This window comes from Rhinoderma darwinii, chromosome 12 (assembly GCF_050947455.1).
Source record: "Rhinoderma darwinii isolate aRhiDar2 chromosome 12, aRhiDar2.hap1, whole genome shotgun sequence".
Classification (NCBI taxonomy): domain Eukaryota; kingdom Metazoa; phylum Chordata; class Amphibia; order Anura; family Rhinodermatidae; genus Rhinoderma; species Rhinoderma darwinii.
In genome coordinates, this window is record NC_134698.1 from 10328930 (window position 1) to 10380177 (window position 51248).

General features: G+C 40.9%; 2 protein-coding genes across 5 annotated transcripts; both read right to left on the reverse strand.

Moving 5' to 3' along the window:
- Positions 1 to 21184: 21184 nt before the first annotated feature.
- On the reverse strand, positions 21185 to 36367 carry LOC142665250 (jeltraxin-like). Of its 3 annotated transcripts, XM_075844884.1 has the most exons (4): positions 36324 to 36346; positions 28030 to 28060; positions 24489 to 24547; positions 21185 to 21966 (listed from the first exon to the last, which is right to left on the reverse strand). In XM_075844884.1, exons 2-4 carry the CDS (start codon positions 28047 to 28049, stop codon positions 21350 to 21352), a joined length of 696 nt encoding a protein of 231 aa, XP_075700999.1. In that variant the 5' UTR covers positions 28050 to 28060; positions 36324 to 36346; the 3' UTR covers positions 21185 to 21349. The 3 variants fall into 3 exon arrangements, with proteins under 3 accessions (XP_075700999.1, XP_075700997.1, XP_075701000.1); XM_075844882.1 differs by lacking the exon at positions 28030 to 28060 and having other exon boundaries at positions 36324 to 36367; XM_075844885.1 differs by lacking the exons at positions 28030 to 28060; positions 36324 to 36346 and adding an exon at positions 27701 to 27761.
- Positions 36368 to 39786: 3419 nt separating this feature from the next.
- On the reverse strand, positions 39787 to 50751 carry LOC142665249 (jeltraxin-like). 2 transcript variants are annotated; one of them, XM_075844881.1, is made up of 4 exons: positions 50649 to 50746; positions 44265 to 44339; positions 43210 to 43268; positions 39787 to 40560 (listed from the first exon to the last, which is right to left on the reverse strand). In XM_075844881.1, the coding sequence occupies exons 2-4, from the start codon at positions 44282 to 44284 to the stop codon at positions 39944 to 39946; spliced, it is 696 nt and encodes a 231-aa protein (XP_075700996.1). In that variant the 5' UTR covers positions 44285 to 44339; positions 50649 to 50746; the 3' UTR covers positions 39787 to 39943. The 2 variants fall into 2 exon arrangements, with proteins under 2 accessions (XP_075700996.1, XP_075700995.1); XM_075844880.1 differs by lacking the exon at positions 44265 to 44339 and having other exon boundaries at positions 50649 to 50751.
- Between the last annotated feature and the right edge of the window lie 497 nt (positions 50752 to 51248).

The window sequence follows — 51248 nt, forward strand, 5'->3', positions numbered from 1 at the left end:
TATATTTGGCAGCATACGTATAAATACCCCTTTGTGCATATGCAAATAAATGTCCTTCAATGTCCTTTGCAAATTCTGGCCGGCCGAGTAACTAATCTCATAGCAATTTGCCTGCACTACTCTATGTGGTGGATTCACTAAAGCCAGACTCATCTTTATACCCCCCTACCCTCAAAAAATTTATGATTCTTAAGAGTTAATTTAAAGCATTAACTTTAAGGAGTAGTCCGCTTTGGATAATCCCTACTAGTTAGAAGGGTCTCTTGAAAATAAGCTGATCAGAGACTGTCCCCCAGCTGTGATCTCCTGTGATCAGTTGTAATTTTTAGGTAAACCTGGCAGTAAGTATTTCATTTTCCTGCAGTGCCACCACAGGTTAAATTAGGCATTGCAAAGTGTCCATTCAAATCAATGGGTTCTCTGTGTAATGCTGGACAGGACAGATCCTCCAGAATGAGAGACGCTCTTTGTAACTTCTCTCTGCTCTGGCCAAGAAATGAGGATCCTGAACAAAGGACCCCCCCTCTATTACCTCAGAATTCTCTAATAGTGTGTATGAAAATGGGTTTTCTAAACTGGACAACCCATTTAAGTGTTGTCTTACCAGCAGGATAGGCTTCTAGATATCTTCTATGGCGATCTGGTCTAAAGTTTTTACTGGATCTAGGTGGTTCTTTTAAGGGTAACTAAACTTTAAAAAAACTTTTGACATGTCAGAAAGTTTGATCGGTGGAGGTCCGAGCACTAAGACCCCCAGCAAACACTAAAATGAAGTGGCAGAAGTGCTCGGGTGGGTGCTGTGCCGCTTTGTTTCTGGTCGACATTCCTCGGACAGCTGAGCGAACACTACGGACTTATAGACTTTCTATTGAGCCAGGTACACCGTTAAGAGGAAAGTCAATCAGAAACGAAGACCCACAGTGCTCACTCAAGCGGTTCTGCTGCTTAGTTTTAGGGGTCTCAGTGCTCGGTACCCCACCTATGACATGTCAAAAGTTTAAAAAAAAGTTTAGTTACACTTTAAACTAATATCAAAATGACCTCTAAATAGATTTTCTTTTAGACTGGGCAAAACTTTTTCTATATACTCATTGAGGGATTTGAACATTTTTCTAGCTGAGTACCAAAGAGACTGCCCGTCTGGAAAAAAAGTGAGGAGAAATGGTTCTTTGATGGTGCCCCTCTTGCCCATTACTTGATCCAGAAGTCTCTAATGACAGAATTAGTAACCGCCAGGCTCTCAGAGAAAAAACGGAGCTTGTCAATCAGCACATAACACAAGAAATCCACAACCATCCTTAAAGTCTGGGTGCTATCAATTATCAAATCTTTGAGAACTCTGTCTTTCAAGTCATTCTAAAGTTGGCTGAGACAAATTTTCAAGGCCCTGGCCACTGAAATGGCTGCTAGCAAGGCCTTACGTGTAGCAGAAGCAACAAGGATTTTCTTGAGTCCACTTTCTTTTCCATTGGATCTTTCAAAGCTGAGGACCCTATTGAAGTAAAAACAGACTTAATGGAAAGCTTAGCCACGGTCAGGTTGACTTTTGATGAGAGCTCCTTGGATATATTGTCTTAAGGATCTGTTTGATACAGTGATATAAGATTTTAGCTTTCTTCTTTCGGAAATAAAACAAACTTTGGCCCTCTTCACGTCTATGCCCTACGTTTAGCGTGTACGTCCCGAAAGCTCCAGATGTACAGGCTAAACGTGTCCATTAGGCTCCATTAGCCCGACGAAGATTAAAAGAGTGTCCCTTCGGCCTCTGACGGGCTGGTATACTTCAGTAAACCTCTGTTTTGAAGGACGGAACGTATGGGTGATGATTGCCACTGTGTGGTATCCGCCACAGACCTACGTTAAACGGACAGTTATCAATGGAGCAGAGGCCGCCCTGCCCGCAGACTCTGGCCGTCCTGTCTCCCCATGATGTAAGGCATTGTCAACTCTGTGGGATCTACTTGGATTCGCACAGAGAACCTCCTATTTGCACAGCGACCCTATCGCACCTTCCGAGCAGCTGGAGTCCCCGGTGGAAGCAACGTCAGGGTAGCCCCAAGGACGTAACTGTCCAGGGGCCTGCGGTTGCTATGGAGGTGTTGCGATCGCCGTATAGGATTTGTTTTGAGTCCCCAGCTGCTTTCAAAGCAGCCGAAGTCCCAGCTACTATCTTGGCCCAGGAAAACTATGTCACTGGAGCCCCAGTGACGTAACTGGTGCATCTTAGGATAGGCCATCAATATCAGATCAGTGGATGTCTGTCTGTCGACACCCTCGCCGATTAGCTGATTGATGGGTCCGCGAGTGCTGCATCCCTTTCATTGTTTACTTATTACAAACTGCGAAAGGGCAGTTATGTTCCTTATACTCATAGGCGTAGCTTATGCGTCCTGGTGCAAAAGTTCATCTTTGACCCCTCAACTTCTCTTCATGGCTAACGGCCCACAGCTTTCAGCTGCATTGCTATTTCTCTTAAGTGTCCCATCGGTGCAGCACTAGCAGCCAAGTGCATTGCGAAGGTCTTAAGACATCAGGGCAATAACATATGTTCCCCCCCCCCCCAAATATAGGACTAGACACAGGGCCCAGCATACAGTATTCTTATACTTACTGTCATCGCTTCTGTATCGGGACCTCATCACCTCGAGGTGCAGCACGGGTCCTCTTCATCTCTGGGCGCAGTGCAGGTCCTGTTCGGCTTTGGGCACAGCGCATCTCTTCATGCCATTCAGCGTCACGACTTTGTGTGTGGCACTCATAGCTTTGTTGCATTGAAAAGCGTCAGGACTCAGTGCTGCGCCCAGACCCAATTTAGGTGTGAGGTGGGTAAGTATAGTGCTATTGTAGTAACATAGGCCCCAGTTACTACAGTAACTGTGAATACACGTAGCATGGAAGACCATAGGTCCCCCTGGCTTCAGGGCCCGGTCCGACCCCAATAGCTACACCATTGCTTATAATGAGCAGTGGCTTCTGTCTGGCTACTTTATCATAAATGCTTAAGCGTTAGATTGCTGCAGAGATTGTGGTCCTGGGAGGTTTTGAAGGGGTCTGAATACTAATACAAGTTTCTACAACCTTATTTTGCTTTTTATTATGAGTTACTCTGTGTAGGTCAGGTGTAATCTGAAGCTCTTGGGCACCAATGCAAAGTCTCTAACGGGACCTCCAACTTCTGTACCATGTGCTATTTATAATACTGAAGTCTTCTTTTGCGGCGGGGTAGCCTTTGGGCCTCCTTAAGCACCAGGGCCCTGGCGCCTATAACTACATCTCTGTATATAAACCACTATTTAAGCATGGCCTGCAATTTTTGAGACACCAATCTTCTTTCCCCAAACCGTGGTATATTTTTCCATTTACTGCCATCGCTTTGAGAAGAGTACACTTGCAAAATATATAAAAGAACAAGTGTCTCATGTTACAGTCGTGTTTGATTTGCATCTCATAGAGTTCAGCTATTGATAGTATGAGGAACCTCTGGGTATTTCTAAACCTTCTAAGGTATAAGGAGATAGAGAGATGACTATATTAGAGATTACCTTCATACATATCAATATTGGGACTTTGATCTTCTCATTTCCAGGAAACTTCTTCATTATTGTTGTGAGTATTCTAGATTTCTGCAAGACCAGAAGACTTCCGTTAAGTGATCAGCTGATCTTCGGCTTCAGTGTCTTCAGCCTTCTATATGGACTTCTAGATATATTTCTATTGATCAATGTAGAGTATGATAAGAATTTTACACATGTCTTCATGTACTTGAACATGTGCACCTTATGGTTTTCCGCGCTCCTCAGTATACATTTCTGTCTGAAGATCGTCAATATTAACCACTGGTTCTATATTGGCCTTCAAAGAAGATTTCCTAAGTTGATTCCTTAGACTTTGATTACTTTTGTTCTGGGATACTTCTCCATGAGTCTTTATTCTTCATTGGAAACAAAGCAGGAATGTCTACGAAACGCAACAACCACAATTGTATCCATAATGGAGTCTCCAAGATGTTCTTTGCCAATATTGATCTTTTTGATAATGTGTGTCTTGTGTGCTTCGCTCTGCTCAGTATCGGCATTGGCCATCCTCATCTCTCTGTTTAAACACATAAGAAGAATACAAGAGAATACGGAGGGATCCAGATCTCCCAACATAGACGCTCATATTCGCTCAGTAAAAACGGTCGCCATGTTACTGGCTGCTAATATTCTTATATTGAGTTCTGTGTTCATATTTGCCTTAAATGTGGCAATATGGGTATATGTTTTCAGTATTCTAATTTCTATATGCCATATATTTAGCTCTCACTTTTTAATTAAGGGAACGAAAAAGATGCATACGGCACTGGAAGAGATATTGGACGGTGTTCAGGCTTTAGTGGTAAGAATCAGTAATGGTAATACATAGCCGTATTGTCTATCCATGTTGTATCCACCTGTTTCTTCCAAAAATGGAAGAAGATCCTATCAAGCAGATGTAACACAGTCTGAAAGGATCGACATGTGTTCATGATCAAACTAGAATATGGAAAACCAATTTCCCAAATGGTTAAAAAAATAATAATTCAAACCCATTTGTGTTTTCATTTAATCTAAGCTGTCTGAATCTAAGACAATATTAGCAAATCTGCCCAATGTTTCCTAATCCCATCCTTTATTGCCTCTAAACTGTGCACTCTGGAAATTATAGCGTTAAAAATTCCAAACCCGGCAGACAGGTACAACGTCCTTTGGGCTTGTGAACTTCATTAAAATGTTGTTTTAACTCATTTATTTCCACACTGCTTAGGATCACTGATCCTGTCCTCAAGAAACCCCATCTGGCTCCATCTAGTAGTCTGAGACTAAATGCACAAGTTGCAGAATTTGGTGCAGAAAATCGCAGGTAAACGCAGGTAGTTCCAAAGGTAAAATCCGCACCTAATAGTGTGGGTTTTTTTATGCGGTTTTAGGTGCAGTTTTTACATTTTGATGCTGAAATAGGGGTGTTTTTATGCTGCAGATTTAAAACCTACTCAGATACAATTTGCAGGAAGAAACGCAAAATAAATTAACATTCTGACGATTTTAAAATCGGCATCGCAGGTCAATTTATGTGCAGAAAAAAAATGCAACGTGTAGATGAGATTTCTTGAGATCTCATTTTGCTTTGCTGGTACTTTATTACGATGCGTAATTGCTGCACGAAAATCCGCATGGCAAATCCGCACGTAATATGCATTGTGTGTCACTGAAAGAGACTTTTTGGTCTGTTGGTGGACAGTGTGAAGGATGATTTATTTGCTTATATTCTCTGTATGAAATTACATTGTGAATTATCAAGCAGGATGCCGAATTACTAAGATATGTATTATGTGAAAGTGATGATAATGTTGAAATGATTTAGTTTCGTGCAGCAGCCATTTTGTCTGCAGTTCCCATCTTGGTTTTATTGTAGTGAATAGGAAAGTCATTGTTCCTTTAATACAAGTAATGTTGATTTTGTATGTTTTATCTTTGACCTTGGTTCCCATGTGAAGTTAGTAAGGAATGGACAGGGAGGGAGATGGGAGGATGGCAAGTATGCGTGAGGGAAGGTCTCCCCCATCTCCACGAGAATATTCTGTCCAAAAGAGAGATAAGACACCTGTAAACATAATGTGTGAAGAATTATAATGATGTATCTGGGATGTATTTTATTGTATGCTTTTTACTGAATAACAAATATTGTTACATTATCTCTGATTGGTTTACCTCAAGCCTACACCCCTTCTGAATTTCAGTTTAACAGTTTGAGTCTGGTAATAAATCCTTCAGAGGAGCATTTTGAACATATCAGCGTGTCTGTGTGTTTTCTTCTCCTCTCTCAATATATATATGTGAAATATCCTAATTAGGATACTGACTAATGGAGTCTGGCCTTGAGAGTCTGTTTGGACTCGTATAAATTTCAGTCTAATATATTTTGAGCGATGGATTTCCACGACAGTAATGGTGTCGATAAAACCCGGAAGATTGCACGTCTGATAAGCTGTCACTGGAGAGGTCTGGCTTTGCATCTGTGAATTACAAAAAACCGCATGTGAAGTATTTGAAATGCAAGATTGTAGTCTGGACTGTGAGGAAAAAACAAAACTTGTGCTTGCTGCTTTGTTGTAGTGTAATTTGTTATTTAGTTGTGTAAAATTGTTGAGGATTAATAGTTGTTCTGTTACCCGTTTGTCTGGGATTATAGTTGGGAGGTATTGACTGTTTGTAGGTGAGAGGACAGTTGGATAGTTGTGAGTAATATCCTGTAGTACCACAGGGGCTTCAATGGTTAAGTCTTGATAATGTAGAATCCAATGCAAGGAGAAGCAATTGTGTCTATATTGAATTTGCACTCAATACCATTACCCAGTACAACAGGGAAAACTTTGAATACTGTATTAGAAAATCATTTATATTTTCCTAACTCATTGCCAGACAGTGATATTGTGTGTAAGGGTCCATAAACCAGTTGTATGCATTGCCAGACTGGCATAAGGTGGGAATCAGTACAGACTGATTTCTAGCACATGTGATAATCCGGCATATACACTTTGATGTAAAATAACATCCAAGTAATTAAGTCTGTAGTAGTATAACATCAGACCGCTGGATTGAATACCGTTGTAATATAACATCCTGTATTCAATGAATGACCCTGACACTTACCCCAGGTGCCACCTGTGTCGTAGTAGTAATTACAGTGAAGGACATTGGTATTGGCTTAGACAGATAGCCCGTAAAGAAATAATCACCAACATACATAACAGCCCCCTAAACTACAACCCACAAAGTGAACGACTGAGCGGGGAGGATAATATATATATGTTACCAAATATAATTTGCATGTGAAACCATTGCAAAGTGCTAAAGGAAAGAGTGTGTGATATATGTTACATCACGGGCTGTATGAACCGAAAGACACCCCCCCGGCAGCAAGTATTCTGCATAAGTGAAGTGTTACCAACTCCTGCTTGAATCAATGGAGGTTCATGAATGTCGATTGTGTTGAAGAATTTGCTCTTGTAATTGTTGATTGGCAGCATTTTCTCTGTTCTTGATGTTCAATACAGTGAGGGATCAGAGGATCCTACTGCTAGAATGTCTGGAGGAACGACTTTTGATATCGTATTGGTAAGACAGTCTAGGAGATAGAGTGGTCTGAGATATCTGTCGGCAAACATGGCCTGTTTGCCTGGAGGTGGGGGATTTACCGGAAATCACCCTACTGCTCTCCGACCATGGGGTCAGGAGGAAGTTGGACAAAGATGCTTTGGGGCACTGGTCCCGGCCAACATTAGAATGAGCAAAAGGAGCTGGGGCTTTAATTGTAAAGTATGTGAAGGCAAAATAACACACTGAAAAAAAAATTGTTGAAGAGGCTGGCAGCCGTAAGAAGGATGTTTGCATGTGATAAAGACAATGGTTTGTGGAAAGTTGAGAAAGGGAGTGGAGTGGCCAGGACAAGGCATAAGTTAAAAGGACAAAGCAGGTGATTACAGGTGGTTACAAGTAAGATGATGTGAGAAAGAACAATTTAAATACAGGTGTAAATTTTCATTGGAAGAGTGAAGAAAACGGAGCAGCCAGGTACATTGCAGTGACTAATGTGGGTCAGAATGGGGGGAGTGTAATGTGAACATGTGTGATGTGATGAGACATCTGTGTGATGTGTGTAATGTAACAGGTGTGATGTGATGAGACATCTGTGTGATGTGTGTGATGTGTGATGTGTGATGTGATGAGACATCTGTGTGATGTGTGTAATGTAACATGTCTGAAGTTTGAAACTAATGGCCACAATAAAAGCAGAACTATATTGTATGTTTCCTATTTTTAACAGCAGTAATGTCTAAAAATGTTAGTGTTTTGTCTATGGGGTTAAAATCAGTTCCACTTTTTTCATTTTTTATGTAATGTGTCTTATCTTCGCGCACGCGCAGTCGTCTGTAACTACACCAAGCGAGGAAAATATTACAGCCGGCTGGATCTGTTTGTAAAAAGATAAAAGCTATACTGCATATTAATGTGTTATAATGTGATAAGATTTAATGTTGGAATGTTTTGATGTTAATTCAAATGTATTAACCTACAGATATTGTGAGACACGGGGTTTTGAAAATGTATGTGCCCCCTCTGTTCCCTATTTTTATGTACAGCTTATTGGTTTGCAGTAATTAATATTACCAGATATATTATTTTCTGTGTTATTGAATAACTAATTACATTTGTTTTGTTTTTGTTTTCACACATGAGGCACGTGCTATGGTGCTGCCTAAATGTTATTTTTGAAAATGTGAGATGTTTTACAGGTAAATGGTTGCAGGTCATTTTAAAGATAAAATGTATTTTTGTCAGGAGAAAGTCTTTTTTGTTCCAGGCTGTTGTGTATTACAGGGGGTTAAACTAGTGCCCCCCCCCTGATAGAGTGCCTAATTTTATTATGTTGATATGTAGTTTTGAACCCTGCTACATTACTTTCGCAGAGTCCAAATAGGATGGAATGTTTAATGTTGAAGGGTCTGATCAGGTAGTTTTGTTTTGTGTTTTATTTTGTTTTCAATTAATTAATTTGGTTCTAGGAGATCTACAAAATGTGTATGAGCTTTAACCCCTTAAGGACACAGCCTAGTTTGGGCCTTAAGGCTCAGAGCCCATTTTTCAAATCTGACATATTTCACTTTATGTGGTAATAACGTCGGAATGCTTAAACCTATCCAAGCGATTCCGAGATTGTTTTCTCGTGACACTTTGGGCTTCATGTTCGTGGTAGAATTTCTTATTTTCACAGGGAACAAAATGCCCCATTTTGTTTCCCAATTAGTCCTGAGTGCGGCAATACCCCATTTGTGGTGATAAACTGCTGTTTGGGCCCATGGGAGGCCTCAGAAGGAAAGGAGCGCTATGTGTTCTTAGGAATCCAGATTTTGCTGGATTGGTTTTCGGGTGCCATGTCGCATTTGCAGAGCCTCAGAGGTATCAAAGCAATGGAAACCCACCAAAAGTGACCCCATTTTGGAAACAAAACCCCTCAAGGAATTTATTTATGGGTGTTGTGACCATTTAGACCCCACAGTTTTTTCACAGAACTTATTTGAATTGGGCTGTGAATTTAAAAAAAAAAACTTTTTTCCAATAAGATGTAGTTTTGGCTCAAAATGTCTTATTTTCACAACTAATAAAATACCCCATTTTGTTGCCAAATTTGTCCTGAGTGCGGCAATACCCTATTTGTGGCCATAAACTGCCGTTTGGGCCCATGGGAGGTATTAGAAGGAAAGGAGCGCTATGTGTTCTTTGGAGCCCAGATTTTGCTGGATTGGTTTTTGGGTGCCATGTCGCATTTGCAGAGCCCCAAAGGTATCAAAGCAATGGAAACCCACCAGAAGTGACCCCATTTTGGAAACTACACCCCTCAAGGAATTCATTTATGGGTGTTGTGACCATTTAGACTCCACAGTTTTTTCACAGAATTTATTTGAATTGGGCTGTGAATTCAAAAAAATTTAATTTTTTCCAATAAGAGGTAGTTTTGGCTCAAAATTTCTTATTTTCACAAGGAATAAAATACCCCAATTTGTTGCCCAATTTGTCCTGAGTGCGGCAATACCCCATTTGTGGTGATAAACTGCCGTTTGGGCCCATGGGAGGCCTCAGAAGGAAAGGAGCGCTATGTGTTCTTTGGAGCCCAGATTTTGCTGCATTGGTTTTCGGGTGCCATGTCGCATATGCAGAGCCCCAAAGGTATCAAAGCAATGGAAACCCACCAGAAGTCACCCCATTTTGGAAACTACACCCCTCAAAGAATTTATTTATGGGTGTTGTGACCATTTAGACCCCACAGTTTTTTCACAGAATTTATTTGAATTGGGCTGTGAATTAAAAAAAAAATTATTTTTTCCAATAAGAGGTAGTTTTGGCTCAAAATTTCTTATTTTCACAAGGAATAAAATACCACATTTTGTTGCCCAATTTGTCCTGAGTGTGGCAATACCCTATTTGTGGTGATAAACTGCCGTTTGGGCCCATGGGAGGGCTCAGAAGGAAAGGACCACCATGTGGCCTACTGGGAATTTTCTGGTGCTAAGTCGTGTGTGCAGAAGCCCCTGAGGTATCAGTACAGTTGAAACCCCCGAGAAGTGACCCCGTTTTAAAAACGACACCCCTTAAGGAATTCATCTAGAGGTGTAGTGAGCATTTTGACCCCACAGGTATTGTGTAAAAGATAATGCGCAGCAGATGGTGCAGAGTGAGATTTGCAATTTTCTATATATATGCCATGTCAGTGTCCGATATATTGTGCCCAGCATGTGCCACCGGAGACATACACCCCATAAATTGTAATGTGGGTTCTCCCGGGTACGGCAATACCCTACATGTGGCTGTTATTAGCTGCCTGGGCACACGGCAGGGCTCAGAAGGAAAGGACCACCATTTGTCCTACTGGAGCTTTTCTGGTGCTAAGTCTTGTACGCAGAAGCCCCTAAGGTACCAGTACAGTTGAAACCCCAAAGAAGTGACCCTGTTTTAAAATCTACACCCCTTGAGGCATTCATCTAGAGGTGTAGTGAGCATTTTGACCCCACAGGTATTGTGTAAAAGATAATGTGCAGCAGTTGGTGCAGAGTGAAATTTGCAATTTTCTATACATATATGCCAATTCAGTGTCCGATATATTGTGCCCAGCATGCGCCACCGGAGATATACACCTCATAAACTGTAATGTTGGCTCTCCCGGGTACGGCAATACCCTACATGTGGCTGTTATCAGCTGCCTGGGCACACAGCAGGGCTCAGAGGGGAAAGATGAGGAGGGGTAAGCTGTGCGAAGTGGATCAGAGCGAGTAAAACTGGGGTAAATTAAAAATAAAGGGATGGATGATAAATTTTAAAACACTCTTTCATACAGAGCTCTGGTTTTTCGGGACATGCGTCACATTGATATATTGTGTCCTTCCTTATCCCCCTCTTATAGCAGACTCTGCACCACTTTTGACTTTTTCCCTTCTTGCCAGTTTGGGGAACTTCTCCTAAAAAGTGTTGCCCTGGTACGATGCCTGTGGCCTCGCCTCCAGAAGTACTGTAAGGCTTCAGGACTTGATCTGACAAGTCCACCCATCCCATGTACCTATTGTAGTCCAGGATGCAGTCTAGTTTGGGGGTCCCTGTACTGGTACCTCGTACAGGTACATGGGTACTGGTGTGGCATCTCCCTGGTCTTGTACTTGACACACAATATGTTGCTGCTAGATTGTGCCCTGCTCTCACCCCTTCTGAGTGTTTGACCAAGCAGAGTCTTAGGGAGGCCTCTCAGATTTCTTCTAGCAGTGCCGCATGCCGCAGGACTTCTGGAAGCGAGGCAGTTGAAGAGTGGGACGCTGGTATAAAAATTATCCAGGTAGAGGTGGTAACCCTGGTCCAGCAGTGGGTGCACCAAATACCACACAATTTTTGTATTATCTCCCAGTAAGGGGGGGGGGGGGCATTCTGGGGGCTGAGTACTGGTGTCCTTCCCTTTATATATCCTAAATTTGTAGGTATACCGTGATGCACTCTCGCACAGCTTATACATCTTCACGCCATACCTTGCCCTCTTACCCGGCAGGTACTCGCGGAATTGAAGCCTCCCTTTCAAATGTACCAGGGATTCATCTATAGAAATACACTTCTCGGGGGTGAATGCTGGGAAAACCGGGCACTGAAATGGTCTAATAGGGGTCTCCGTTTATACAAACGGTCAAAACTGGGGTCATCTCGGGGTGGGCACGGCTCATTATGAGTATAATGTAAGAAGCGAAGTATTGCCTCATTTTTATTGTATTTTTTAGTTTCCAGCTCAGTTCTGAAGTTGCTTTGAGGGGCCCATATATTAGACACCCTTATCAAACACCCCATTTCAGAAACTAGACCCCTCAAAGTATTCACAACAGCATTTAAAAAGTTTATTAACCCTTTAGGTGTTTCACAGGAATTTAGAGCAAAGTAGAGGTGACATTTAATTAATTTATTTTAATTTATTAGGCACCATGTCCGGTTTGAAGAGGTCTTGTGGTGCTAAAACAGTGGAAACCCCCCAAAATTGACCCCTTTTTGGAAACTAGAGACCTTGAGGAATCCATTGTAGTTTTCTTGGGGTGCATGCGACTTTTTGATCAGTTTTTATTCTAATTTTAGGTGGCGTGGTGACTAAAAAAACAGCAATTTTACTATTGTTTTTTATTCAATTTTTTTTACAGCGTTCACCGTGCGCTATAAATGACATATTCACTTTATTCTGCGGGGCGATAAGATTACGGCGATACCAGATGTTTATAGTTTTATTTTATGTCTTATGGCGTTTGCACAATAAAATAAATTTTGTAAAATATAATTTATTTTTTGTGTTACCTTATTCTAAGAGCCAGAACTGTTTTATTTTTCCATCAGGAAAGTCGTGCGAGGACTTATTTTTTGCGTAACGAACTGTAGTTTTGATCAGTACCATTTTTAGGTACATGCGACTTTTTGATCTCTTTTTATTCCATTTTTTGGGAGGTGAAGTGACCAAACAATTGTGATTCTGGTACGGTTTATTATTATTTTCTCTTACGGCGTTCACCGCGCGGGATAAATAACGACATCGTTTTGTAGTTCAGGACGTTACGGACGCGGCGATACCAATTATGTATAGTTTATTTGTTTATTTATATATTTTTATTAATAATAAAGAACTGATAAGGGAAAAAGGGGGACTTTTACTTTTATTACTTTTAAATCTTTTATTTTCTTATTTTTACACAACTTTTTTTTACTTTTTCACACTTTTTTTACTTTGTCCCACTAGGGGACTTGAGGGCAGGAGGCTCTGATCGCTATTCTAATACACTGCACTACATACGTAGTGCAGTGTATTAGAGCTGTCAGCTGTTCGCTGACAGCAAGCATAGTGGGTCCTGATTTTGTCGGGACCCACTAGGCTTCCGTCGATGGCGTAGCCAGAGTCCATTGTTAGGATTCTGGTTGCCATAGTAGCCATCGCGGCCCGCTATCGTGTAGCAGGCCGGCTATGGCAGCTTAACCCCTAAGAAGCCGCGATCGCTATTGAACGCGGCTTCTAAGGGGTTAATCGGCGGGGACCACCGCGATCGGTCCCTGCACACTAAGCTGTGATAGCGTGCTGTCAGAAACAGCAGTTATCACAGCTCAAGCACGCGCCGGGATTAAATGGCGCCGTGTTTACTCAGGTCAGTACTATTACTGACCTGAGCGCGAACGATGTACTTAGCGCGACGTAATAGTACTGACCTGAGCGCGAAGGGTTTAAGGAGTAATCCAGATTAAATGTGTATGACAGTAACCTACATTTTGAGGTTTTTTTCTGTGTAGATGGTTCCAGATCCTTCCAGAACGGTGAATATGTCACTGGGTAAGCTGTGCTGTAGTCTCCACCCAATATGAGGTATTGTGTAAGAGACCATCCCCCTCCAGCAAATTTACACAGGAGGCAGAGGTGACGTCAGCCACACATGAATCTTTATAGATTTAGATGGGGAGAAGGCAAAACAAAAAAATTGTTTGAATATTGTTTCTTTTATGCCAGATTTCAGTAACATATTTTGTTTTTGTTTTTGTATTTGTATTAATCAGGTATTTACAGGACCTGGTGGGTGGGATTTACAAGTGTTCTGGATCATCAGATGAATGTGGAACAATAAAACTCCACCCTTTTGAAATGTTCTATCTATATGTGACATGGGTTTCCAATGTAAATTTGTAATGTAGACATACTTCATCATATACAGTTTGTGTAGAACAGGATACAAGGCACAAGGTAAATTACCCAGAAACCACTCTCACCTTCTTTTTTATCTCAAGGAGCAGAGCTGGAGGTGCTCGCTGAGGCTTGTAACCTGGCAGACGGTAAGACGGCCGACATTTACACTGACTCTAGGTACGCTTTTGGCATCGCCCACAATTAAGGGGCCAATTGGTAGTAGGAACTTTATTGGATCATCGGGTAAGCCAATTGAGAGAGCGAGAGAAGACAGAACTGACAACAAGGGTATATGCAGCCAGGTATCAGTAAATTGGCTTGTCCCTGGATACAATAATGCCACCACTAGGTTTGTAGCAGCCGGCATGATGTGGGCACGGCGTGACATATGTAAAACTGCAAAGGTACCTGTGAAAAGTGCAGCCCGGCCAGATTAACAGTCCCAGCGACTGCAGACCATACAACTACCCGAGGTAGAAGTGTATGACAATGTGCTCGTGTGTGTAGACCTGTTCTCAGGGGGGCCTGAAGCCCGGCCTGTATTTTCCCCACTGCAGACGTTGTGTGTAAGTGACAGGGGTACAATGTTATCCCAAGTATTGACCTGATGTTTGTACAATAAGATATCAGCAGTTCTCCAGATGTTATTCCAAAGTTAGTTTGTTTAATAATTGTATTTAAGAAGTGTTGTGGGAATATTAAATACTGAAGTTAAGTTTTATGTAAATGTAATGGCAGGAAGGAGGTGAAGGGAAAGTGAGCCCTAATCTACCCACCGCCCTGTCCCTGCCTACTTGCAACGACCCGCCCTAGGCGACAGGGTACAAATGGGCGGCGGTTCCTACGCTGTCTAAGTGCACGGGAGAACAAACAGGGAACACGCAAGGGAAGGGGCAGTAGCCCACGGAACGCCGCGAGGAAACGGAGCGGTGAATGAGTAGTCCGGACCAGGATGAAGTGGAGTATACCCAAGTGAGCACGGAGGAGGAAGCAAGCCAGAGGCAAAGCAAAGCAGGTTAAGCGGAACTGCAGCAAGGCAGAAGCACGGCAGAAGCAGGCTGGAGCAAGCAGCAGTGGGGCCAGGAATCCAGAAGAATTACAAGCACTGAGGAGGAGAACACGGCAGGTAATAAAGGACAGGGGGCGGAGCTAACTCCGACTGACCAGGCCGCGATAGGCTCTCCCACTCCTGAGCCTGCCACCCTGGTTGGTGGGAGATGGTGTCAGTCGAACAGGTCTGGCCTCAGGTGTGGATTGATTAATCCCAGGAGTATACCTAGACGTAGTACCTGGCAGATCCCTAACAGTAAAGTTCTGGACCAGCCTTAGCATTGGACTATTAAGAGTCATGCGTCAGATAAAAGGTACAAAAGTGGAATATTCCCATTTGAAAACATTTTTAGTTATTTGTTTTTTTGTCGTTGTTATTGTGAAAGGAAAATTCTGTGCAGTGTTTGTGTGTGTATATATATATATATATATATATATATATATATATATATGTAAAGAAGAAAAATTAGTTTGCATGTATCACTTCTAGTTATTGCTCAATGTGAATGTTTGATGTAAAGATGTTATTTGTTAATGTTTTTCTTCAAATTAATATTTGATTAAGATCAATTAATGTTTATACAATGAAAAAGCTTGTTCTCCGCAGGAAGAGTCCAACTGGGAGCGGAAGGCGTGAGAACCAGATTCTAACAGAATGTGGACGGATAAAGGAAGGTGAACCGGTAACACCCAAGGCACTCTTGATGGCACTTGCATTGATGGTGTATGACCTCACATATGCCCCAAGACTGCAAGGATCGATTTGGTATGATCTAATTGGTATTTCCCAGGCTTTACAGCTGTTGCTGATAAATTCTGTTAGAGCTGTTTGATTTGCCTACAGAACAGTCCTGGCAGACCGGTGCCAACCTTATCATACCCGCCTCCCACGAAGAGAACAGACCTTGAGAGGCCTTCCCATGCAATACAAATTAGAGTAAGAAAAATTGGTTTGCGACATTTGTCAGATAAACATGTGGAATCTGTGTAGATTTTGGTGAGCTGGAAATGTTCCAGGCAATCAGCTCAGATCAAGGTACAAATCCTGCTGGAAAGCGTGACACCAAGTGCAAATGAAATGTACCCAATAATTACACATCTTCTAGCTGCCATGTCCATTGGAACAGAGAAGTTTTTCTTATATAAAAGGTGTTTGTTTGATTTAGTTTAACCCCTTCCCCCTGCTAGCATTCTGGGCCCTAATGTCCAAGCCATTTTTTACATTTTTCCATTGTCACATTCGAAGAGCTGTAACTGTTTTATTTTGCGTCGGCATAGCTGTATAAGGTCTTGTTTTTTGCGGGACGACTTGCAGTTTTTATTGGTACCATTTGAGAGTAGATGCGACTTTTTGATCACTTTTTATCACATTTTTTTAAAATCAGGATTAACAGAAAACAGCAATTTTTCCATTGTTTTTTATTTTATTTTTTACGGCGTTCACAGTGCGGGTTAAATAATGTAACAACTTTATAGTCGGGGTCGTTACGGACGTGGCGATACCAAATATGTGTAACTTTTTTGCTTTATTGTAGTTTTTTTTAATAGTAAAGCATTTTGTAAGGGGAAAAAGTGGGTTTTTCATTTTTTTTGTTTCACTTTTTTTTTTTATTAACTTTATTAAACTTTTTTACTTTTTTACTAGTCCCACTAGGGGACTTCACTATCCTTCGATCGCTATTATAATACACTGCAATACTTTTGTATTGCAGTGTATTACTGCCTGTCCGTTTAAAACGGACAGGCATCTGCTAGGTCATGCCTGCGGCATGATCTAGCAGGCATTCGCTCCAGGCAGACCTGGGGGTCTTTATTAGACCCCCGGCTGCCATAGAAGACACAGACACTCGGCGATTTTATCGCCGGGTGTCAGTGAGATGAGAGGGAGCTCCCTCCCTCTCTCCAAAACCACTCAGATGCGGTGCACGCTATTGTGCACCGCATCTGAAGGGTTAAACGGGTGAGATCGATACTAATATCGATCTCACCCGGCAGAGCAGGGACGCCCCCAGCCCTCAGCTGCCTCTGGCAGCTGAGAGCAGGGAGATTTCACGGCTCCCTGCTCTGTTTACTTTATTCTACAGCAGCGACGTAGAATAGCGGCGCTCTAGAATAAAGCCCACTAATGACCGCCGTAAAAAGGCGTATCGGCGGTCATTAAGGGGTTAAGGGCCTGACATTGTTATTGTATGTACTTAGAACAACTTTTATAGTACGTAGATGTTATCACCAGATTAGTATTTATTTTAACAATTGACAAGGGTTGGGGGTCCCCAGCAAGTGCCAGTAAACATGAACTAAAAGATTTTTAATACGATGAACTCCATCACTGAGGTGCGGCAGGCGCAGCCGGAGCCAGTACAACGCGTTTGTCATGAACTGACGGCAGTGTCACAATTCCAAGCAGCCGCCCAGACAAGTAACTTACCGGAGGAAGAAAACAGATGAGCGGAGGGTTTGTGGTGGTCATAATAACACTCCACTAATCCGCCTACGTGGGATCTCACCCCAGGCTCACAGCATGAGGTGTTGTGTACAGCCCGGTGACGTAAACTAAAAGAGACGGGGTCTGAAAGATGAGAAGGACGAAACCAAGTCCTGATGACATCAGCAAAGTTCAAAGTAAGGACCAAAGACCTGAGTGAATCCGTCAGCAGTATCAAGTGTTTTAATCAGAAGACAGGAGAAGAAGAGGACGATGATGTACATGACTTGTCAATACACTGGTGGGACCCCATACCCTAACCGGACATTGGTGATGGCATCATATTAGTTGTGGCCCTATTGATATATTGTTTGAGTTTCATAATCATAATATATAATTTCTGTAATTTAATATGAGAAAAAGGGGGGTTTCTGAAGGATGATTTATTTGCTTATATTCTCTGTATGAAATTACATTGTGAATTATCAAGCAGGATGCCGAATTACTGAGATATGTATTATGTGAAAGTGATGATAATGTTTAAATGATTTAGTTTCGTGCAGCAGCCATTTTGTCTGGAGTTCCCATCTTGGTTTTATTGTAGTGAATAGGAGAGTCATTGTTCCTTTAATACAAGTAATGTTGATTTTGTATGTTTTATCTTTGATCTTGGTTCCCATGTGAAGTTAGTAAGGAATGGACAGGGAGGGAGATGGGAGGATGGCAAGTATGCGTGAGGGAAGGTCTCCCCCATCTCCACGAGAATATTCTGTCCAAAAGAGAGATAAGACACCTGTAAACATAATGTGTGAAGAATTATAATGATGTATCTGGGATGTATTTTATTGTATGCTTTTTACTGAATAACAAATATTGTTACATTGTCTCTGATTGGTTTACCTCAAGCCTACACCCCTTCTGAATTTCAGTTTAACAGTTTGAGTCTGGTAATAAATCCTTCAGAGGAGCATTTTGAACATATCAGCGTGTCTGTGTGTTTTCTTCTCCTCTCTCGATATATATCGGTGAAATATCCTAATTAGGATACTGACTAATGGAGTCTGGCCTTGAGAGTCTGTTTGGACTCGTATAAATTTCAGTCTAATATATTTTGACCGATGGATTTCCACGACAACAGTAAACTTAATTTTAGCAAATAGTGCCAGACAGCTGCTGCCAAGGCAAATAAAGTCATGGGATGCATCAAGAGACATAGATGCAAATGACGAGAACTAGGTTTAGCCTCTATACAAATCACTAGTCAGACCCTGGGCCGCCTGGCGGCAGTGCCATTTTCAACTGTGTTTTTGTCTTCTGGACGCGAATACAGTTGAAAACATGGGGTAGAGGAACATCACTTTGCCCTTACTTGCAAGTTGTGGGTAGTGCTGGGAAAGATGAGAGACAGGGAAGGTAGCAGCACCCAATCCCGATCTCCTCCATGTCAGGGGCCAGCAGAGATTAAGGTGGGGAAGAGGCAGAAAGTGGGGCCTGTTCAGTGGGGAGACACACAGAACAGTGCGGTGAAGAGGCAAGAAACATTACATCCGGTGCTGCTCCCTGCCTGCTGTGATAATTCTGCTGGGGATGCGATCTTTCTGTCTAGACTTGCTGCTCCTCATCTGGATCCTGCTCGGCACAAGGACAGATGGCTCATCACTTAATTCCATGGTTCGCAGCGGCCAGTGGCTCTTGACTGAACAGGATGTGGGTTGTTTTGTGGATTGTATGTGTCTGTTGTGTCTCAGGCTGGACCCTGATTCTAGTTTTCACTCTCTGGTATTGATCCACATTACAGGGTCACAGTGAGAGCAGTTGGGGGTCGGTGGAGCTGTAGGGGAGACTGTCACCTGTTGGAATTTCAACCAAGGCTGCTGGGAGGACTTGGAGGTGACATTCTAAAAAATGTTCGGATAGGGGGTGGGAGGGACTACTCATGAGACCTTTACACTGGGCCCATCAATATGTTAAAATGGCCCTGGTCAGACCACACATGGAATATTGTGTACAGTTTTGGGCACTTGTTTATAAGGCCATAACTGAACTGGAGCGGGTGCAGAAGAGGGAGACCAACGGTGGATTGCAGTACCAAAATCTGCCCCCCAAATCATCTATTCCCACTCTGAGGAACCTATTAGCCCCAAGTCGCCCAAAACCTTGTACTACAATTCCTCCCGTGACTAACCCTAGTCCAATTGGCAAGCTACAAACTGGAGCCAGAGCAGAGAGTCACTCTATAAGAGCTGTAGAGAGAGTTAAAAAACACACGGCGCCAACATGGTGCAGGTCACATTTGGTAAAGGTAGAGCAAGACAATGTGAATTGATAACTGCTCACCTATTGGAGTTGTGCTGCAACAAGCACAACAATGGTACAAATGTAAAGAATGAAGCTGCAGCTGGGTTAGAAGAACCGGCCACCTGAATAGGGGAACCGCTGGGTATATCTATATATATATATATATATATATATATATATATATGCAAAAAAATGGAGCTTCCAAAAAATAGCGCTGCTAACATCCAATAGAGGACAATCCAGTAGTTCAAAACAAGACTACATTTATTAGAACAAACATAAAACGGACTATGTGTTTCTATGCCGAAGCAGCGTCTTCATCAGGTCAAATACTCTATATGGGCAGCTCCCATTCTAGTGGACTCAAGCCATCCATGTACAACATGGACGGTCACTCATTTGAATGACCACCATGTAAAACATTTCCCCAACACAAAATCACAGTGACGAAAAAAAAATATTTTTAAATATTTACTTACATTTTTACATTTGATTCACTTTATAATATTTTGTGATATTTAGGTGTCTCTGTTTTCGTGTTTTCTTTTTATTTCTGTAGTTTTTACCATTTCAATTATTCTCTCTCTCTAAACCATGTTTTGTTTTTTTTTTTACTACTTTTAATTGTAGAATTGCAAATTTTTTTTTTATTCCAGTGGATTTAGCATAGTTATATTGTTTTTTTTAAAATTGATTTTATTGTTTTTTACATGTGTGATGGATAGAAGTAAGAATAAAGCTTGGTGTATTGGGGTACAGACTATGTGTCCATATGTTCATTGTAGCACCCACAAATGTATACTTTCTTTACGTAAAAATAATTTTGAGATAAGTTAATAGTGGTGATAACATATTGATATAAGAACCAGGGGGATTTGGAGCTCTTTATAAAAAAATGGAGCTCCAATCTTTATAATAACCCCTGCATCATCCTAACCATGTAAGACATGGTTACATTCAGTACGCCAAAGCAGGAGCCACTCTTTCCAGTGGCTCTCCACTCTGGCTCATAGAGAAGGATACCGAGAGACCCCCTCTCTATGATGTCCTCAATACTCTACGAGGGCTTAAGTGCAGGGGTTGTTTAGATGGAAATTGAATGTAGGAAATCTAACCTATGAGGTAGTTCTTCAAAGTATTTAACAATTAACATTAATATACTTTAACCCTTAAGGTCCAATTTTAGAATTTTCATTTCGGCATTTCGGAATTTTTTATTTTTCATTTTTCATCAACCAGCAATATAAGGTCTCGGAATTGGCAGGACAAGTTGTAGTTTCTACATGCATAATATTGGAGTACATATATGTTATGACGTCTTCAGATTTGTCCCCTACACAGTGCACCAAAAAATGACTATGGGGCTTGGTTCTTATGGTTGTCTCCATAGGAAATCAATGTGGCTTTTCAAGAAGGTTGCTAACACTTTCTAACACTGGAATACCCCATTAGAGGGTAATAGTAGACCACCACTTGCATACCCTTTTCTGTTTTAAAACCTAATACCAGGTTGGCTTTGTAAATCTCCACCTCAACCATGGTTGAGGTGGAGCTTTACAAAGGTAGAAAAATGGTGATGACTGGATTTTTTGAATGACGCCTCCAGGTTTCTAGATATTTTACATGGATCTAATCGCAGGTCAAAAATGACAGTGGTTCTTCCACAGAACAGATAATTATTTATTAATTTGTGAACTCACATCTAAATTAATCACAGATGGAGTGTCCACTATATACATCTAGTAATAAATGCAAATACTTCAGATATAGGAATTAGCATTTTCCATACAATGACAATAGGTTTTCAGTGCTTCCAATTAATTAGGTAGAATTGAAGTCATCTTCCAAGACGACTGTGCCCCCTTTGATCTCTTTAGTTCCATTTATCCAGCTAAAGATATTTCCAGTTAGAGAAAAATAACCATAAGAGAAGGTTTTCATAGTTTCTGAGGACAGAACATAGTCCCACATATTGACATCAGACATTTCACCTACAAGTGATTGACCTGCATCAAACCCACCACCAAAAGAGTCCTGATCCTGCCCAAGGATGACACTCATCTGAGGTCCTATGGGAGATCTGGTTGCAGTAATTCTTCTAGGGTAACGCTTGCCATTTATCCATAGCTGGAGAAGTCCTGTCTCAGAGTCCCAAGCAACACAAGTGTGTTTCCAGTCTAGAACCTCAGGATCCACCTTGAACCTAATTTCTTCTTGATTTATGTAAACCCTGCATGAGTTTGGAGGTGTTGGAAAGATAAGGAAGGCGTTGTCCTTTTTTGAACCAGGTGTGGCTATGGAACATAGAGAATGTTCTCGGCTGAGGTCAGTATAGGAGCGCAGACATACGGTAAGCTGTTTTAAAGGTTGAGTCACTGTCGGCTTCAGAATCACGTGGTCAGTGGCTGTTTGCTTAGGAAAAACGATGATGTTTTTCCCTAGACCAAAAGATAGAAAAAAAGTTGTCATAATAGAAGTAAATAATCAATAATCATCATCAGGTATAATAATTACATCCAGATATTTCTAGAAAACCTATACTGGCATTGATTTTATACTTCAAGCCACTAGCCCACAAGGGTACTAGTCATTTAACCACTAGACCACCATGGATATTATAAACTTCTGGACCACAAAGTATTTTACATAAAAAAAAACAGTTGACCACAAAGGATAAGGTTATTTATTAAAACACTGGATCCTCATGGGTTTTATTCAATCAGAAGATCAACAGTAGGGCAACAGTACCTATGGGCCACCATTGAATCTGGGAAGGACACAAAACACTGGAAAACTAGAAGTGAAAACCAATTAACAGGACAACTAGAGTTTGAACAGTAAGTCCATGGGTCACCGGAGTACTAAATATTGGGTTACCTGGAATATGAACATGGTCACCAAGTACATGACATAAAACTTGTTGAACTTGTTCATCAGGGCGAGTGAATGGGACACCAGGGAAGGGACGCTGAAATTACTTTGGAACCTTGAGAGGACATTAAATCACCAGTTCTCAAGAGGTAGAGGACCAGGAAATGGGCAGCACGTATTGAACACTGGGTCACCAGGAATTCTGGATTGTACCACTGGGTCACCAGCGACTTGTCCCTTAATAACAATTTTGCTAACTATTGCTGGACACCGAACTACTAGATGACCATTGACTAGACTCCATTCTACTGGGTCTCATGTCAAGACTGAAAAATTAGACACTAATCACTACGTAGCCGATCACCAGAAGTGAGAATGGATCAAAAGATGATCCAGTGGATCATCAGGGACAGAGTGCATTTGTGCAAGGGAATTGGCTTTCATTCTAGTATTTTGTAATGGAAACTTGATAAATTTGTCTATTTTTCACAGAATGGGCATTTTTACATTTTGGGTGGAAATCCTCTTTGGAATCTTCGAAGTCGGGAGTGGAACTGCCCTACTCACCAGCAATGAATGATGCCACCACTGCCATTGCTACATAGCTCCTGTGGAGTGGTTTGGTAGGGGTTGACATGGGAATCATAGAGTTAACTGTAGGAATCTACACCCAGGGTCAGACTGGCTCACCAGAGTATCAAAGGATCCTCCGATGGGTCCAGACTCTAACCCAATAATGTGCCCCAAAAGGTCTAGCAGAAGACAACTCCATTTGGAGCTAACTTCAGAGCCAAGCAATTGCCACTAGGGTCTACTTCTTGATTTACAAATAACCTATGAAACTTTACTGACGATATGTCCTATGTGTTCAATGACAACAACAAGTGTATGTGCACGTATTGTGTAGAGATGGTGGGTGGGTCCTCAGAATCATTCTCTCTGGTGGGCCCATGGGACCCCAGTCTGACACCTCTAGACTTCCTGGACATTTTTGAAAAAATTGTCAAACCAAATGTTGCAGCATGGCTGCATAATGGTACCAGGTAACATATACATCGATCAGACATACCATTAGAACCAACTGCATAATATTGTGTAGATCCCCCTCATGCCGCCAAAACAGAACCAATAAGGCAGGAAATCTCAAGGGGGTCCTATGCAGGGCCAGCTCCAGGTTTATGTGGGCCCTTGGGCGACACAGACTTAGTCTCTGCCTGAGACTCCTTCCCTTCTCCTGACATCACTGTCCATATATGGACAATGATGTCAGGGGCTTCCCCAGAGATGGAGTTCCTGACTCAGGCAGAGCCGCTTCTAGCGCTCTGCCCGGGACTCCTTCTTTCCTCCTGACATCACTGTCCATATATGGACAGTGATGTCATGGGCAACCCCAGAGCCGGAGTCCTGGGCAGAGCGCTATTAGCTACTAGCACTGCCTGGGAGTCTGTAGCCTAGTAAATGGCAAGCGGTGAGATACCTCCCTGCTCTGCCATAGCGTTCAATAATATTTGCATCCTAAGGTCGCAGATACTATTGAATGTGGCGTCGCTGACAGCCGCTATGACTGCTACAGCGGTAGTTATGCCGCCTCCTAGATAGGGGCTCCCTCTAGAAGCAGAATCCCCAGCAAGACTGAGTGGGCCCCCCAAGGCTAGTGTGCTCTGGCACTTGCTCAGGTTCGCAGGGTGCTGACCCTGGTCATATGGTATCTGGCACTAAAACGTTAGCACCAGATACTTTATTTCCTGTAAGTTGTAAGGTGGGGCCACCATGGATTGGACAGAGCATCCCGACTTTTTGTTGGTGTATTGTTTATACTTAAAGTGTTTATATTTTTTTACCTTGACTACCATGGGTGTGCACACTTTTATTTTGAACGTAATTATAGTTTATTTGATGCTGGTGTTGCAACCCAACATTTATGCTTTTTGCTAGCGGTGCCCGCCATTTACTTGTGGCCTAAAATAGGTAGGTGATATGTGACAAAGCAGGGCTGTATAAGTTTGAGCTTGGGTGATAGAGTCACAGTGGGACCCTTATACCTTCATTTCTTTCATACACCCAGTATATTTTATACTACTTTATTCACCTTCCAGTGCAAAACATCCAGAGAAAAGCACAAACAGAATGGAAATGTTTTTCATTTTTCTGTAAAAAAAAAAGTGAAAATGAATGTGTTTTTTTTTTACAAAATATTTAAGTACTTTATATAACTTATCAAAGCACCAATGACTGGACCACATCCTGAGAGGGCATTCATCACCTATATTTGATTTTACTAATTAAAACCAGATACTGACACACATTTTTTTTTTCAATATGCTTTTTAGTTTCTAATTGTAGAAGGCGGCGATCTTGCCTGAGCAGCTGCTCTATTAGTAGCATTCAGAGATATGCTTTACAACAGCCTTATTGACATTTATTAGAGAGTGTTATGTGCATGCTCTGTGATCTGTGCAGAGGTCATTGTGGTGGAGGGGGGAGCTGTGTCCATCACCTCTTGTAGATGGTGTATCCCGTGTTATCTATATATAGGTGTTAACTTTTAGGGCTTATTTAGACGAACGTGTAATACGTCCGTGCAACGCGCGTGATTTTCACGCGCCGCGCACGGACCTATGTTAGTCTATGGGGCCGTGCAGACTGTCCGTGAGTTTCACGCAGCATGTGTCCACTGCGTAAAACTCACGACATGTCCGTTATTTGTGCGTTATTCGCGCATCACGCACCCATTGAAGTCAATGGGTGCGCGAAAATTACGCGCAGCACACAGAAGCACTTCCATGTGACGCGCGTGATTCGCGCAACAGCAGTACAAAGTATGAATGAAAACAGAAAAGCACCACGTGCTTTTCTGTTTACAAACATACAAACAGAGTGTCATAATGATGGCGGCTGTGCGAAAATCGCGCAGCCACGCATCATACGCAGCTGACACACGGAGCTGTTAAGTACCTTTTACGCGCGCAATACGCCGCGTTTTTTGCGCGTGCAAAAGGCACACGCTCGTGTAAATCCGGCTTTATTGTAACCCTGCCTGTGATGATGATTGCTGAGAAGTGATCTCTACAGAACAGGAAGGAGCAGTCTATTGTCAATGATGGATCCTGTATTATGCATATATAGGTGTTACCTGTCAGTGTAATCCTGCCTGTGATGATAATGAGATGACTGCTGAGAAGTGATCTCTACAGAACAGGAAGGATCAGTCTATTATGAATGGTGGATCCTGTGTTATCTATATATAGGTGTTAGACTCTATTCACACGACAGGGTCTGAGTGTCGGGTGATAAAAACTGCCATTTTGGTCCGTTTTTCTCGGCCGTTTTGCATTCATTCCCTTTCCGTTCCGTGCTTCCATTTTTAATGGGCCATTGTGACCCGTTTCGTATCCGTTTTTCAGTGTCCGTTTTAAAAACTAATGAATTTCATTAGTACATTTTTGGGGTCCCAAACCACTAAAAACACCCACAGGAAGGTCACATGATCATCCAATCACCATTTTATCTTGCTGTCAGAGTATAGAGAGCTTTGTCTGATCCCTCAGCTTCTTTGCATTGGTTTCTGGCTTTTTCTCTGCTGTTTTAACTTGCAGCTCGGCTTTGGCTCATTTCTTGGAAATTTGGACAGCAATCGCAGATGTTAATGCCCTCCGTAGATAGTGCCACTGTGCCCCTGTAGATAGTGCCCCAGTGCCCCCTGTAGATAGTGCCCCAGTGCGCCCTGTAGATACTGCCAGACAGTCCCCTGTAGATACTGTCACACAGCCCCCTGTAGATAGATCTGCAGTGCCCCCTGTATTTACTGCCCAGTGCCCCCTGTAGATAGTACCACAGTGCCCCCTGTAGATACTACCACAGCGCCCCCAGTAGATACTGTGACACAGCCCCCTTGTAGGTAGTGCCACACAGCCCCCTTGTGGATAGTGCCACAGTGCCCCATGTAGATACTGCCACATAGCCCCCTTGAAGATGGTGCCACAGTGCCCCCTGTAGATAGCGCCACAGCACCCCCCTGTAGATACTGCCACCGTGCCCCCTGTACTTACTGCCATAGCCCCTTGTAGATAGCAACCCCTGTAGATGGAATCCCCACTGTAGATAGCACCACTGTAGCTCCCTGCAGGAGCAGAATCCATCTGAACGGGGATTCCGCTTCAGGAGTTGCCCCTGATGTCACTGTCCATGTATGGATAGTGACGTCAGGGGCTTCTCCTGGAATGGAATCCCGGCCAGAGTGTCGGCAACGCTGTGGCCGGGGATTCCGCTTCAGGAGTTGCCCCTGATGTCACTGTCCATATATGTTGCTTATGGTTACCTATAAGAATGGCCCTTCTTTTCTAGTTGTTATACGTCATCTAGTTTGTAGAGGTTTGCCACTGACCTCTTACGCCTGCGCAGCAAACTATGCATCGTGTAATTGCTATGCAACATGACACTTCCGGGATGACGACACGAGCATGCGCAGTGCTGTTTAGAAGACTCCATATAGTCAGACTACACATGAGTCTGGCATGAACACGGATTAGCATATCTGATTTGCATACAAGGTCAGCGATTGGTGAGTGGCCTGATAGCTCTGACCCTACACATATGGTCACATTTTTGATTAATATGATAATCAGGTTACAATAAGCTTGTTTTTAAATGTATGTTTATATTTATACTGGATTTTATCACTGTACACAGTTTACACAGTTTACAATTGTAGCATATGTTTTTTATATGATTACCTATATCTTGTACAATATTTTGTCTGTGCACTATGTTAAGGATTCCTCATTATGGTAATGAGGCACATGTCTTATACACCTGCATGTATTGCTGTGTCACTATGCTTGAAAAAGGTCCTATAGCAGGACGGAAACGTTGCAGCTATTGACTGAATAAATCACATACTTTTTGGAACCATCGGAGTGCTGTGGGATTTCTTTCGTTTATGTTTTATAATCCATGGATCTGGATTACCTGCTTGCACCCATTACCGTGTTGGAATCTGTCGCAGAGTGCTGCTTATCTCTACCTATATATATATATATATATATATATATATATATATATATAGGTATTACCTGTCAGTGTAATCCTCCCTGTGATGATAATAATGAGATGCTGCTTATCTCTACCTATATATATATATATATATATATATATATATATATATATATAGGTATTACCTGTCAGTGTAATCCTCCCTGTGATGATAATAATGAGATGGCTGCTGAGAATGATCTCTACAGAACAGGAAGGATCAGTCTATTATGAATGGTGGATCCTGCGTTATCTATATAGAGGTGTTACCTGTCATTGTAATCCTGCCTGTGATGATATGAGATTACTGCTGAGAAGTGATCCCTACAAACAAGAAGTGTCAAACTCAGCGGCCACAGTAAAACATTGCAAGTCTTCAGGATTTTATTTTTAATATAGATAATAATATAGAAAATAAAAAAAATTCTAAAAATGTTTACTTGTGTTTAAGATAAAAACTTGATCTTAACACTAGGTAGTTTTCTGATGATACATTCCCTATAACTGGTTAATCTGCCCCGTGTGAACATACCTTTATATTAAAACAAATAAAAAATGATCATTCTGATATAAAATGTTCCAAAAATATGAGAAATTACCTTGTCTTCAATCCAAACATGACCTTTCTAACTGACGGTAATAAAGAAGTTAAACATTTTAATATATTTCAAAAACTTTCAAAAGGAAATAAAATACAAAAATTAAAAACTGCAGAAATGACATCATAATCCTCCAATATTGTTCTCCACATAATACTCCACATCATACTCCACTGTAATATTCCTAATAACACAATATAACACTCTCCATAATACTTCAGATCATACTCCACTTTAATGCTCCACTTTAATGCTCCACATAATACTCCACATTATACTCCACATCATACTCCACATACTACTCTTCCTACTAATCTACATAATACTCTACATAATAAAAAAGAGAAATATCCAGCAACTCCATGGGATATAAAATCTCCTTCTTTATTTTAAAAATGATCAGGCAGAAAACATTCTCGCAGAAATACGGACACAAGATATAGCTGACGTATTTCAGGTTACACCGACACGGGCCATGTAAACGAGCGCCGATCAATGAGACAGCTCGTTGATCGGCGCTCGTTTGCTCCTTTCACAAGTAGCTATGATCAGTAATGTTTGGTGGAGAGCGATCCTTACTACGATCGTTCATCCCCATACATTTCCATCATGTCGGCAGCACGTCTCCATGTTTACACACATCAATAATATTTTAAGCTGCATCAACTATACAATCAGCCGATGAACGAGAGTTTTCCTGTCCAACGGCTGATCGTTGCCCTGTTTACACAGGGTAATGATCGGGAACGAGTGTCATATAAACACTCATTTTCCCAATAATTGGCCCTTTACCCTTTCTCATAGCATATGGTTTAACTTCAAAGATAGCGCTTATAAATAGTAAAAACAGGCCAATCAGGATAAAATCAACAAAGCATGTGACCAGGACCGGTGATCTGTGATTGACTGACCTATAAACTACATATGCACAACAATGACTATACAAGAAACTGCAACCAAGTGTGAATAGAATCCTATACTGTAAAATCTGGATGTCCAGTATTAAATAAAAAAAGGTAATAAAAACATGCATATGTATATAAATGTAATAATACAGCACAAAACAAGTGTAATAGTAAAGTAAAGTGCAGTGTGCAGGCGTATCTCATAGCTGGGTAGTTTGCCAACCGCGTGATATGCTTAATATAATTTGCCTATATACTCAAAATAAAGTGTAATGTGAAAACATATAGAACAACTAATACCCTAAGGTGCAAAGATGTAACAGAAACAGGATTTCTACAGTATGTCAGCTCTTTATCTAAAGTAGAACTCACGGACTACACATGCAAGGTTGTCCACAAAATCTCCGCAATGGATAAATTACGTAATCAATATGGTATATACAGTATAGAGCCCCGAATAGTGCTATAGAAGATCTTGTCTAAGGCCGGGTTCCCACTGCGGAATTTCCGTAACGGAATTCTGTGTGGAAATTCCGCAGCATTTACAGTATCAGCAAAGTGGATGAGATTACAAAAATGTCATGCCCACGCTGCGGAAAACGTTAATAAACTGACCTGTGGTGCATTTTCGTTGCTTTTCTGTTTCGGGTATTGCCTATTGAATTAGATGGGGATGTAAAACCCGCAACAGAAAGTCATGTGTTACGATTTTTGAGGCAGAATCGCAGAGATTCTGCCGCAAAAATCGCAACTCAGGAAACAAAAAAAAAATCATACTTACCCAGAACGCTCTCCTCCTTCCTGCAGTCCGGCCTCCTGGGATGAAGTTGCATCCCATGTGACCTCTGCAGCCAACCACAGGCTGCAGCGTCACATGGGCTGCAACGTCATTTTAGGAGGCTGGACTACGCGCAGAGAGGAGGGAGGGGCTAAGTATGAACATTTTTCTTTTCCCCCAGTACTGCTTTCCATAACGGAAATTCCATTTAAAAAAACACCACTGCAATGTGGTAGAGTATTTCGGACGGAAGGTGCTGCGAGTTCCAGGTCGGATACGCTGCACAGTTTTTACGCAGCGTATCCGACCCGTGGGAACCGGGCCTTAGGTTGAGGAATCCTGGAATACAGTGTGAAGGTCCAATAGAATTCTCTGTTCAGGATCGTGCATTTCTCTCGCTGGTAATCTGAAAGCTCTAAATCCGGGAAAGAAAAAGCCCGTAAGTCGCATTTATAACCAAAGAGAAAAGTCGGGAGACCGCTGAGGTATTAGCAGTATCGGACATATGTCGTCTAATACGGGTTTTATCGTACAGATTGTGCACCCCACGTACTCCACCTTACATGAAGTACAGTAGATGGTGAACACCACTTTGGGCGTATAACAATTTATTAACCGTTTCATTTTCCAATACCTTCCATTAAATCCGATTTAATGTCCTACCGTGCTTGGCATACTGGCACACCTCACAAATTGTGTGTCCACATCGAAAGAAGCCAATACAATCCAGCCAAGTGCCCGAGGTATGACCTGTGTCATGGAACAGGCTGGGTGACAACAAACTCCCCAAATTCGGGGCTGCTCTGGACTCTACCAAAATTGCCAAAGAATATAAAATTCCTAAATTGGAGACTCAGTTAAGCCGTGAATTTAATCCGATTAAGAATATTGAAATACTCACCTATCGTATATCAGGATGTCACATTATCCCATCTCTAACATCCTGATACATAATAGGTGAGTATTTCTTAATCGGGATAAATTCAATAGAGTCACCAACTCAGGTATTGTTTTGCAATCACCACGGATCACCTTAGTGTAACCTGAACCGCGTCAGCTATATCTTGTGTCCGTCTGTCTCCGAGAACGTTTTCTTCCTGTACATTTTTGGAATAAAGAAGATTTTTTTTATCACATGGAGTTTCTGGATATTTCTCTCTTTTACTTGGATCCCCCCTCCCCTCCTGCACCCATGCCCATGTGTGATCTCACTACCCTTGGAGCCGGTTGGCAAGTGCCTTTTCTTTGTTGACTCTACATAATACTCAACTATAATACTCCACAACATACTCAACATGATATTTAGCTAGAATACTTCACATAATACTCTTCATAAAATGCCACATAACACTTCACATAATATTCTGCATAATACTCCACATCATACTCCACATAATACTCCTCATACTCCACTGCAGAGGCGTAGCTAGGTTCTCCAGCACCCGGGGCAAAGATTCAGTTTGGCGCCCCCCCCCCAACCTCTTTCCCGACATCTCCTTCCCCCTCGCCGTATTTGTTTTCTCTACCAATCGACGTGTCATTTATTTTTATGTAACGCGAGCATAAAAACATTTGTACATTTTAGAAGCAATATGGTTCTATACACAACACCAGAACCAAGCTCACTACATATATACAACACCAGAACAAATACAGCTCAATTTAGTGCAACCCCTGCCGTATAGGTGTGTACGGCGTAAAACTACAGCTCCCAGCATGGCCCAAACAATGGTAAGGATATGCTGGGAGATGCCGTTTCACAAAAAATAAATCCTATCATAATCATATCACCCATCATCTCGCTGCAGATCATACAGTGACTACATTACTGATTAGAGGCAGAGTGAACATTTACATTAAGTGACTCACCGGTGACGTCTCAGATTCTAGTTCTTTTTCTCCATCCGGTCCAGACCTCTATGGTGGCTTCTCCCGGTCACAGACCATTTCTGCAGTTTGCCGCTCACATATCTTCAGCTTCTCACTTTTCCAACATTTCTGCACCTATAAATAAATATAAAGTTATCATTATACCACACACTATGCCCCTAAATATAATAGTGTCATACACTGCACCTCTAATTATAATAGCACCATACACCGTGTCCCACACACACACACTGTGCCCCCTGTAGATAGTGCCTGCCATAGAGTCCCCTGTAGATAGTGCCTGCCATAGAGCCCACCCCTGTATATAGTGCTCCACTAGATAGTCCACCCCTGTATATAGTGCTCCACAGATAGCCCACCCCTGTATATACTATATACAAGGGTGGGCTATCTGTGGAGCACTATATACAGGGGAGGACTATATGTACAAGGGGGCTATATACAGGGGTGGGCTTTCTGTGGAGCACTATAGGGGGAGCTATTTGTGGGATAATATATACAGGGGTGGGCTATATCTACAGGGGGACTATATCTACAGGGGGACTATATCTACAGGGGGACTATATCTACAGGGGTGGGCTATCTACAGGGGTGGGCTATCTACAGGGGGACCATATCTACAGGGGGACCATATCTACAGGGGGACCATATCTACAGGGGTGGGCTATATCTACAGGGGTGGGCTATATCTACAGGGCTGGGCTATATCTACAGGGCTGGGCTATATCTACAGGGCTGGGCTATATCTACAGGGGTGGGCTATATCTACAGGGCTGGGCTATATCTACAGGGCTGGGCTATATCTACAGGGCTGGGCTATATCTACAGGGCTGGGCTATATCTACAGGGCTGGGCTATATCTACAGGGCTGGGCTATATACAGGGGTGGGTTATATCTACAGAGCTGGGCTATGTATACAGGGGTGGGCTATATCTACAGGGGTGGGCTATATCTACAGGAGTGGGCTATATCTACAGGGGTGGGCTATATCTACAGGGGTGGGATATATCTACAGGGGTGGGCTATATCTACAGGGGTGGGCTATATCTACAGGGGGCTATATACTATATAGCCCCCCCTGTAGCTATAGCCCACCCCTGTATATGGTGCTGCATAGATAGCCCACCCCAGTATATAGCCCCCTGTAGATATAGTCCCCCTGTATATAGCCCACCCCTGTAGATATAGTCCCCCTGTATATAGTCCACCCCCTGTAGATATAGCCCCCCTGTAGATATAGTCCCCCTGTATATAGCCCACCCCCTGTAGATATAGTCCACCTGTATATAGCCCACCCCCTGTAGATATGGTCCCCCTGTAGATAGCCCACCCAAGTATATAGCCCCCTGTAGATATAGTCCCCCTGTATATAGCCCACCCCCTGTAGATATAGTCCACCTGTATATAGCCCACCCCCTGTAGATATAGTCCCCCTGTATATAGCCCACCCCCTGTAGATATAGCCCCCCTGTAGATATAGTGCCTCTGTATATAGTCCACGCCCTGTAGATATAGTCCACCTGTATATAGCCCACCCCCTGTAGATATAGTCCACCTGTATATAGCCCACCCCCTGTAGATATAGCCCCCCTGTAGATATAGTCCCCCTGTATATAGCCCACCACCTGTAGATATAGTCCCCCTGTATATAGCCCACCCCCTGTAGATATAGTCCACCTGTATATAGCCCACCCCCTGTAGATATAGTCCCCCTGTATATAGCCCACCCCCTGTAGATATAGTCCACCTGTATATAGCCCACCCCCTGTAGATATAGTCCACCTGTATATAGCCCTCCCCCTGTAGATATAGCCCCCCTGTAGATATAGTCCCCATGTATATAGCCCACCCCCTGTAGATATAGTCCCCCTGTAGATATAGCCCCCCCTGTAGATATAGTCCGTCCCCCCGCAGATACAGCCACACACTTCTATTACAATTTAAAAAAAATAATAATAATTCAAACTCACCTTATTCCCGCTCCCACGCCGTCCGGCAGCCATAGAGACCTGCTCTCTTCTGCGCAGGTCTCCAGGGGGTTGAACACAGCGTCTATGAAAGGCGCTGATTGGCTGGGCAGGATGACTTTCCCTGTCAGTCAGTCAGCGCCTTTCATCGATGGAAGCGTCACTGGTACAAAAGGTACCAGTCGCTTCATTCGCGGAAAGGCGCTACGACACAGGTACAATTATAGTGCAGGAGGAGGGGGCGCTGGCGCCCCCCTCTGAGCTGCGCCCGGGGCACGTGCGCCGCCTGCCCCCCCCTTGCTACGCCCCTGCTCCACTGTAATACTCCTCATCATAGTCCACATAATACACCATTATAATACTCCACATAATACTCTTTATAAAATACCACATAATATTTCACCTAATATTCTACCTAATACTCCACATAAAACGCTACTATAATACTCCACATCATACTCTACATTATACTCCTCATAATACTCCACTGTAATACTCCTCATCATACTCCACTATAATGCTTCACATAATACTACTCAACATAATACTCCTCTGTAATACTCTTCATAAAATGGCACATAACACTTCACATATTATTCTGCATAATACTTCACTGCAATACTCCTTATCATACTCCACGTCATACTGCACTTAATACTCCATATAATACTCCTCTGTAATACTCCTCATCATACGCCACATAATACTCTAATACTATAATACTACACATAATACTCTACTATAATACTCCACATAATACTCATTATAATACTCCACTGTAATTCTCCTCATCGTACTCCACATAATACTCCACTATAATACTCTACATAATACTCCTCATAATACTCCACTGTAATACTCCTTATCATACTCCACACAAAACGCCACTATAATACTCCACATCATACTCTACATAATACTCTAACATTTCTCATAATACTCCAGTATAATACTCCACCTAATACTCTTAATAAAGCACCACATAATAATTCACAGCTAACATTACATAATCCACTGAATTATCAAGGTGTCACAAATAGGCTTCTACCTGGCTAGTCACGTTGCGCCTCATGACTTACACACTATCCCTCCATGTTTCACACACTTGCATCCCATTATTCATTTATTTTTTAGGCACTTTACTCATTACTGCCCCCTATATTTCACTTACATTATTACACTTGCACATACACCATTTATTATTTCTTACTACACATCCCATGCACCACACACCACTCCCCTCAAGACTAGTGGGAGTGGCTATTATTATTTAAAGCACCTGCTCACTCGCCTTCATCAGCGTTTCTGACCTGGCTGTGTCCATTTGTAAGTATGGCCTTTTTCGGTGTTTTTGCATAAATGTCCTTGTTTTTATCTGTTTTCACTGTAAGGGTATGTTTACATGGCAACGCCAATTACGTCTGAAATTACGGCGCTGTGATCAGGCGAAAACAGCTCCTGAATTTCAGACGTTTTTGCAAGTGCAAGCGTTTTTCGCGGCGTCCATTAGGGACGTAATTGGAGCTGTTTTTCAATGGAGTCAATGAAAAACGGCTCCAATTACGTCCCAAGAAGTGACAGGCACTTCTTTGAGGCGGCCGTCTTTTTACGCGCCGTCTTTTGACAGCGGCGCGTAAAAAAAAAGCCCGTCTGCACAGAACATCGTAAGACCCATTGAATTCAATGGGCAGATGTTGGCCGATAGTTTGGAGCCGTTTTTTTGGGCGTAATTCGAGGCCTGAATTACGTCCGTAAATAGACCATGTGAACATACCCTAATACTCCTCATCATATTCCACATAAAACGGTGCTATTATACTCCACATTATACTCCACATTATACTCCACATTATACTCCACATTATACTCCACATTATACTTCACATTATACTTCACATTATACTTCACATTATACTTCACATCATACTCCACAGCATACACTACATAATACTCTACTATATTACTTCACATAATACGCCTAATAATACTTCACTATAATACTTCACATCGTAATCCACTATAATACTTCACATCATACTCCACATAATACTTCACATCGTACTCCACTATAATACTCTACATCATACTCTGCATTATACTTCCATTTAATACTCCACTTCATACTCCACCTTAATACTTCACGTAATACTCTTCCATAAAACTTCACATCATACACAACATCACGCTCCACATAATGCTTCACTATAATACTAGACTATAATACTCCACATTATACTCCACATAATACTCCCCTATTATACTCCACCTTAATACTTCACATAATACTCTTCCATAAAACTTCATGCACATCATACTCCACATAATACTAGACTATAATACTCAACATCATACTCCACATAATATGCAACTATACTACTTTACATAATACTTTACATAATATACTGATATAATACTTCACATAATACACCACTATAATATTCCACATAATAGTCCACATAATACTCCACTATAATATACCGCTATATAACTTCACATAATACACCACTATAATATTCCACGTGATACTCCACTATAATACTAGACTATAATACTAGACTGTAATACTCCACATCATACTGCATATAATACGCCTCTATATTAATCCACATAAAACTCGACATAATACTTTACATAATACGCCAATATAATACACTGTTATACTACCCCACATATTACACCACTATGATACTGCACTGTAGGACCTGGTAATTCTGCCTTCCCCATACGAGATATTTTAGGAATGGATGTCTTACCTTCTCCTCTGTGTCAGAGCCGTATCCATGTGTTGACCAGGCGCCGTATCTTTATATACACATCATGTCAGGTATGCAAATCTTGTAGGACCATTGTTGCATTACACAGGAAAGTCCAGCCGTGGTTTTTTTTGGCAGTAGTTATGAAAAGTTACTGGTTTACTTTACTTCTAAAAGTGTTTGCCCTTGTGTAACAACACTAAAACAAATACTGGATTTGGATGAAGGGGGAGAGGGGGCACTGCTGCTCTCAGCTCCGCATTTACTGTCCTGTGCAGCTTCTCTGAGCGATCATGCACACATCATTGTCCTTATAAAAGTCCTCAAAAAACGGATCCGAGTGTGCGCTTTGATGTTCCTATTTTGCGGCTGTATTGCATCCATATGTCTTCCGGATTTTCCCGTCCAAAAAAGCCACAGGAAACAACCATAGGAAGGTCACGTGATCACTCAGGCGCCATTTTCTATTGCTTTTATAGCAAATAGAGCTTTTTATAATTCCTAGTTTGGCTAGTCTGAGTTAATGGCATTTTTTGGATTGAAAAAATCTTCTACAAAACCTAGTAATTAGCTTCTTAGCCGTCATGATTTGTGGCATGCTGGGAAAATCTGTCCACCCAGTCGTCACCTGGCAAAGGAACCGCAAAAAACGGACCACATACGGATAGCTTCCATGTGCCGTCCTTTTTTTTTTAAATGGACCCATAAAACAGAATGGGCAAAAATGATCCGCAAAAACAGACAGGAATAGAAGCTGCCTTGAGTTTTGCGATTCGGGCACACGGATCCGCAAAAAAACGGATGTGTGCATGAACCCTTTAGAGTATGTTCACATGGAGGAATTTTGCAGGTGGATTCCGTCTGCCATTCATTTCAATGGGAGTCGGACGCTTGTTTTTCCCGCTAGCTGATTATTTCAGCTGACGGGAAAAAGAAGCATCCTGCTCGAAGTTTGGGCGGGTTCTGCCCGATCTTCCCATTGCTGTCAATAGGAGGGAGGTATCTTCCTGCCTACAGTTCAGCTGAGGATTTTGCGGCGGGAACCGCCACGCAAAGTCTGCCGTGTGAGCTAGCCTTTACACAGGACTTTGGGGAGAAGCCCTCTCAGCAGATGCATCTATATATTTAACTCTTTTTCTGCACCCCCCATGGGACAAGCGGTTTCTAGATCGCTACTTATCTATTGCAGTATTTTATGAATTTTGTGATTGAGACCTTTACATCAATCTGCTAAAATGGCCCTGGTCAGACCACACATAGAATATGGTGTACAATTTTGGGCACTTGTATATAAGGTCATAGCTGAACTGGAGCGGGTACAGAAGAGGGAGACCAAGGGTGGATTGCAGTACCAAAATCCGCTCCCTAAACCATCTTTTCCCACTCTGAGGAACCTATTAGCCCCAAGTCGCTCAAAACCTTGAAGTACAATTCCTCCAGTGACTAACCCTAGTCCAATTGGCAAGCTACAAACTGGAGCCAGAGCAGAGAGTAGCTCTATAAGAGCAGCTCCCATTCCAGTGGACTCAAGCCATCTATGTAATACATGGACGGTCACTCATCTGAATGTCCACCATGTAATACATTTCCCCTGAAGCGGGTTCCATTCATCACTAACCTAGCGTACGTAAAAAATTAACCAGGGATTAATATACTAACAGAAAATCAAATAGTGAGAAAAAAAGTAAATAATTTTTTAATATTTACCTAAATTTTTAAAATTGTAATCACTTTATAATATTTTGTGACATCTAGGTGTCTCTGTTTTTGTGTTTGATTTTTATTTCTCTAGTTTTTAGCATTTCAGTTATTCTCTCTCTAATCCATATACTTTTTAATGAGCATAAAAGAGTCATATCTTCGTTTGAAAAGAGTCGTATCTTCATTCCTCAAGCCTTTCCGAGTTAACCCCGCCTCCTTACTTTTGATTCACAGCTCCTCGCCTCTCCCCAGCACACACGAAATCCCGCATTTACACATTGATGTCCTGTTCTGGTGCGTGCGCACAACGGAACACCATAGTGGCGCATGCACACTAGATTTGAGGCCGGGACGAAGCAGGGAAGGGTATCGGACCATCCATGACAGATGAGATTTTGGCATTCAGGACGGGCCAGTTTTCAGTGCTGGGCGGGCATAAGAAAAGGAATGAACGGGACTGCTGGATTATTAGCAAAATGTTTGCAGACCATTATTTACGGTCGGAGGAGGAGTTTAGGAAAGTGGATAACGGCAATTAACTTTTGACAGCAGCGACCAGCGAGGGGTGAGTAGAGTTCAATAGGTGAAATATTGGTGACAGGTTCCCTTTAAGCATAGTTATATTGTTTTTTTATTGATTTTATTGTTTGCATGTGACATGGATAGAAGTAAGAATAAAGCTTGATGTACTGTATACATGTGTCCAAATGTTCATTGTAGCACCCACAAATTTATACTTTCTTTACGTAAAAATACTTTTTAGATAAGTCAATATGGGTGATAACATATAGACACCTAAACGATAACACCCTTTTTGGATGGACCCTGCACAGCATATTACACTATAAAAGTGTGAAAGGAACCAGGGGATTTGGAGGTCTTTATCGAAAAACCGAGCTCCGACCTTTATAATAATTCTGGATCTTTTTATCAAATACAAAAAGATTTTAAAGGTCCACTTTCCTGCCCGAGTCCGACAATAACCCCTGCACCATCCTAACCGTGTAATACATGGTAACATCGGGTCCGCCAGAGCAGGAGCCACTCTTTGCAGTGGCTCTCCACTCTGGCTCATATAGAAGGATCCCAAGGGGGACCCTCATCTATGATGACCTCATGCGCTACGAGGGCTTAAGTGCAGGGGTTGTCCAGATGGTAATTGATCTCAGACTTTCGAAACATAGGAAATCTAATCTATGAGGTATTTCTTCGAAGTATTTAACAATTAACATAAATATACTTTAACCCCTTAGGGTCCAGGCGATTATTGGCCTTTAGGACCACACAAACTTTTTAGATTTTTCGTATCGGCATTTAGGAAATTTTTTTTTTTTTTTTTTGCAATATTGGTTCTTGTCACTGGCAGGACAAGTTGTAGTTTCTAAGTGCACCATATTGGGGTACATATATGTTATAACGCCTTCAGCTTTATCCCCTGCACCGGGGTCTAGAGAGAAGTAGGACAGTTCACAAAAAATGCCGAAAGGGCCTTGTACCCTTTGTTCTTGTGATTCTCTGCCTTGGAAATCAGTGTGGCTTTTCAAGAAGGTTGCTAACATTTCTACCACTGGAATACCCCTTTAGAGGTCTTCTAGTAGACCACCACCTGCATACCCTTTTCTGTTTTAAACCCTAACTTTGTAAAGCCACACTTCAACCTTCTTGAAAAGCCACAGGTAGAGAATTGGTGATGACTGGATTTTGTGTATGACGCCTAGAGGTTTCTAGATACTTTAGGTGAAAAATGACAGTGGTTCTTCCACAGAATAGATAATTATTTATTAATTTGTGAACTCACATGTAAATTAATCACAGATGGAGTGTCCACTATATATATCTAGTAATGAATGCAAATACTTCAGATATAGCAATTAGCATTTTCCATACAATGATGATAGGTTTTCAGTGCCTTCAATTAATTAGGTAGAATTGAAGTCATCTTCCAAGACGACTGTGCCCCCTTTGCTCTCTTTACTTCCATTTATCCAGCTAAAGATATTTCCAGTTAGAGAAAAATAACCATAAGAGAAGGTTTTCATAGTTTCTGAGGACAGGACATAGTCCCACATATTGACATCAGATATTTCACCTACGAGTGATTGACCTGCATCAAACCCACCACCAAAAGAGTCCTGATCCTGCCCAAGGATGACACTCATCTGAGGTCCTATGGGAGATCTGGTTGCAGTAATTCTTCTAGGGTAACGCTTGCCATTTATCCATAGCTGGAGAAGTCCTGTCTCAGAGTCCCAAGCAACACAAGTGTGTTTCCAGTCTAGAACCTCAGGATCCACCTTGAACTTAATTTCTTCTTGATTTATGTAAACCCAGCATGAGTTTGGAGGTGTTGGAAAGATAAGGAAGGCGTTGTCCTTTTTTGAACCGGGTGTGGCTATGGAAAATAGAGAATATTCTCGGCTGAGGTCAGTATAGGAGCGCAGACATACGGTAAGCTGTTTTAAAGGTTGAGTCACTGTCGGCTTCAGAATCACGTGGTCAGTGGCTGTTTGCTTAGGAAAAACGATGATGTTTTTCCCTAGACCAAAAGATAGAAAAAAAAGTTGTCATAATAGAAGTAAATAATCAATAATCATCATCAGGTATAATAATTACATCCAGATAGTTCTAGAAAACCTATACTGGCATTGATTTTATACTTCAAGCCACTAGCCCACAAGGGTACTAGTCATTTAACCACTAGACCACCATGGATATTATAAACTTCTGGACCACAAAGTATTTTACATTAAAAAAAACAGTTGACCACAAATGATAAGGTTATTTATTAAAACACTGGATCCTCATGGGTTTTATTCAATCAGAAGATCAACAGTAGGGCAACAGTACCTCTGGGCCACCATTGAATCTGGGAAGGACACAAAACACTGGAAAACTAGAAGTGAAAACCAATTAACAGGACAACTAGAGTTTGAACAGTAAGTCCATTGGTCACCAGAGTACTAAATATTGGGTTACCTGGAATGTGAACATGGTCACCAAGTACATGACATAGAACTTGTTGAACTTGTTCATCAGGGTGAGTGAATGGGACACCAGGGACAGGACGCTGAAACTACTTTGGAACTTGAGAGGACATTAAATCACCAGTTCTCAAGAGGTAGAGGACCATGAAATGGGCAGCACGTATTGAACACTGGGTCACCAGGAAGTCTGGATTGTACCACTGAGTCACCAGCGACTTGACCCTTAATAACAATTATGATAACTGTTGCTGGACAATGAACTACTAGATGACCAGTGACTAGACTCCATTCTACTGGGTCTCATGTCAAGACTGAAAATCGAGACACTAATCACTAGTATGTAGCAGGACATCAGAAGCCAAAATGGGGATCGGACAGAAGATGATCCAGTGGATCATCAAGGACGAGTACATTTGTGCAAGGGAATTGGCTTTCATTCTAGTATTTTGTAATGGAAACACGTTAAATGTGTCTATTTTTCATAGAATGGGCATTTTGACATTTTGGGTGGAAATCCTCTTTGGAATCTTCGAAGTCGGGAGAAGAACTGCCCTACCCACCAGCAATGAATGATGCCACCACTGCCCCTGTTACATAGCTCTGGTGGAGTGGTTTGCTAGGGGTTGAGGTTGAACTCAAAGTGTTGACTGTAAGAATTTACACCCCAGGGTTGGTCTGGCCCACCAGAGTACCTTTATGGTGGGTTAAATGCAGAAAAAAAAAGCATTTGCGCCTTTTTTATTTAGGCCACTTACTGATCGCTATAATTAGTGCATTCACTATATTGTACAGGTTGTTACGGTTTTGCGGATATCAAATATGTTCTTGTTATTTACTTTTTGTGGTGTTTACTTCATAAAGTGTATTTATTTTTTTATAATTGTTTTTGCGCTGTAACTTTATGGAATTTTTTTTTACTTTTACTTTTAACCTTTTCTTTTTTTCCCACCTGAAATGTACTGATATATAGAGATATATCTGTATATACCAGTACATTGTGACTGTGAAGAACAATATTGAGGCAGAGAAAATCCTCTCATAGACAGCTGTGCAGCCTGTGGTTTACTGTTAGGGTATGTTCACACGGCAGCGTCCGTAACGGCCGAAATTACGGGGCTGTTTCCAGGAGAAAACAGCCCCGTCATTTCAGCCGTAACGGCATGTGCAGGCGCTTGAACGCCGCGTCCCTTATGGACATAATTGGCGCTGCTTTTCATTGGAGTCAATGAATAACGCCTCCAATTACGTCCCAAGAAGTGACAGGACACTTCTTTGGTGCGGGCGTCTATTTACGCGCCGTCTTTTGACAGTGACGCGTAAATATACGCCTCGTGTGAACAGACAAACGTAAGCCCATTGTTTCAATGGGCAGATGTTTGCCAACGCTATTGAGGCGCATTTTCGGACGTAATTCGAGGCGTAAAATGCCCGAATTACGTCCGTAAATAGTGTGTGTGAACATACCCTTAGTGGTTCTGTCTCCCATACAGAAAGTCCTGAGTTTGAGACCTGGTAAGAGGCTGAATAAAAGTTAAATATAGAGAAGCGTCTCCTGAGCAATGTAGCAGTGTTCTGCGTAGTTTCTCCTACTGTACTGTGTTTTCAGCAACTTGTGCTACAGTACTTATGGTATGGGACAAAATGGGCTAGCCTTCACTCCCCATGGGTATTAATGAACCTTGGGGGCTCATGATCAAGTCACCGGCTCACCGGTTGTCCTTCCTTGGACCTCTCTTGGTCGGTACTAACCACTGCATACCGGGAACACCCCACAAGACCTTCTGTCTTGGACATGCTCTGACACAGTCTACTAGCCATCAAAATTGGACCCTTTTCAAAGTCGCTCCGGTCCTTACGCTTGCCAAATTTTCCGGCTTCCAACACATCAACTTCAATAATTGACTATTCACTTGTCGATTAGGTATCCCACCCCTTGTCAGGCTCCATCGTAATGGGATTATCATTATTCACTTCACCTGTCAGCCGTTTTAATGTTATGGTATATCGATATATAGTGTCAAGATCACCATGACTGTACGGACGGGGCTCGGCTGTGGTCGGTGTGTCAATGTTGCTCTATCTTTCCAAGCACTTTATGGGTTACGCAATACAGAACTAGTGACCTATGAATATCTGCAGCATATATAATATTTATGTTACAGTATAACATGATAATTGATTTCTATGACACATTTATTTACCTTCCAGCGCAAAACATCCGGAGAAAAGGACAAGCAGTATGGAAACATTTTTCATTTTTCTGTAGAAAAAAAGTTTAAATTAATGTTTTTGTTTTAAAAATATTTAAGTACTTTATATAACTTATTCAAGTACCAATGACTAGGCCACATCCGTAGAGGGAATGCACCACCTATATTTGATTTTACTAATTAAAACGAGATACTCACACATATTCTTTTTTTTCCCAATATGCTTTTTAGTTTAGTTTGTAGAATTTTTTATTCTATTTTCTGTACATGATTATGTATATTATATATAATTTTGACAATGTGATTTTCTGTTTGTTTTTTTTCTAAATATAATCTATCTCTCACTGCTAAAATTAACCTAGCCTAAAAATTCTAGACTGTTCAAGACTTTGACAGCGGGCAAACTTACAAGATCAGCAAGGGATCAAATACTTATTTCCTTCACTGTAGGTGTTACCTGTCAGTGTAATCCTGCCTCTGATGATAATGAGATGACTGCTGAGAATTGATCTCTACTGAACAGGAAGGGTCAGTCTATTATGAATGGTGGATTCTGTGTTATCTATATAGAGGTGTTGCCTGTCATTGTAATCCTGCCTGTGATGATAATGAGATGATGCTGAGAAGTGATCTCTACAGAACAGGAATGGTCAGTCTATTATTAATTGTGGATCCTGTGTTATCAATATATAGGTGTTACCTGTCAGTGTAATCCTGGCTGTGGTGATAATGATGTTACTGCTGAGAAGTGATCTCTACAGAACAGGAAGGGTCAGTCTATTATAAATGGTGGATCTTGTGTTATCTATATATAGGTGTTACCAGTCAGTGTAATCCTGTCTGTGGTGATAATGAGATGACTTCTGAGAACTGATCCCCAAATAACAGGAAATGTTAAGGTCAGCGGCCACAGTACACAATAGGTAATTTTCTGATGATACATTCCCTTTAAGTGTCTAATCTACCACAAGTGAAAATACCTATCTTTAAAAACAAATAAAAATGATCATTCTGATTTAAAATGTTACAAAAATATGAGAAATTACCTTGTCTTCAATCCAAACATGACCTTTATAAATGATGCTATTAAAGAAGTTCAATATTTTACAATATTTCAAAATCTTTCAAAAGGAAATAAAAAAATAATCGAAATTAAAAACTGTAGGAATGACATCATACTCCACATAATCCCCCAATATTATGCTCCACATAATACTCCACATAATATTCCAAATAACACTGCACATAATACTCCACTATAATACTCCACATCAAACTCCACTGTAATACCTCAAATAGCACTCCACATAACACTACTTAACACTCTCCATAATACTTCAGATCATACTCCACATCATAAAGCACAAAATAAAATAAAAACTGCAGGAATTACATCATACTCTACGTAATCCTCCAAACGAATCCTCCACATAAGGGTATGTGCACACACACTAATTACGTCCGTAATTGATGGACGTATTTCGGCCGCAAGTCCCGGACCGAACACAGTGCAGGGAGCCGGGCTCCTAGCATCATACTTATGTACGACGCTAGGAGTCCCTGCCTCGCTGCAGGACAACTGTCCCGTACTGAAAACATGATTACAGTACGGGACAGTTGTCCTGCAGCGAGGCAGGGACTCCTAGCATCGTACATAAGTATGATGCTAGGAGCCCGGCTCCCTGCAGTGTGTTCGGTCCGGTACTTGCGGCCGAAATACGTCCGTCAATTACGGACGTAATTAGTGTGTGTGCACATACCCTAACACTCCACTCTAACACTCTGCTGTAATACTCCACATCATACTCCACATACTACTCTACATAATACTCTACATACATAATATTCTACATAATAAAAAAGAGGAATATTCACCTACTCATGTGATAAAAGTTCTCCTTCTTTATTCCCAAAATGTACAGACATAAAACCTGCTCACAGACAGACAGACGGACAGAAGATATAGCTGATGCATTTCAGGTTACACTAAGGGGCCTATTACACCGCCCGATACAGGCCGTGTAAATGAGCACCGATCAACGAGACAGGAGCAATGATTGGTTATGTACGGTGATGAGTGATTCTTACTACGATCGCTCATCCTTATATATTTACATCATGTCAGCAGCACATCTCCCTGTTTACACAGGGAGATGTGCTGCAGACAGCTATAACATTTTGTCCTGCAAAAACGATAAGATCGACCCCTGAAGCTGTCATCTGCGGCCCGCGGGGCACCATAGCTCTCTTGGGAGAGGAGAGAGCAGGCTGAAGGAGGGATACCTCCCAACCGTCCCAGATTCAGCAGGACAATCCCGGATTCCGGGCGGTGTCCCGGGTGGCAGGGGGTATGTCCCGCTGTCAACTGTATCTGCGTCCTTAGGATGCAGATACAGTTAAACCCAATGCCAAGGACTCCCCAGGCACAGCGCTACTTTAAGCGCTGTGCCCGGGAAGCCCTTGAGGTCACTGTCCATATATGGACAGTGAGGTCAGTGGCTGCTCCCGAAGCGGAATGCTCATTGCCGACGCTCTTGCACGGGATTCTGCACTAGGAGTAGCCCCTGACGTCACTGACCATATATGGACAGTGACAACAGGGGTTCCCCCTAGGAGCGGAATCCCCGACCTATGCTCTGGCTCTATCTTCGGGGGGAGGCGGGTAGCGATATCTACAAGGTGGGTGGCGCTATGTTCAAGGGGGTGTGGCACTATCTACAGAGGGCACTGTGGCATTATCTACAAAGGGCTGTGTGGCAGTATCTACAGAGGGCATTGTGGCAGTATCTACAGAGAGCACTGTGGCAATATCTACAAAGGGCAGTGCGGCATTATCTGCAGAGGGCAGTAGCTACAGAGGGCACTGTGGCATTATCTACAGAGGGCACGGTGGCAGTATCTACAGAGGGCACTGCACAGTATCTACAGAGGGCAGTGTGGCATTATCTACAGAGGGCAGTGTGGCATTATCTACAGGGGGCTGTGTGGCACTCTCTAACAAAAGGCACTGTGGCATTATCTACAGAGGGCACTGTGGCACTATCTAAGAAGGGGCTGCCCAATCTTCACATTCTTGTGTCTGCCAAATGCTGCCAACTAAGCAGCCAGATTGCATTTAGCGACACATAAACTCAAAAACTGGATTGTTAAAATAAGCACGTGGAGTGAATTCGCAAATTTCCGGTAGATTTAAACCTAGCGGCATTATTATAGTAATATAGTATTGTTATAGTAATGTAGTATTTTAGTAATGTAGTATTATTATAGTACTGTAGTATTATTATAGCAATGTAATATTGTTATAGTAATGTAGTATTTTTATAGTAATTTAGTATTATAGTAATGTAGTATTATTATAGTAATGTAGTATTGTTATAGTAGTGTAGTATTATAGTAATGTAGTATTATTGTTATAGTAATGTAGTATTATTGTAGTAATGTAGTATTGTTATAGTAATGTAGTATTGTTATAGTAATGTAGTATTATTATAGTAATGTAGTATTATTATAGTAATGTCATATTGTTATAGTAATGTAGCATTATAGTAATGTAGTATTATTATAGTAATGTAATATTGTTATAGTAATGTAGTATTATTATAGTAATGTCATATTGTTATAGTAATGTAGTATTATAGTAATGTAGTATTATTATAGTAATGTAATATTGTTATAGTAATGTAGTATTATTGTAGTAGTATTATAGTAATATTATAGTAATGTAGTATTATTATAGTAATGTAGTATTGTTATAGAAATTTAGTATTATAGTAATGTAGTATTATTATAGTAATGTAGTATTGTTATAGTAGTGTAGTATTATAGTAATGTAGTATTGTAGTATTATTGTAGTATAGTAATGTAGTATTATTATAGTAATGTAGTATTGTTATAGTAGTGTAGTATTATAGTAATGTAGTATTGTAGTATTATTGTAGTATAGTAATGTAGTATTATTATAGTAATGTAGTAGTATTATAGTAATGTAGTATTGTTATAGTAATGTAGTAGTATAGTAATGTAAGATTACAGTAATGTAGTATTCTTATAGTAATGTAGTATTCTAGTAATGTAGTATTCTTATTATAGTAATGTAGCATTATAGTAATGTAGTATTATTATAGTAATGTAATATTGTTATAGTAATGTAGTATTATAGTAATGTAGTATTATAGTAATGTAGTGTTATAGTAATGTAATATTGTTATAGTAATGTAGCATTATAGTAATGTAGTGTTATAGTAATGTAGTATTGTTATAGTAATGTAGTATTATTATAGTAATGTAATATTGTTATAGTAATGTAGTATTATTGTAGTAGTATTATAGTAATATTATAGTAATGTAGTATTATTATAGTAATGTAGTATTGTTATAGAAATTTAGTATTATAGTAATGTAGTATTATTATAGTAATGTAGTATTGTTATAGTAGTGTAGTATTATAGTAATGTAGTATTGTAGTATTATTGTAGTATAGTAATGTAGTATTATTATAGTAATGTAGTATTGTTATAGTAGTGTAGTATTATAGTAATGTAGTATTGTAGTATTATTGTAGTATAGTAATGTAGTATTATTATAGTAATGTAGTTGTATTATAGTAATGTAGTATTGTTATAGTAATGTAGTAGTATAGTAATGTAAGATTACAGTAATGTAGTATTCTTATAGTAATGTAGTATTCTAGTAATGTAGTATTCTTATTATAGTAATGTAGCATTATAGTAATGTAGTATTATTATAGTAATGTAATATTGTTATAGTAATGTAGTATTATAGTAATGTAGTATTATAGTAATGTAGTGTTATAGTAATGTAATATTGTTATAGTAATGTAGCATTATAGTAATGTAGTGTTATAGTAATGTAGTATTGTTATAGTAATGTAGTATTATTATAGTAATGTAGTATTGTTATAGTAATGTAGTATTATTATAGTAATGTACTATTGTTATAGTAATGTAGTATTATTATAGTAATGTAATATTGTTATAGTAATATAGTATTATTATAGTAATATAGTATTATTATAGTAATGTAGTATTATAGTAATGTAGTGTTATAGTAATGTAGTGTTATAGTAATGTAGTATTATTATAGTAATGTAGTATTGTTATAGTAATGTAGTGTTATAGTAGTGTAGTATTATTATAGTAATGTAGTATTATTATAGTAATGTACTATTGTTATAGTAATGTAGTATTATTATAGTAATGTACTATTGTTATAGTAATGTAGTATTATAGTAATGTAGTATTATTATAGTAATGTAGTATTATAGTAATGTAATATTGTTATAGTAATGTAGTATTATAGTAATGTAGTATTATAGTAATGTAGTAGTGTTAGGGCATGACCACACATGGCGGAATTCCTCCGCAACTGTCCGCATCAATGCCGCACAGAATCTGCGTTGCAGATTCTGCAGCGGATCTGCACAAAATGTGCAGAAAATTGATGCGGACTGGCCGCTGCGGACTGCAGGAAAAGTGCTTCTCTTCTCCCTATTCAGTGCAGGATAGAGAGAAGGGACAGCACTTTCCCTAGTGAAAGTCAAAGAAATTCATACTTACCGCCCGTTGTCTTGGTGACGCGTCCCTCTTTCGGCATCCGGCCCGACCTCCCTGGATGACGCTCCAGTCCATGTGACCGCTGCAGCCTGTGCTTGGCCTGTGATTGGCTGCAGCCGTCACTTACACTGAAACGTCATCCTGGGAGGCCGGACTGTAGACAGACGCAGGGAGTTCTCGGTAAGTATGAACTTATATTTTTTTTTACAGATACATGTATATTGAGATCGGTAGTCACTGTCCCGGGTGCAGAAACAGTTACTGCCGATCGCGTAACTCTTTCAGCACCCTGGACAGTGACTATTTACAGACGTCTCCTAGCAACGCTCCCGTCATTACGGGAGCCCCATTGACTTCCTCAGTCTGGCTGTAGACCTAGAAATACATAGGTCCAGCCAGAATGAAGAAATGTCATGGTAGTAAAAACAATACGCTCCGCAGCACACATAAGATCTGCGGACTTCATTGCGGAATTTTGACTCTCCATTGAAGTCAATGGAGAAATTCCGCCATGAGTCCGCAACCAGTCCGCCACTGCTCCGCAACAGACAGAGCATGCTGCGGACACCAAATTCCGCTCCGCAGCCTATGCTCCGCAGCGGAATTGTACGCATCGTGTAAACGAACACTGCTAAATTAAAGTGAAAGTCAATGGAGAAACGGCTCCGCTGCGGATTAACGCTGCGGAGTGTCCGCAGCGGAATTTAAGTGAAATTCCGCTATGTGTGAACCCGCCCTTATAGTAATGTAGTAGTGTTATAGTAATGTAGTATTATTATAGTAATGTAGTATTGTTATAGTAATGTAGTATTATAGTAATATAGTATTGTTATAGTAATGTAGTATTATAGTAATGTAGTATTGTTATAGTAATGTAGTATTATTATAGTAATGTAGTATTATAGTAATGTAGTATTGTTATAGTAATGTAGTATTATAGTAATGTAGTATTGTTATAGTAATGTAGTATTATTATAGTAATGTAGTATTGTTATAGTAATGTAGTATTATAGTAATATAGTATTGTTATAGTAATGTAGTATTATTATAGTAATGTAGTATTATTGTAGTAATGTACTATTGTTATAGTAATGTAGTATTATTATAGTAATGTAGTATTATTATAGTAATGTAGTATTATAGTAATGTAATATTGTTATAGTAATGTAGTGTTATAGTAATGTAGTATTATTATAGTAATGTAGTATTATTATAGTAATGTAGTAGTGTTATAGTAATGTAGTGTTATAGTAATGAAGTACAGTTATAGTAGTTCAAATAACGAATTAATTAACAATAATTTTGTATTGTATCAAATTTGAAAGATTTGCAGCCCGTCAACTTCACGTTTTTTCTATGTGCGGCCCATTTACCCGGCCGAGTTTAAGACCCCTGCTCTACATATTACGCCTCATAATACTCCACTGTAATACTCCTCATCATACTCCACATTATACTTCTCTCTAATACTCCACATCATATTCCACATAATACTCCACATAATACACAACTATACTACTTTACATAATACTTTACATAATACTTTACATAATACTCCACTATAATATACCGCTATAATATTCCACATAATACTCCTCTATAATACTCCACATCATCCTCCACATAATACGCCACTTTACTACTCCACATAATACTCTAAATAATGCTTTACATAATACTCCACTATAATATACTGCTATAATACTACACATAATACACCACTATAATATTCCACATAATACACCACTATAATACTAGACTATAACGCTCCACATAATACTCCGCTATAATACTGCGCTGTAGGACTTTGTAATTCTGCCTTCCCTATACGAGATATTTTAGGAATGGATGTCTTACCTTCTCCTCTGTGTCAGAGCCGTATCCATGTGTTCACCAGGCGCCGTATCTTTATATACACATCATGTCAGGTATGCAAATCTTGTAGGACCATTGTTGCATTACACAGGAAAGTCCAGCCGTGTTTTTTTTTGGCAGTAGTTATGAAAAGTTACTGGTTTACTTTACTTCTAAAAGTGTTTGCCCTTGTGTAACAACACTAAAACAAATACTGGATTTGGATGAAGGGGGGGGGGGGGGCACTGCTGCGCTCAGCACCGAATTTAAGGTATGTTCACACAACCTATTTTCAGACGTAATTCGGGCGTTTTACGTCTCGAATTACGCCTGAAAAGACGGCTCCATTACGCCTGCAAACATCTGCCCATTGCTTGCAATGGGTTTTATGATGTTCTGTTCAGACGAGGTGTAATTTTACGCGTCGCTGTCAAAAGACGGCGCGTAAAAAGACGCCCGCGTGAAAGAAGTGCAGGACACTTCTTCGGACGTTTTTCGAGCCGTTTTTCATTGACTCCATTGAAAAACAGCTCCAATTACGTTCGTAATGGACGCCGCGATAAACACGAGTACATGCAAAAACATCTGAAATTCAGGAGCTGT

What these genes read in the sequence shown, in the direction of transcription:
- LOC142665250 (XM_075844882.1), bottom strand. Translation starts at nt 36,352, where the DNA reads ATGGATACGGCTCTGACACAGAGGAGAAG. An exon ending in GCTCTGACACAGAGGAGAAG is followed by an intron (nt 24,548 to 36,323) that starts GTAAGACATCCA and finishes TTTTTTTTACAG; the next exon opens with AAAAATGAAAAACATTTCCA. An exon ending in TGGATGTTTTGCACTGGAAG is followed by an intron (nt 21,967 to 24,488) that starts GTGAATAAAGTA and finishes CTTTTGGTCTAG; the next exon opens with GGAAAAACATCATCGTTTTT.
- LOC142665249 (XM_075844880.1), bottom strand. Translation starts at nt 50,677, where the DNA reads ATGGATACGGCTCTGACACAGAGGAGAAG. An exon ending in GCTCTGACACAGAGGAGAAG is followed by an intron (nt 43,269 to 50,648) that starts GTAAGACATCCA and finishes TTTTTTCTACAG; the next exon opens with AAAAATGAAAAATGTTTCCA. An exon ending in CGGATGTTTTGCGCTGGAAG is followed by an intron (nt 40,561 to 43,209) that starts GTAAATAAATGT and finishes CTTTTGGTCTAG; the next exon opens with GGAAAAACATCATCGTTTTT.